This window comes from Bufo bufo, chromosome 10, assembly GCF_905171765.1.
Source record: "Bufo bufo chromosome 10, aBufBuf1.1, whole genome shotgun sequence".
Classification (NCBI taxonomy): Eukaryota; Metazoa; Chordata; class Amphibia; order Anura; family Bufonidae; genus Bufo; species Bufo bufo.
Window position 1 is genome coordinate 99,501,200 of NC_053398.1, and position 72,089 is coordinate 99,573,288.

At 44.9% G+C, this 72,089-nt stretch overlaps 1 protein-coding gene across 1 annotated transcript; it reads left to right on the forward strand.

The window, feature by feature from the left end:
* Positions 1–16,392: 16,392 nt before the first annotated feature.
* Positions 16,393–51,181, forward strand: LOC120981191 (C-factor-like). The gene is made up of 6 exons (XM_040410721.1): positions 16,393–16,621; positions 19,339–19,390; positions 38,179–38,366; positions 43,329–43,466; positions 44,919–45,029; positions 50,873–51,181. Exons 1-6 carry the CDS (start codon positions 16,475–16,477, stop codon positions 50,984–50,986), a joined length of 750 nt encoding a protein of 249 aa, XP_040266655.1. The 5' UTR covers positions 16,393–16,474; the 3' UTR covers positions 50,987–51,181.
* Positions 51,182–72,089: the final 20,908 nt, after the last annotated feature.

The window sequence follows — 72,089 nt, forward strand, 5'->3', positions numbered from 1 at the left end:
TATCAAATTCACATACTGAAGGAAGACCACTGTGTAAAATATGCCAGCCCTTTCTCAGGATCTGTGCAATATCTACACTGTGGTGGCCATAGGTAGATACAAATGGGATTCGTCCCATATTCTTATTCCTAGAGGAAGCCTGAACGGTGGACACCCTGTCAGCCAAGGAGATGCGGGCTCTCGATCTGTGTAACAGCCTGCATGGATATTTTCTCTTGGCAAATTTATTGCACATCTCATCAATACGGTTCGTAAATACATCATCATCTGACACCACTCGTCTCACACGCAGCATCTGGCTCCAAGGTAAGGAGTCAAGCATACGGCGTGGATGATTACTGTCATATCTTAAAAGATTGTTCCTATCTGTAGGTTTCTTATATAAATCGTTTTTTAATTGTCCTCCCTCTAGGTATACCCTGACATCAAGAAACTGTAACTCCTCCATAGAGGAAGTCACAGTAAATTGCTGCCAGGGTATCCCATTGTTGAGATGTTGATGAAATTCATTCAAATCGTCCATTGAACCACTCCAAATCATAAAAATGTCGTCGATGTAGCGCCACCAGCACAGGACCCACCGGTTATATTTAGACGCGTATACCAGTTTGTCCTCGACCTCCGCCATAAACATATTGGCATAAGTAGGTGCCACGTTGGACCCCATGGCCACACCGCATGACTGTTGATAAAAGGTGTTGCCAAAGAGAAAATAATTCCTCTTGAGGACCAACTCTAGGAGATCGAGGAAAAAGCGGCGCGCATCACAGGTGAGTCCCGTGCCGGGCAGGGCCACATCGACGACATTTAATCCATAGTCATGCATAATAGACGTATACAGAGACACCGCGTCAAAGCTTACCAGGTAGAAATGGGTGGGTAAAATAATCCCACTAAGTTTGGTTAAAAAATGTCCCGTATCCCTGACATAGGAGGGAGCTGAGGTCGCATGGACACGGAGTAGTCTATCCAAAAATATGGCACTATTGCTGAAAATAGATCCCCTGCCCGACACTATAGGTCTGCCTGGGGGATCTACCAGCCGTTTATGTATTTTAGGGAGAACATAGATCAGCAGAGTGATGGGAAAAGGTATCTTGAGGAACTGACACAGATCTGAATCAATGATACCCCGTGCAAGTGCCGTGTCAACAATGTTCGTCACCTCTCTGGCGATCTCCCATTTAGGATCAGGTTGTAATTTCACATAAACCTCCCCATCACTCAGCTGTCTTTGTATCTCCCGAACATAACCATCCGTGTCCATGATACCCACAGCTCCCCCCTTGTCGGCTGGTTTGATGGTGATGCCTCTGTTGGAAGTCAATGCCTTAAGGGCCTGTCTCGCTTTATGTGATAAGTTGGGACTGTGATGTCGCTGCTGACTACATTCCTGCAAACTCCTAATATGTTTGGTAACAATTTGGATATAAGATTCCACAATGTGGTTATTATGTGGAGGCATGAAGCTGCTCTTGTTACTCAGCTCAAATTTGGCCAAGAACAATTCAGCAGTTTCCTTGCTAGATATAACCGACCCTATTGTCAAAAAATGCTTTCAATCTAAGACGCCTGAAAAACCGCTGTAAATCAAGTTCCAATTCAAACCAAATCGGTGTCTGCCACATGACAAAATGAGAGTCCATGTGCTAAAACATTGATCTGATCCTCATTCAATTCTATCGATGATATGTTCACCACCAGATTATTTATTTCTTATGCATGCGTCACCCTCTCTCGTGCTCCCTGGTTGTATCCCGGGTATATCGGTGGAGGCTGGTCTTTTCTGGACTCTGTGGTGCTTTCTGCCACCACGTCAGAATTTCCTCCTCCTACATGTCCTGCTCTCCCTAAAAAAGCCGGTTTAGTAGATTCTGACTCGCCTGTTGTGAATCCAAAATGGCCCTGGTCAAACCTCCTCCCTCTGCCCCTTCTCCTAGGGGGTCTAGTACGGGTTTGTTGGTTTTGCCAATTATATATCCGCCCAGACTGATACGTAAACAGGGGAAGATGCTGGTGCATGTATAGGGGCCTATGGCCGCCGAGATGTATAGGTACATGTAGGTACACGTTGGTCATTGCTCTTATATAAGAGCCATTGGAGCCGGCATGTAGTAGCGTGGTGGGCGGGATCTGCCGGTCAATTCGCGCTAAAAATTACGGTGGAACGCACCGCTAGTGTCTCGGTGCGTTCCACCGGACGGAAGTGACGTCAGAAGGGGAGGAGGAGCGCACCGCTGGTATCGCGGTGCGTTCCAACAGCCAGAAAAGACGTTGGTGGGTGGAGCGCATCGCTGGGTGCGTTTCACCCACCAACGTCTTTTCCGGCTGTTGGAACGCACCGCGATACCAGCGGTGCGCTCCTCCTCCCCTTCTGACGTCACTTCCGTCCGGTGGAACGCACCGAGAAACTAGCGGTGCGTTCCACCGTAATTTTTAGCGCGAATTGACCGGCAGATCCCGCCCACCACGCCACTACATGCCGGCTCCAATGGCTCTTATATAAGAGCAATGACCAACGTGTACCTACATGTACCTATACATCTCGGAGGCCATAGGCCCCTATATATGCACCAGCATCTTCCCCTGTTTACCTCCAGCGGCACAGGTAAGTAACTACCAGCTAGATAAATTATCCTGATATGATTATACTGATTCCTGAAAGGATTATGGTGGTAAATGATCGCTATGAAGGTCTCTGTTGTAACATAATTGTTCATACATACCTGTGAAGTACGATAGGATTGAGGTTTTTAGTTCTTGGCGATAAGATTAGTATAGGATCGAATGTCACATGTTTTATTTAAGTGCACTCATACTAGGATATGATAAGAAAGTACATGTTAAGATGTAATATCAGCAACTGTAAATATCCTGACAATTGACCAGGTAGTGATAGAATTTATAAACAGTGGAATATCCTCCATCCTTAACTAAGAACCAGATATTTATACCATTGTGATCAATATGAAATTGACTAAATAACCAAAAGACGGCGCAATTTTCTTTTTTATTTTTTTTTATTTTTTAATAGCGTTTATTTAACATTTTTGCATTTAATACAACACTCCCAAAGGGAGAACAAAGAAGAAACAATTCTTCCTTGACACATGCACTCACATTAGCAAGTCCAACATTAACATATATCTTGACCATAAAAGACATATATGTGACTTTAATACAAGGTATCACTGTCATCACTAAGTTGCTTCTAGAACTCACTCAAATCGCATACGCACTCACATACATACATTGGGTGATACAGTCGCCATCGCCAATGACTTCAAGTCGTACCCTCAGCCTGGACCCAAAGGCCCCAGATATTATCAAATCGATCAGGCAATCCCCTTGCCTCATATGTCAATTTATACATCTGAAGGTCTTTATTTATAAGGAGTACCCATTGGCTCACTGTAGGACACTTGGGCGGTTTCCAGTTCAAAAGTATATTCTTCCTCCCATAGAACATCAACAATCTTAACAGTATTCTATTATATTTGGAAGGAGTAGCTTCAGAGACTAACCCTAGCAAACAAATTACCGGATTGCAAATCCCTGGGAGCCCCAACCTAACATTAATAAAGTTACATAATCCCTTCCAATATGTCTTCATCACCGGGCAGAGCCACACCATATGGAAGAAAGAGCCCCTCGCCTCTCCACATCTATCACATCCTGGATTCGGTATTTGCCTCATCAGATAAAGATGCAGTGGGGTCAAGTACACTCTATGCATCCACTTAGCTTGAATGAGCTGATCTCTAGCACTTATAACCGTTGTCTTCCACCTCAGACACCACTCCTCCAAATGAGAATCTTCCAACTCCGGGATATCCTCAGCCCATTTAACAAAGGAACGCCTAATAGGAGATTCTTGCATATTGACAATTTCAGCATAAAAGGAAGAAATAGGTTTGCATGGGAGTTTCCTTCTGGCTACTGACTCTAGTGGGCCACACTCTAAATTTAGGGACAGGGATGTAAATTGCTTCTCACAGGCATGTCTCAATTGGAGGAAGCGGTAAAAGCTCGTCTGGGGCATTGGCATCCGCCCTAATCCACCAAGATGCATACATTAGGCGCGTTGCTATATAATAAATATACATATCCGGAAGCTGCAAACCACCCTGTGCGTAGGAAGCCTTTAGTGTCTTTCTCGCAAGTCTGGGGGACTGATGGTGCCACAAGAAACGGGACAAGGTTCTATCCAAGATGTCAAAATGGGACTTAGGGATCCTTACCGGAGCAGCTCTATATATATATATATATATATATATATATATATATATATATACAGAAGTTTGGGTAGCAACACCATCTTAACAATGTTGATTCTTCCCACCAGGGTCAAAGGAAGGTTTTCCCAGGCCTCCAGCTTACGCGTGACATATTCCATGGTGGGCCTCAGGTTCAATTGACAGAACTGTCTAGGGTCCCTATGAATATAAATCCCTAGGTAAAGAAAGCTTTCCACTACCCTCAGGGGCAATTTTGTTTTTGTTTTATTTTTCACATGCACATATACCTGTAATCAATGATGTAATTGATTTATAATTGATTTAAAATGAATTGTCACTAAAATTGCCCTATTGTAATTCTCATAGTGCCTGACGAAGGCCAGACACGGCCGAAAACGTTCGCACAAAATTATTTTTGCCGCATATCCATTGAAAATAAAAACCAATGAAAGAAACCCTTTGCTGTGATTTATGATTATATATATGATTATACACCCCTTTGTTCACATACATTTATTTTTTTCAAGTACATCACTTGTATGATCATCTGCTCCCTAATGTACATGGTCACTCATTGTTTTATATATATTTTTTGTGGCATCCGAAGTATGGTAACATTTGTGGATAATGGCAGTGCTATGTTTTCCATATATGGATTTAGTGGCCGAACATATCGGCACTCTGCTTAACAATCTACTTTATGTATAAACCACATAAAGATACATATGGGATATATGATTGCGCTTTTTTTGTGCATTAAACATAATATATAATTGTGGTTTACATAGTAGATCTACCATCATCTTTTTACGGCGCTCCAGGACCTTCTGCGGGTCAGGTGATGGTCACGTGATTGATGACGCGCCTGACATGTGACCGATAATAGCGGTGTCTATTGGATTACATGCGGCGTTTGTGTATAGATGGGTGCGGCTTTCTGGCTGACAGTGGTGACGGCGCCCCCGCCCATGCATCGACGCGATGACATCACGGACATGCGCAATGGGCCCATGGAGACGCCGACATGTATGGCCAATACGGGGAGGCAGTTGGAGTTTGTCTAATGAGTACCAGGTACATTTGACTTTGGAGCAACATTTCTATTGGTAGCAGTGATCATTTTAATTAACACACAAGTGATATTGAAGAGTCTTTTTTGCTTATTGGCTATATCATGTCACATGGGGGGCTTAGTAGGGTATTTATATGTTTGATTAATTTTGTACCAGTATACTTGAGAAAGGCTACTGCGTAGCCGAAACGTCGTATTTGTGTGTGCACTCTTGGTCCCCAATAAAAGTCACACTGGATATGCTGCTGTGAAATCTTCTCTGATCTCCTTATTGGATGGGTGATTTAGCTCTCCCCAACATGTATCTCTACTATAACATAGTAACATAGTACATAAGGCCGAAAAAAGACATCTGTCCATCCAGTTCAGCCTGTCATCCTGCAAGTTGATCCAGAGGAAGGCAAAAAAAAGCTGTGAGGTAGAAGCCAATTTTCCCCACTTTAGGGGAATAAAAAATTCCTTCCTGACTCCAATCAGGCAATCAGAATAACTCCCTGGATCAACGACCCCTCTCTAGCCACACAACTGAATTACGCGTCCTGGTGGATTAGAGTAGATTCAAATAATCCTGCGGTGGTACTGGAGGCGGCTCTGGTAGGATCATACGAGGCAGTGACAAATCTGGTATATAGAGTGGGTAAATACCCAGCGAAACATTTCACTTCCCTTATGGCGGGGGGTGATTAATGCATGGAATTCATTTGTTGTAGTGATCGGGGAGAAGGGACATAACGCGGTTTGGTCACCAGTTATATCTTTATGGAGAAACTCCCGGAATTATATTCTCTGCCACACTTTGAATTTTGGCCGCAGAGGAGCATTAAATACCTCACCCAACTGTATGAAGAGGGCTCAATACCGGAAAAGAACTGATCAGGCATATCCCCATGCATTCTGAATGGAGAGTAATCCGTTCAGGATGCATCAGGACGTCTTCAGTTCAGTCTTTTTGCCATTTGAGGACGGAGAAAATACTGCAACATGCTACGGTTTTCTCTCCGGCCAAAAATACTGAACACTTGCTGGAATTTACATTGAAGTGTATTAGTGCCGGATCTGTCATCAAGTGTTCCAGCAAAGCTGAAAAAAAAAAAAAGCTAAAATTTTTTTTATACCTGATACGCTTTTCCGGATGACACCGGAGAGACGGATCCGGCATTTCAATGCATTTGTCAGGCGGATCCACATCCGGATCAGTCTGACAAATGCCATCAGTTTGCATACGTTTTGCCGGATACGGCAGGCAATTCTGGCGACGGAACTGCCTGCCGGAATCTTCTGCCGCAAATGTGAAAGCACCCTAACGCCTCTTTCACACGGGCGTTGCGGGAAAATGTGCGGGTGCGTTGCAGGAACATGCGCGATTTTTCCACGCGAGTGCAAAACATTGTAATGCGTTTTGCACGCGCGTGAGAAAAATCACGCATGTTTGGTACCCAAACCCGAACTTCTTCACAGAAGTTCGGGCTTGGGATCGGTGTTCTGTAGATTGTATTATTTTCCCTTATAACATGGTTATAAGGGAAAATAATAGCATTCTGAGTACAGAATGCATAGTAAAATAGCGCTGGAGGGGTTAAAAAAATAAATAAATAATTAAACTCACCTTAGTCCACTTGATCGCGCAGCCCGGCTTCTCTTCTGTCTCCTTCTTTGCTGATTGCAGGAACAGGACCTGTGGTGACGTCACTCCGGTCATCACATGGTCCATCACATGATCCATCACCATGGTAAAAGATCATGTGATGACCGGAGTGACATCACCACAGGTCCTGTTCCTGCAATCAGCAAAGAAGGAGACAGAAGAGATGCCGGGCTGCGCGATCAAGTGGACTAAGGTAAGTTTAATTATTTTTTTATTTTTTTTAACCCCTCCAGCGCTATTTTACTATGCATTCTGTATTCAGATTGAAAAAAAGCAGTGCACAAGGTCTAGCTCAATAAAGGCTTAACCAAAATACTCCCAAGAGTCAGAAAGCAAATAAACTGATCCCCTTGAATGGGGACAGAGGGAATAAAACTTAACATTTAATAAGTAATGATTAGAATAAATGGCACAAAAAGAAAATATTCACAAAACACATATAAGACAAGCCCATGTGGGCCTAAACAAAAGCAAGGTAATGCCAGTGTAGAAAAGGAACGCTCTCACCCAAGATGGACGTGATGAATGGATCTCATCAGGAGGGTGCAATGTCAGGATTCCAAGAAAAGCGTCTTCCAATTGTATTCAGAATGCTATTATTTTCCTTTATAACCAAGTTATAACGGAAAATAATAATGATTGGGTCTCCATCCCAATCGTCTCCTAGCAACCGTGCGTGAAAATCGCACCGCATCCGCACTTGCTTGTGGATGCTTGCGATTTTCACGCAACCCTATTCATTTCTATAGGGCCTGCGTTACGTGAAAAACGCACAAAATAGAGCTTGCTGCGATTTTCACGCAACGCACAAGTGATGCGTGGAAATCACTGCTCATGTGAACAGCCCCATAGAAATGAATGGGTCGGGATTCAGTGCGGGTGCAATGCGTTCAACTCACGCATCGCATCCGCGCGGAATACTCGCCCGTGTGAAAGGGGCCATAAGCATAGAAAATGGTTTAAATTTAAACCAGCAAGGAATCTGTCTTATATTTAGACTGGCGCTGGATCCGCCAAAGTTATGTAGAGACCGGCGCCTCTACATAACTTCGGCGGATCCACTGCCAGATAAAGGGACTATTGAGACCGGCATCTACAACAGCAGTCTTAATAAATGACCCCCCCATGTGTCTATAATATTGAACTTTTTCACAATAATCAAATTTTCGGAGATATTGGGGGACATTTTTCAATAATGGCGTAATTTGCGACAAAAAAAAACAACAACTAACATTACAAATCAAAAGTGATCATTTGTTTCACCTCATATATCACAAGGAGCAAGCCACTTATAAAATGGGACTTTTTAAAATATAAACTTGATTATCTGCCTATCTCTCTTGATTTGTGACATTTTAATGCCTATAATGCGACTTTTTTTTAAACAGAAATGCGCCATTTCAGCCAACCCCTTGTCAGACCTCACTTGCGACTTTTGAAATATATTTGCGACTTTTGAAATATATTTGCAACATTTCGGCTGATAAATTGCGACTTTTGTCTCAGCCTCGGGAAGTTTTTGTTATTGTTTTGTTTTTGTTGAAAGATCATTTACTGACAAAACCCTGTGGTTTAGCTCATTTATATTAGATTAAAATAAACGCATCCTGTTTTAATACTTACCTATCACCAGTGATGGTCAGTTCGCAGTGTTCGCCAGCGAACACATGCGGGCTGCCATCTTTAGTAAGGTAGACTCACCCGTCCGGCGATGCACAGGTAAGCCCTTACCTGTGCCGATGCCGGTCTGAAAACAAATGCGGTCACCTGGAGCAGGCAGTTCCGAGAACAGCCGCCGGGGGGCCTTCATCGGGCTGTTCTCGGAACTGCCTGCACCCGGTGACTGCATTTGATTTCAGACCGGCTCCCGGTACAGGCACAGTTAAGGGCTTACCTGTGCATCGCCGGACGGGTGAGTCTACCTTACTAAAGATGGCAGCCCGCATGTGTTCGCTGGCGAACACTGCAAACTGACCATCACTGCCTATCACTTGTTCCCATAATAAGTTGGATTTTCTTTTCATAAATGCGACTTCTTACACAAAACGCCACTACATAAGCTGGCTTAATTGTCCGCAACAATTTGAGCTTTTTCTGCCCATAAGGCCTCATGCACACAAATGTATTTTCTTTCCGTGTCCATTCCGTTTTTTTTGCAGACCGTATACGAAACCATTCATTTCAGATAGTTCGCAAAAAAATATGGAAGTTAGGCTACATGCACACGACCGTATGTGTTTTGCGGTCCGCAAATTGCGGATCCGCAAAAAAAACGGATGACGTTCCGTATGGCATCCGTTTTTTTGGTGGATCCATTGTAAGGCTCCATTCACACATCCGTGGTGTGTTGCGGACCCGCAAATTGCGGATCCGCAACACACCCGCCCGGCACCCCTGTAGAAATGCCTATTCTTGTCCGCAAGCTGCGGACAAGAATAGGACATGTTCTATCTTTTGCGGAGCTGCGAACCCGAAGATCGGGGCCGCGCTCCGCAAGTGCGGATGCGGACAGCACACTGTGTGCTGTCCGCATCCATTCCGTCCCAATAGAAAATGAATGGGTCCGCACCCGCTCCGCAAAATTGCGGAACGGATGCGGACCCATTTGCGGACGTGTGAATGGAGCCTAATAATGCCTATCCTTGTCCGCAAACTAGAAAAAAAGACTTATATTACTCTTACCGGTAATCGTTTTTTCCCTTTAGCCTCCACAACGGCAGTAAACATGGAGATTATCCCGCCTTCTCAGGGACAGGAAACAGCTTTGTGGATCAGCCCATATAAGGCCCCCTCCCTCTTACCTCTCCAGTTAGTAACCTAGTACTCAGAGATAAATGCAAGGAAGGTTTAATAAAGATCAAAAGTAACAAATATCAGAGCCAGTCTGCTCTAACTTAGAAGAACATATATTTCATCAATAGAATATACACATAAGTATTTATATATATTAAATAATGTATATCTATATATAGTAGATTATTATTATTATTTTTTTTTTTTTATTTTTTTTTTTATTTTTTTTTTTTTTTGGGGGGGAATTCCTCCTGCCGTTGTGGAGGCTAAAGGGAAAAAACGATTACCGGTAAGAGTAATGTAAGTCTTTTCCCTACGCCTCCACAACGGCAGTAAACATGGAGGAAGTAACATAGGATAACAGCCTAGGGTGGGACAACTGCAGATAGGACCCTCCGCCCAAAGGCTAAATCCCTATTTGCAGAAACATCTAATCTGTAATGTCTAAAAAATGTACATGGATTGGACCATGTGGCTGCACGGCAAATGTCCTCTAAGGAAGCTGAAGCACCCTCGGCCCAGGATGTGGCTAGGGCCCTGGTAGAGTGAGCTTTGAGAAACGGTGGAGGAGGAACACCTTCTGTCTGGTAGGCTAGATAGATACAGGACTTGATCCATCTTGATATTGAAGTCTTGCTGGCCGCTTTTCCCTTCAACATGCCTAGGTATTGAATTAGAAGTTGATTAGTCTTCCTAATCTCCTTAGTGGCTTCCAGGTATTGGAGGACACATCTCCTGACGTCCAGGTTATGAAGAAGTCTCTCTTTTTCGTTCTTCGCCTGAGAACAAAAGGAGGGAAGGATAATTTCCTGTTGGCAGTGAAATTTTGAGACTACCTTCGGAAGGAATTCTGGAGCATGTTTTAGCGTGATCCTGTCGTCTGAAATGGAAAGGTATGGAGGCAGGATAGAAAAAGCTTGTATTTCGCCTACTCTTCTGGCCGTAGTGATGGCTAGCAGGAATGATGTCTTAAGAGTAAGAATTCTTAAGGGTATATCTGTAATTGGCTCAAATGGAGGGTACATAAGCTTGGACAGTACCAAGCTTAAGTCCCAAGGAGGCACTAGGGATCTTAACCTAGGGCGAATCCTGACGGCCGCCTTAAAAAACCTTTTTATTATTTCCATGTTAGCCAGTTTACAGTCCATAAATACACTCAAGGCTGCTATCTGAACTTTTAGTGTACTTACTGCGAGGCCTTTATCCAACCCTGCTTGGAGAAAGTCCAGTATGAGGGACATCTGAGGTTCTCCTGACGGGTCATATTTATCCTTCACGAAGAGCAGAAAGGATTTCCAGGCCCTTAGATATATTTTCGAGGTGACCGGTTTCCTACTAAGAAGTAAGGTGGAGATCACTTTCCCAGAGAAACCTTTTTTCCTCAGGATGTTTCTTTCAGCCTCCAGGCCGTCAGACGGAGTTGGGTGACTTGAGGATGAGAAACCAGACCCTGAAGTAGAAGGTCTGGGCGAGGAGGGAGGATCCAGAATTCTTCTCCTGCTAGAATCTTCAGGATCGGAAACCATGATCTGCGGGGCCAAAATGGAGTGATCAGAATGATTCGTACTCTTTCTTCCAAAATCTTTGCTATGACCCGCTGTATGAGGGAGAATGGTGGGACTGCATACAACAGGACTGGTGGCCAGGGTACCGAGAGCGCATCCACCTTTAAGGGTTGATCTTCTACTGCCAGAGAGTAGAAATTCGGAACCTGTTTGTTTTTTCTTCTGGCGAACAGGTCGATCTTCGGCGTTCCCCACCTGGAACAGATCTGCTTGAATACCTGAGGGTTTAGCATCCACTCTCCTGCGTTTAGCTGGTCCCGGCTGAGGAAATCCGCCACCTGATTCTCTTTTCCTCTCACATGGGCTGCTGAAAGGGACTGAATATTCTTTTCTGCCCAACTGAAGATTTTTCTCACCACCAGGGCTAGCGATAGGCTTCTTGTGCCGCCCTGTTTGTTCAGGTACTCCACTGTTGTAGAGTTGCCCGACAAGATCTTTACATTCCTCTGCAGGAGGGAGGGTGTAAATGTTTTCAGGGCTTCCCAAACCGCGGACAATTCTCTCTTGTTGGAGGAGGCTTTTTTCAGAACAAGACTCCACTGGCCTTGAGCTAGTTTCCCTTTCATGTGGGCTCCCCATCCTTGTTGGCTTATCTCCCCCGGACGAGGGTTCTCCATATATCTGTCTGGTGGGCAGGTTTTTAACTCTAGACTGTACCCGTCTTTTATGACTGACAGAACCCATGGAGAGGCCTGGATATTTACCCAGGCAGGATAGGATTGGGACAGTCTTCCTCCCACTACGCTTTTGGCGTCATTGAGTAGAGGTGTGGGCCGATTTGTCAGGGTTAAACAGGAACCCTCTGCCTTTACCCCTATTGGACTGCCAGGCTGGTCTAGTGTCCCTTCTTTTTTGGTCCGGCCTACCCCGGTTCTGGGACCGAAAGGACCGCCTTTGTTGAAAAAATTTTGATTCTGTAGGAAAGCCCTTTTTTCTATCTGAAGCTTTCTCTAGAATGTCGTCCAAGGCCGTACCGAACACCCTATCTCCCTCACAGGGCAGAGTGCACAGCTTGTTCTTGGAGGCTGTGTCACCGGACCAGGTGCGTAACCATACTGCTCTTCTAGCAGAGTTAGAGAGGGCAGCAGATCTGGCTGAAAGCTTCACTATGTCTGCTGACGCGTCTGCCATAAAATTAGCGGCCTGTTTTAGCATAGGTATAGAAGCTAGGATTTCATCTCGTGGAGTGCCTGACTCTAGATGTTCCTCCAACTGTCCCAACCAAAGGCCCAGGGTTCTCGCCGTATAAGTTGCAGAGATCCCTGGTCTTAGAGTGGCCGTAGAGGATTCCCACATCTTTTTAAGGAGGTTTTCACATCTTTTGTCCATCGGATCTTTAAGAAGGCCGAGGTCTTCAAATGGAAGGGCAGTTTTTTTGGAGATTCTTGCTACTGGGGCATCTACTTTAGGGGTCTTATCCCAGGCCACAGAATCTTCTTCCGCGAAAGGGTATTTTCTCTTTAACCACTTAGAGGCGGATTGTTTTTTCTCAGGGTCTCTCCATTCTGAGTGTATTAAAGCTCGGATGTTAGGGTGGACGGGAAAGACTCGTTTTTTCTTGTCCCCTAATCCAGCAAACAATTGGTCCTGAACTGAAAGGGGTTCTCTGGGCTCTTCCAGGCTTATTGTAGCCCTAATGGTTTTCAGTAGGGAATTCGTCTCCTCAACTGAACAGAGAGGTTTACCGCCTGCTTGATCTGAAATATCAGAGTCAGACCCAGAGGAAATTTCACCTTCATCCAGGTCAGAGTCCTGCACATTAGGGACTATGGCTCCTGAGGTAGATGGTCTGGGAGACAATGTAGATAACTTAGCTTCTACAGCTGCACCCACTTCTTCTCTGACTATGGTTTTCAGACTCTCAATTAAAGATGGGGTCTCTTCTGACACAACCTTGTCACAACACTTTTGGCACAATGATTTCTTGTATGTACCAGACAGCGATTTCTTGCACATTACGCATTTTTTCTTCAAAGGTAGATCCTTTTTTGAGGATTCTTTACCCTGAGAGACACAAAATTGGAGAGGAAAGTTTTATCCTTAGTCTCTAAAGAGAAGGGTAAAGAACCACCACCAAGGAGACCCCCATACAGGATAAGGCACCCTGTTATTTAGTAATGGGAGGAGGCTTACCGGGCTAGAGGGCCTGGAGGAATCTGTGGGCCGCCTGGGCGAATCGTCAGCTTGCTGGGACATTCTCAGGAGAAGAGCGCAGGAGCTGCATGGAACGCCGGCAGCCGCGCTCTTTTACTTCCTGGTTCCCACCGATGACGACATTATGCTCCGCCCCCCCTCGCGTCACGCGCCGGCCTCCGACATCATATAGAATTCAACTGCCGGCGCGCGCGCATAGGGGAAATGTGTGGGGAGCGCTCCCAGGCCCAGGAACGCTCCCCCGGCTCGCAGAAACAGGGCCGGTCCGCACTGGACGCGGGTCCAAAGCCCGGGGTGGCCAGCAACGCAGGGCTTAAACCACAGGGAAGGAGGAACTTCTTGCAGAGTTCCGCGACCCTATCCCCTGCCTCAGCCCTCCGGCCAGAGCCGGGATAACAAACCGAAAAGGCTGGGCGCGTGACTGATCCATCCGGCAAGTCCTGACCTTCTGAGGGACAGGAAAACAACTGGAGAGGTAAGAGGGAGGGGGCCTTATATGGGCTGATCCACAAAGCTGTTTCCTGTCCCTGAGAAGGCGGGATAATCTCCATGTTTACTGCCGTTGTGGAGGCGTAGGGAAAATAGGACATGAACTATTTTTTTTGCGGAGCAACGGAACGGACATACTGGTGCGGACAGCACACGGTGTGCTGTCCGTGTTTTTTGCGGACCCATTGAAATGAATGGGTCCGCATCCTATCCACCAAAAAAACGGATCGGACACGGAAACAAAATACGGTCGTGTGCATGGGCATTACTCCGTGTACATTCCGTTTCCGTATGTCCATATTTCCGTTCCGCAAAAATATAGAACTGTTCTATTAGGGGCCAGCTGTTCCATTCCGCAACATACGGAATGCACACGAACGTCATCCATATTTTTTGAGGATCCGTTTTTTGCAGACCGCTAAATACATACGGTTGTGTGCATGAGGCCTAAGAGGATGATAAATGAGGCGTAATATGCACCAATTTAATAGCCCCACCCACATTGCCATTTATAACTTAGGCTACTTTCACACTCGCGTTTTGGGGCGAATCCGTCATGCATCTGCAAAAACTGATCCGTTACAATAATACAACCGCATGCATCCGTCATGAACGGATCCGTTTGTATCATCTGTAACATAGCCAAGACGGATCCGTCATGAACTCCATTGAAAGTCAATGGAGGACGGATCCGCTTTCTATTGTGCCAGATTGTGTCACAGAAAACGGATCCGTCCCCATTGACTTACATTGTGTGCCAGGACGGATCCGTTTTGGCTCAGTTTCGTCAAGCAGGCGCTCTGCTTGTTCGCCTCCAGAGCGGAATGGAGACTGATCGGAGGCAAACTGATGCATTCTGAGCGGATCCTTTTCTATTCAGAATGCATTAGGGCAAAACTGATCCGTTTTGGACCGCTTGTGAGAGCCTTATTTCTGGCGTGATACATTCTTTATGGTGAAAATTCTGGAGAAAACAGTTGATATATTTGGCGCAAATCAAAACGCCATTTTACATTAGCTGTAAGCAGGGGTGGGATTCAACAGGTTCCCTATGCAACGGCGGACGCGCGGCGTCACGACACATGTTTACATACACCATATATATGGCACACATACATAAATACACCATATACTGTATATGGTACACATACATAAATACACCATATGCAAACCACACACATACCATCCAACTTTTAAAAAGCCTAAGGCCCCTTTCACACGAGCGAGTATTCCGCGCGGATGCGATGCGGGAGGTGAACGCATTGCACCCGCACTGAATACCGACCCATTCATTTCTATGGGGCTGTGCACACGAGCGGTGATTTTCACGCATGACTTTTGCGTTGCGTGAAAATCGCAGGATGCTCCTCTTTGTGCGTTTTTCACGTAACGCAGGCCCCATAGAAATGAATGGGGTTGCGTGAAAATCGCAAGCATCCGCAAGCAAGTGCGGATGCGGTGCGATTTTCACGCACGGTTGCTAGGAGACGATCGGGATGGAGACCCGAACCTTATTATTTTCCCTTATAACATGGTTATAAGGGAAAATAATAGCATTCTGAATACAGAATGCATAGTAAAACAGCGCTGGAGGGGTTAAAAATAAATAAAAATCATTTAACTCACCTTAATCCACTTGCTCGCGATGCCCGGCATCTCCGTCTGACTCTTTTACTGTATAGGACCTGTGGAGAGCATTAACTATAGTTTAAGGACCTGGGATGACGTCACTCCAGTCATCACATGGTACGTCACATGATCTTTTACCATGGTGATTCACCATGGTAAAAGATCATGTGACGTACCATGTGATGACTGGAGTGACGTCATCGAAGGTCCTTTAGCCAGGTCCTAAAGAAAAGAATACAGAAGCAGATGCCGGCTGCGCTATCAAGTGGATTAAGGTGAGTTAAATTTTTTTTTATTTTTTTTAACCCCTCCAGTGCTATTTTACTTTTCATTCTGTATTCAGAATGCTATTATTTTCCCTTATAACCATGTTATAAGGGAAAATAATACAATCCACAGAACACCGATCCCAAGCCCGAACTTCTGTGAAGAAGTTCGGGTTTGGGTACCAAACACACACGATTTTTCTCACGCGAGTGCAAAACGCATTACAATGTATTGCACTCGCGCGGAAAAATCGCGGGTGTTCCCGCAACGCACCCGCGCATTTTTCAGCAACGCCCGTGTGAAAGAGGCCTAAGGAGCTAAACTATGGAATGGAAGCTCTCATCTCTAACAACTGGATCTGGAGAACCTGAGGGCGCTGGCTGGATCTCATGCCTGGCTGTAAGTCGTAATCATCAACATTAAAGGAAATAAACCCATGAAATCGATCAGTCTGTGCAAGTTTCACTTTTTGAATTGAATTACTGAAACACATTTTCGATGATCCAGGAAAGTGTTAACAGATTGCCCAGCATGGTTACGTCACACTTACTTCCTGAAAAGGAACACAGGCTGAGAAGAGCCAAAGCTTCAGTCGGTGCTCGCTGAGGATCTCGGAGCAGCCATGTCTGAGCTTAAGGTCCAATCTGTCCTGGTAACGGGCTCCAACAGAGGAATAGGCTTCGAATTCGTTCAACAGTTTCTGAGGAGCCAACGTCCTCCTGAGAAGATCTTTGCTACCTGCAGAGATCCCGGATCTCCTCAAAGCCAGGTAACAGCTGAGCTCCTTGGTTCTCACTTGGTCTGCAGAAGATATATTGTTCCCATAATGATGTGAAGGGGATGATAAAATCCTGATGAGAAGCTTATATATCTGGACACATACCGTATATTTTTGAGCGAGCACAGAGGCTCCCTTTTCTCCTGCACTCTGGAGGTTTGCTTAGGGTACTTTCACACTAGCGTTTTTCTTTTCCAGCGATGAGTTCCGTCCTAGGGGCTCAAATCCGGAAAAGAACTGATCAGTTTTATCCCCGTGCATTCTGAATGGAGAGTAATCCGTTCAGGATGTCTTCAGTTCAGTCTTTTTGACTGATCAGGCTTTTCAGAAAACCGTAGCCTGGTGTATTTTTACCTCCGGCCAAAAATCCGGAACACTTTGACTTGAACGCCGGATCCAGCCATTGACTTGCATTAACGCCGGATACGGCGCCGTGTGTTTCGTCAAACCGGATCCGGCTTTTGCATGTTAAACCCGAAAAATGTTAAAATCCATAAATGCGGATCCGTTTTTTCTAATGCATTTTTTAATGCCTCATTCACACGTCAGTGTTTGGTCAGTGATTTCCATCAGTGATTTTTGAGGCAAAACCAGGTGTGGGTCTAAACACAGAACAGGTGCAGATCTTTCTCTTATACCTTATGTCCGTGGAGGCTCCACACCTGGTTTTAGCTCACAATCGCTGACCAAAACACTGACGTGTGAATGAGGCTTGTGATTAAAATTCTGATAAGGATTCAATTGTAACCCGTTTTCACACGTTTTTTCCGGTGACGGACTTGAACGCCGGATTCAAACAACGCTAGTGTGAAAATAGCCTTAAAGGGGTATTCCGTTTATGTCAAATTATTCACAGGATAGGAGATAACTATTAGATTGGAGTGTTTCCCAGCAGTAGGACGCTCGCTGATCTAAGGGCGCCTTCACACACGGCAGATTTTGTGGTAGAAAATTAAGTTCCATTCACCTGAATGGGGCAGCAAGCACATGGATTTCTGCAAGCTCCATTAAGGTGAATGGAACTGATTTTCAGACGCCTAATATTTTGCCACACAATTTGCCGTGTGTGAAGGCGCCTTAAGGCTGGGTTCACACGAGCGGATGCCGTGCGTGGCATCCACTCCGTGAAAGAGTGCCAAGACCCGATGCAGACTGCAGAGGCACGGAGCATTAACATGACTGATAATGCTCTGTGCCTCTCTGTGACCTCTTTACTACGAAATCACAGTTGTCACTGTGATTTCGTAGTAAAAAGATCACAGAGAGGCACAGAGCATTATCAGTCATGTTAATGCTCCGTGCCTCTGCAGTCTGCATCGGGTCTTGGCACTCTTTCACGGAGCGGATGCCACGCACGGCATCCGCTCGTGTGAACCCGGCCTAATAGTTATCCCATATCCACAGGATTACGCCTTTAGTGCTCAATAGAAGACGTGAACGGACACACCTGTGTGTGTGTGTGTGTGTGTGTGTGTGTGTGTGTGTGTGGTATTAGTTCACTCACAGTGGGGGAGATTTATCCAAACTGGTGTAAAGTAGAACTGGCTTAGGTGCCCATAGCAACCAATCAGATTCCACCTTTTTATTTTCCAAAGGAACTGTGAAAAATGAAAGGTGGAATCTGGTTTCTATGGGCAACTAAGCCAGTTCTACTTTGGATTTCATGTGGACTGGGGGATAGGTTTGGTAGTGGGATCTGCCAGTCCACACCCTTCCACTACATGTATTGTCTTTTGCTGCGGTGATCACAGGCGAGGCCTGCTGCGGTGATCACAGGCGAGGCCTGCTGCGGTGATCACGGAGGCATAAAACAACCCTCTGTGAATGAATTAGAAGGAGAAAGGCTGAGGAAGCCTGAGAGGCTCGGTGTGGTCTCAGCCAGGAGGGTTGAGGGGCCACAAGGCTTTGTAAAGCCTGAAGTTTGGGGGGGCCCCAGCGACGCTTACGGAAAGAGGGTCGCACGGTCACAGTCGGGAGGACTTCTGGACCATCTCCCCCCAAGGGTGCTGGTGTGGTCACAGCCTGGTGGCTGCTGCACTGTATATGGCTGAGGAAGTCTATGATTACGAACCCCTGAGAGAGAGAGAGATCCCTTACACTAACCAAACAATAATAAACTATTTAAAAAAGTCAGCAGTAGCATATACAAAGAAAAGAGCCACAATACATGTCATATAGCGGTAAAAAGAAATCCCAATAATGAACCTGATACTACAGTATAGTTCTCTGGGGTCCGTATGAATGTTATTTATTGCACTTGGCCTCTTGCCCCCACTCTGTGTGGTTATATAGATGGGCTTGCACTATGCAGGAATGAATTATTGTTTCCTGATCCTTTTTGGGGCTGGTAATTTGACTATAGTATCTGGTTCATTGTTGGGATTTCTTTTTACCGCTATATGACATGTATTGTGGCTCTTTTCTTTGTATATGCTGCTGCTGCTGACTTTTTTTAAATCGTTTATTATTGTTTGGTTAGAAATTAATGAAGAATAATTTGATTATTTATGTGCTGTGTATTTATAATTTGAGTGTGGCGATTTCACTTGGTCACACACAGTGGTTACCTATAGGAGCCAGTGTCGGTTGGTTTTATTAGATGTGACAGATTTTCACAGTGACCCAGCAGTTTTTCAGTTGCAGTAAGAAAATGTATATTATTCTATATTGTTTTGCATTGCAGATAAATGATGCTATTTCTTTTATAGGAATTGAAAAACTTGTCCACCAAGAACCCAAATATCATAGTGATTCAGCTAGGTGAGTTGTGTCCCTGGGGAGGATGTGTATTTTTGCCTCGATTTTTTTTTTTTGTAGTGTGCACTGCCACGGAATCTGCTCACAGATTAGCCCCATTTGATGAGACTAAGGCCTCATGCACACGGCAGTGTTCCGCGGCCGAGAGCGGTCCGTGGTAACCAGGCCGGGATTCCTGCTGACAGCAGGAGCGCACGGCGTCATTGGTTGCTATGACGCCGTGTGCTTTATGCCGCCGCTGCACTACAGTAATACACTGGTATAGATCATACGAGTGTATCACTGTACAGCAGCGGCTGCATGAAGCGCACGGCGTCATAGCAACCAATGACGCCGTGCGCTCCTGCTGTCAGCAGGAATCCCGGCCAGGTTACCACGGACCGCTCTCGGCCGCGGAAAACTGCCATGTGCATTCGGCCTAAGGCCGAGTTCACACGAACGTGTGTGACCCGTGCCCGTGCTGCGGCCGCTAATTGCGGGCCGCAATGCACGATCGCCGGCCGTAGGTCAGCCGCATCGGATCGCGGACCCATTCACTTTAATGGGTCCGCGATCCGCCCGTTCTGCAAAAAGATAGGACATGTTCTATCTTTTTGCGGAACGGAAGTACGGGACGCAACCCCACGGAATCACTCCGTAATGCTTCCGAGGGGTCCCGTTCCGTGCGGCCGTTCCGCAATACGGCCACGGATCACACACGTTCGTGTGAACTAGGCCTAAACTGCATGTAGCTACATGGCAACCGCAGCAATATTTGACATCTCTGTTGTGTTTTTTTACTATAAGAAGCATAGTGTAAAAGTAAAGTGTGAGGACACACCCTGAACACAGTTCTGTCTGAGACTAGGCAAAAGGTGAGCAATAATCACATTCTGTCTAAAATACCTTGGCAAGAGTCCTACAGTCAAATTCCATGTTTACTCTAGTAGCTTTAACTGGTTTCTGACCAGCAAAGAAAATCCTTACACCCTGCTGATCTTGCGGGTGGTGGGAGTGCACTCCTGAGATCAGCGGCAGTAGTGGGGCTGTATAACTTCTATTACCCGTCTTAGCAGTTCAACCCCCTAAAATGCCATAGAATCTTTTCAGTTCCCCAGAAGTGGGGATAATTTCAAAGAGTAACAAGTACAAAAAACACATGGAAAAAGTTTAATGTTATTAATATAAAAAAGAAAAACACAAAAAAATTAGCTTTTTCCCCATACATATTGCTTTATTATAAAAAAAAAAACTGAAATAAAACCTACACATAATTGGCATCACCATGCCCTGTAAAGTTATCATCATGTTGTTTAATTATCACAGCGAAAGACAAAAAACAACAATGTCAGAATTGCTGTTTTCGACTATTCCTGCTTCCCTGAAGAAACAAAAGTAATAGTCCTATAGACCTCAAAATGGTATCGATAAAACATTAACGCATCCTGCAAAAAGACAAGCCCTCACTCTGTCAATGCAAAGTTAAAAAGTCACGGCTCCAAGAATACAGTGACACAAAAAGTGTAATTTTGACCTACCGTAAATTCTTTCCTTTAGTCCAAAGCGGCACCAGCACCGATGGGGATTTCTGATCCTTCTGAAAGACAGGACAGGAGATGTCAATTAATCTGATTAACCTTTTGGTTTTATAAATACCCCTAGTTCAATATTGCTCATTGTGTATTTATAACGACTAAGGCTACTTACACACTTGCGTTCGGGGTTCTGCTTGTGATTTCCGTTTGAAGGCTCTCACAAGCGGCCCCGAACGGATCCGACCAGCCCCAATGCATTCTGAGTGGATGCGGATCTGCTCAGAATGCCTCAGTTTGGCACCGTTTGGCCTCTGCTCCGCTCAGCAGGCGGACACCCGAAGGCAGCTTGCAGCGTTCGGGTGTCCGCCTGGCCGTGGGGAGCCAAGCGGATCCGTTCAGACTTACAATGCAAGTCAATGGGGACGGATCCGTTTGACGTTGACACAATATGGTGCAATTGCAAACGGATCCGTCCCCCATTGACTTTCAATGTAAAGTCAGGAGTCCCTATTAATATACCATCTGATCAGAGTTTTCTCCAATCGGATGGTATATTTTAACTTGCAGCGTCCCCATCACCATGGGAACGCCTCTGTTAGAATATACCATCGGATTTGAGTTAGATTGTGAAACTCAGATCCGACAGTATATTCTAACACAGAGGCGTTCCCATAGTGATGGGGACGCTTCAAGTTAGAATATACTGAGAACTGTGTAATAACTGCCCCCTGCTGCCTGGCAGCACCTGATCTCTTACAGGGGGCTGTGATCCGCACAATTAACCCCATTGGTGGCAGCGGAGAGTTCCGATCGGAGTCCCAGTTTAATCGCTGGGGCTCCGATCGGTTACCATGGCAGCCAAGACGCTACTGCAGTCCTGGCTGCCATGGTTACTTAGCAATTTTAGAAGCATTATACTTACCTGCGATGTCTGTGACCGGCTGGGCGCTCCTCCTACTGGTAAGTGAAAGGTCTGTGCTATAAGCACTGCAGTAGCGTCTTGGCTGCAATGGTAACCGATATGAGCCCAAGCGATTAAATTGGGACTCCGATCGGAACTCTCCGCTGCCACCAATGATGGGGGGTCGGTCATTTTAATTAGGGGGGGAGGAGGGGAGGCCGCACTGGCCACCAATGAATTTAAAACTGGGGAGGGAGGGGGGGTCTGGCCTCTGCTGCCTGGCAGCACCTGATCTCTTACAGGGGGCTATGATACGCACAATTAACCCCTCAGGTGCAGCCAATACATCCTTGCTTGTTACATGTGCACCTGTATATGTATTAATCCTGTTATTGCTTGTACTCTGTGGCACAGATGTTTAGTGGACATCCCTGCACTTGATGTAGGGCTTACAGTTGATGTGCGTCAGTATGATTATGGTAATACAAAATTTTTTGATAAAAAAAATATGTAACATTTTGGTCACTAAAAATAAGAATCTATTGTAGCATTGATTTTATTTTTGCAGTGTTCACTATTTGAGTAGAAATGTACTAATTTAATATTTTAGGTTGTTTTAGCAGCAATACCTATTATATGCTTCACGGGGAAAAGCAGTTTTGTTAATTTTTTAAATATTTGCAAACATTCTATTCAAGTTTGTTACATTCTTACCCCATCTTCTCAATACTTCACTGCAAGGGGGGTTTGTGCACTAGTATAATACACTGCAATACAGGCCATAGCAACCACTGGCTCCCTGTGATCCCATTGCTAAGTGACAGAGGGTGTCACTTAGGGTCCATTCACACGTCCGTTGTTTCTTTCCTGATCTGTTCCGTTTTTTGCGGAACAGATCTGGACCAGATCTGGACCCATTCATTTTCAATGGGTCCTGAAAAAAAATCAGACATTGAGCTGTCCGTTTTTTTTCAGGACCCATTGAAAATGAATGGGTCCAGATCTGTTCCGCAAAAAACGGAACAGATCAGGAAAGAAACAACGGACGTGTGAATGGACCCTTAAACTGTCAAACCCGTTACATCCTATGGGCGCCAACGGGTTAAACTGCCAGGATCAATCTGTCAGAGCATGAAGTACCTTCAGGCGACATTGTAAATGTAAGGGGCTGAGCAGAAAGGGCTTAAAATCCACCACACGTTCATGATTCCACAGCAGTTACAGGACACATCAAATGGCTGCAGCGGCCTACATCACCCCCGTCCACTCTGGATGTTGACAAATAGAGATCAGAAGACTGAGACCACAACAGTGGACCGAAGGAGCAAGAACCAAGTGGTGGCGAGCAGATATGTATGCTTCCCTTCACAGGCCCGGAGAGGTGGGGAAGGGGGGAGGGGGGTAGCCAAAAAGGCTACCAATGCTAGACAACCCCTTTTAAGCATGGAATCGGCAAACAAATCCTGAAAGCATCTTAAGGCCATGGGCTTATCATACACTGCTCAAAAAAATAAAGGGAACACTTAAACACAATGTAACTCCAAGTCAATCACACTTCTGTGAAATCAAACTGTCCACTTAGGAAGCAACACTGAGTGACAATCAATTTCACATGCTGTTGTGCAAATGGGATAGACAACAGGTGGAAATTATAGGCAATTAGCAAGACACCCCCAATAAAGGAGTGGTTCTGCAGGTGGTGACCTGACCACTTCTCAGCTCCTATGCTTCCTGGCTGATGTTTTGGTCACTTTTGAATGCTGCCGGTGCTTTCACTCTAGTGGTAGCATGAGACGGAGTCTACAACCCACACAAGTGGCTCAGGTAGTGCAGCTTATCCAGGATGGCACATCAATGCGAGCTGTGGCAAGAAGGTTTGCCGTGCCTGTCAGTGTAGTGTCCAGAGCATGGAGGCGCTACCAGGAGACAGGCCAGTACATTAGGAGACGTGGAGGAGGCCGTAGGAGGGCAACAACCCAGCAGCAGGACCGCTACCTCCGCCTTTGTGCAAGGAGGAACAGGAGGAGCACTGCCAGAGCCCTGCAAAATGACCTCCAGCAGGCCACAAATGTGCATGTGTCTGCTCAAACGGTCCGAAGCAGACTCCATGAGGGTGTTATGAGGGACCGACGTCCACAGGTGGGGGTTGTGCTTACAGCCCAACACCGTGCAGGATGTTTGGCATTTGCCAGAAAACACCAAGAGTGGCAAATTCGCCACTGGCGCCCTGTGCTCTTCACAGATGAAAGCAGGTTCACACTGAGCACATGTGACAGACGTGACAGAGTCTGGAGACGCTGTGGGGAACGTTCTGCTGCCTGCAACATCCTCCAGCATGACCGGTTTGGCATTGGGTCAGTAATGGTGTGGGGTGGCATTTCTTTGGAGGGCCGCACAGCCCTCCATGTGCTCGCCAGAGGTGGCCTGACTGCCATTAGGTACCGAGATGAGATCCTCAGACCCCTTGTGAGACCATATGCTGGTGCGGTTGGCCCTGGGTTCCTCCTAATGCAAGTCAGTGCTAGACCTCATGTGGCTGGAGTGTGTCAGCAGTTCCTGCAAGACGAAGGCATTGATGCTATGGACTGTCCAGGAGTTGGCAGATGCTTTAGTCCAGGTCTGGGAGGAGATCCCTCAGGAGACCGTCCGCCACCTCATCAGGAGCATGCACAGGCGTTGTAGGGAGGTCATACCGGCACGTGGAGGCCACACACACTACTGAGCCTCATTTTGACTTGTTTTAAGGACATTACATCAAAGTTGGATCAGCCTGTAGCGTGTTTTTCCACTTTAGTTTTGAGGGTGACTCCAAATCCAGACCTCCATGGGTTAAAAAATTTGATTTCCATATTTTTTTGGTGTGTGATTTTGTTGTCAGCACATTCAACTATGTAAAGAACAAAGTATTTCAGAAGAATATTTAATTAATTCAGATCTAGGATGTGTTCCCTTTATTTTTTTGAGCAGTGTACAATTAAGAAGTGGAGATCCAAAGTTCACACCACCCATCTCTTTACTAAGTGTTAGGAGGGGGATGCATGGCTGTAATATCATAAGATGGAAATATGTGGTTGTGTTAGGCCTCTGTCGCACGGCCTTAGTGCTCCCGTGGCCGTATTGCGGGCCGCATACGCAGCTGTGTGCTTTCTGCATCACGGATGCGGACCCTTTCACTTGAATGGGTCCGCAAATCCGGAGATGCAGTGCGGAACGGAAGCGCGGTAGTGCTACCGTGAGGTTCCGTTCCATGCTTCCGTTCCGCAAAAAAATAGAACATGTACTATGTTTTTGCGGAATGGACGGATCGCGGGCCCCATTCAGCATGGGCCCGGCCAGCACACGGTCTTGTGCAAGAGGCCTTAATCTGAACAGGTATGTTTTCTGCTATCCGGCTTGGTCTAATCTGTGCCAAATGTCCTCCAGTCATTTTGAAAAGGACTAATAAACGTAGGTTCAGCATTGGTGGCATAGGCGCAGCAGTTAGGTTGTTTTACTGAAGATGGTGCCCATTCCATAAGAAGACTTCAGACTGGATTTTACAGAAAGTCCCCTCCTTAAAAAAAAAAAAGCAGTCCAAACAGGCCCGGAGAGGTGAGGGGGGGGGGGGGGTGTATGCAGGACAAAGGGCGGTAATGGTTACATAACTAAATAGTTAGTGCGGCTGAGAAAAGACATGTTCATCAAGTTCAACCAAGGGATGGGAGGGGATGGGAAACCAGAATTCTATCCATTTACATAAGGATTAAAGGGCATCTATGAAACTGTCTGACCTGCTGCATGTACGCTTACATAGTAACATCGTTTATGCTGAAAAAAGACATCTGTCCATCCAGTTCGGCCTGTTATCCTGCAAGTTGATCCAGAGGAAGGCAAAAAAAAACTGTGAGGTGGAAGCCAATTTTCCCCACTTCCTGGATCAACGACCCCTCTCTAGTAGCTATATCCTGTAATATTATTACGCTCCAGAAATACATCCAAGCCCCTCTTGAATTCCTTTATTGTACTCACCATCACCACCTCCTCAGGCAGAGAGTTCCATAGTCTCACTGCTCTTACCGTAAAGAATCCTCTTCTATGTTTGTGTACAAACCTTCTTTCCTCCAAACGCAGAGGATGTCCCCTCGTCACAGTCACAGTCCTGCGGATAAATAGATGGGAGAGATCTCTGTACTGACCCCTGATTACTACTTGGCAGCTGAAAGTATCTGTGCTGGTCAGATGTGCCCGTATTGCTGAGAAAATGATATTTTAATATATGCAAATGAGCCTCTAGGAGCAACGAGAGCGATGCTGTTACACCTAGAGGTTCTACAGGGCCAGGCAGTAAAAACCTCATCACTAGGGATGAGCAAACTTGCTGTTTGCAAGTTCGGGTTCGGCGTACGGGTTCGGATTCTGGGTGAATTACGGTATGGATTCAGTCATCACGGAATATAACGGAATTCTATGACGGAATGCACCTAGGAAGCCTTCAAGAGGCATTCCGTCATAATAGAAGTCTATGGGCAGCATAACTGATCCGGTGGGTTTCCATTATGCAGGAGTCCTTTCCTGCATAATGGAAACCAGCCGGATCCGTTATGCTGCCCATAGACTTCTATTATGACGGAATGCCTCTTGAAGGCTTCCTAGGTGCATTCCGTCATAGAATTCCGTTATATTCCGTGATGACTGAATCCATACCGGATTTCACCCGAAAACCAAACTTGCAAACCGTAAGTTGGCTCATTTCTACTCATCACGCCAGGCCCTATTAATCAAAGTGGACACTGGCATGTTATTCCTGTGGGTACTATCACACTGCTAAAAACTTCTGCACAAAAATATTGGCAGATCAGTAGGCTTGTAAACAATTGGGGTCATTTATCAAACTGGTGTAAAGTAGAACTGGCTTAGTTGCCCATAGCAACCAATCAGATTCCACCTTTCATTTTTGACAGCTCCTTTGGAAAATAAAAGGAGGAATCTAATTGGTTGCTATGGGCAACTAAGCCAGTTCTACTTTCCACCAGTTTGATAAATGACCCCAAATGTGTATTTAGCAATCAAAACGCAAACTATTTCAGCTCTTGCACATTGACTTAAATGGGGGATTCAGCTAAATGCCGTGGATTTGAAATTGGTTTAAATGGGGGATTCGGCTAAATGCAGTGGATTTGAAATTGGTTTAAATGGGGGATTCGGCTAAATGCAGTGGATTTGAAAATGGCAGAAAAAAAAACACATTGTGCACATGGTGTTTTTCCCATTGAAGTCAATAGGAAGCTGTTGGTGGCATTTTGATAGTGGCTTACACTGCATAAAATGTTAGTTCTCAGTGGCAGATTTTATCTGTGTGAACTTAGCGGCATGTTTGATTGTGGGTTTCCATAGAAGTCAATTGGGAAGCAGGAAAACCTAACTCAAGCATTAAGTCAAGCGGTGCCATGCTGTGTTGGTGTAAGGATGTGGGGCAAGGGACCTTAAATGTATTACTCTGATATGTTGCGAATTGTATAATTACTGCAACATCTCACTTTGGTCAGTAGATGGCAGCAAAGGACAAGATGATAAAAGTCTACATTGGAGCTGCCCATCAGAGGAATACTATAACCTATTTAGTTTGCTAAGTTGGTAAATAGCTAATTTATGGGCTGTTTTGGACTTTTACAAGTGTGATAGCAAACTGAATATGCAGGTTTGACACTGCACTTAGTAAATGACTTATTGCATCACACTCTCCCTGTGGAAGCAGAAAGTAGTGATGGATGAAAATCTGCCGGGACGGTTTGCGAACGCGATCAAATGTTCGCGAACCGCAATTTCGCGGCGGGTTCCATTCATTTTAATGGCAAGCGAACCTGAAAAACCTTTAGCTCATATTTGCAGCCAAGAAATACTTACTAGAAGTGGACAAATAGTCCCACAACATGGACAGTGACATACCAGATGTATTATTCGAATTTGCAATCTCCATTCATTATTTTTTTTCAATGCAAAATATCGGTGATATAATTTTCGCGCACGCGCACACCAGTTATAATTTTTTCCAATACCGTTTTTGTCCCTGTGTGTAGCAGAGGGAACGCAGCAAAACCGCAAACAAATGCTGCAGTACCCAAATGCACTATATAGAAAGTATATTATTGGTATATAACACCCCGCTTCTATCAGTTTTTTGGGGGGGCGACTGGTATATCACACCAGTTATAATTATTTTTTCTAATTGCGTTTGTCACTCTGTGTAGCTGCAGAACCGCACACAACTGCTGCACAATACAAATCCACTATAATATGCTTTCTATGTTAGAAAGTATATTATAAGTGTATTACACCCCCTGTACTGCACACCTATCAATAGTACACCTATACCAGTCCTTAAAAGGACTTTTGTGGACCTATCTGATAGCGGTTTTGTCCCTAACCGTCTGTCCCTGTTCCACACAGCAACCTCTCCCTACACTGACAAAAGACTGAATGTAAAATGGCGGCCAGATCAGGTCTATTTATAAGGTAGGGGGTATGTATGTCCATGTGCTGAAACTTTTCAATTGGCTGTCCTGCACCACCTGATGGATGGGTCAAAGTTCTTAACAATGTAAAACAATATGGCGGACGCGAATATCGCCATATGTTCGGCGAATCGCGAACGAGCAAAGTTTGCCGTGAACCGACCGCCGGGCGAACCGCAAGGCCATTACTAGCAGGAAGTGAGCAGACGGAGGCTGTGCTTGGTGCTGGTGGAAACCAGAAGGAAAGATCTCTGATGAATTTGGAAGACAATGGACCTGCTCACGGTGGAGACTGGCGACAGCACAAAGGGGAGGTTTGCAGCGACGATCCCAGGAGTGTCGTGTCTGTAGGATCCAGTTCTGGAGTGGACGAGGAAATAAGAAAAAAGCACCAAGAACTTGCTCAAGGAACTGTAAGTGCGGCTTTGCCGCGTCACATTGCTCCACACTGTTGAAGTAGCATTTGGACATACAATAACGCTCCAAGTACAGTTATATTGCGGTGTACAGGCTGCAAGCTAATGCATAGCCCTAAGGGACTCATATGCTGACACCTTCCTATCCCTCCGGCTGCTCATAGGGTGTTATATGCTGGGAGCTGGAGTACAAGAGACAGACATCATTTCCCTATGGATTACAAATAGTATTGTGCAATACTTGGGGTGCACCCCAACGAGGAACTCGTCCAGGAACATACGAGTGCAGCTAGGCTGCTTAATGGACTTTGGGGAAAACATCACAGTTACTGGTTTATTGTTAGACAGTGTTACATTTACTTTTGGTTCATTCTGTGTGTTCCAATCTGTTTTATATATTCTCAGCTTCTTGTTCACTATATTGTTCAGTAAAATCAACTGCTGGGAAAGATCCGTTGTCTGTGTGGCATTGTGTACCCTCTGTACCTGTGTGCCTAGCCCTCGGCTTTCTTTCATTGGAGATGATCAGCCTGGGAGAGAGTAGCCACACGGGCGAGTAGTTGCTCAAGTACATCAAGCAGAAAACATCTCGATGGCTGTCAACTCGCTGACTCCAACTGGGCAAGGTGGTCAGCGACAATGTGCACAATATCCTGGGCGGCCCTGAACCTCGGACAAATAACACCTGCTCCCTTCGAGACCTTAAAGAAAAACTGCAGTGGCTTGCGCAAGGTGCTGGCAATGTCCAGGAGACTGTCCCTCTTTTCAGCCATTCTCACGGGGTGAGGAACACTCTCCTGGACTTGCAGCGTCAGAATGGTATGCAGCTACACCACTTAATTTGTGACTTTCCACGTGTCTGTACAAGCAGTGGAAAGGGAGGACAAATTACGTTACTACCAGGAAACCCTGTGTATGCAGCTCGCAGCAGCTGACGGCGAGCAGACTGTCTGAAAAGTAGGTCAATCACCTCTTGCCTCCACAAGTAGCTGTTTCAGTCTCAAATTTTTTTCCACGTACAGCGCCAGGCTGAGACCAGTCTGCAAGCCGACTGCTCCCGCCTCACTGCCCAGTTTCAGGCCTACCTAATCTATGGCCAGTCTCTGGCACATGCCCAGTTCCCTGACCCCATAGATTTCTGGGCAGGCAGACTGTAATGGTGGCCTAAACTGAAACAGCACGCTGTTTCTTCTTTCTTGCCCAACCTCCATTGTCATCTCAGAGAGGGTTTTCAGCGCCGCTTTGGGCAGGGTAACGCACAAATGGACCAAGTTGTCCTCCGTCGGTGTCCAAAACATCACTTTTGTCAAAATGAACAATGCCTGGATTCAGGAGGATATTCATCCGCCTCAGCTGGAGGAGTGTGTATAGACTTCGCCCTCCTAGCCTTGCTGGCAGTGCCCCATCTTGCCACTGTTGCTGTCTGTCTGCCTATTATCACGTTCTATATGGCTGCGGCCTGCCGTCATGCTTTTAATGCCTCTCAATCGTCAGTTTACATGTATTCACTTTCCACATGGTTGAAATTGTAAAATTTTTGTGTGTGTGGGGGGGGGGGGATGGAAATTTCTTTAAAGTGCAGCATAGATGTACGTTATCACAGTCGAGGCAAATCTGGAGCCTGCAGTGCATCATGCCACTAATGCCTGAGGGTCAGTTCCGTGTAATCACTTTCCACACAGTTGAAATGTTTAAATTCTTTGGGGTGGGAGGTTAACGCAGTTGAAATGTTAAAAATTATTTGCCCCCTCCATTAAAAAAATTTTTTAAGGCGCACTGGTGCCGCTGAATTTTTGTGGATTACTGCATCAATACTGCCATTTTTCTCACTTTCCACATGGTTGAAATTTTTTTATTTTGTGTGTGTGTGGGGTGGGGGGGGAGGAGTTTAAATTTGTTTAAAGAGCAGCATAAATGTACGTGATTACTGCAACAACACAGACATATTCTCATAGCTGAATGCGATCAATAGATCTCTCCTTGCTGCCGGTGCCCCATCTTGCCACTCTTGCTGTCTGTCTGCCTACCATCATGCCACTTGCTAACCATCAGGTTCGCTCAAGCCACCTTTTTTTTTTTTTAAATCTGGTAACACTGTGTGTGTGTGTGTGTGTGTGTGTGTTTTAAACATCATCGAACCCTGATAAGGCACCATTTTTGGAAGCTTTGAAATATAAAAACCATGAGATATGTGCCGATGTGGTGTGTTTTTAAACACTCTGTATGTTAAAGCCTTAAAATGTGTGTTTACCCATAGCTATGTAAAGTGGATATAAAATATCTACACACCCCGTTAAAATGTCAGGTTTCTGTGATGTAAGAAAAATGAGATGGGACCTATAAACTGTACAACTCAATTGTAAATCAAACTGAAATCTTTTAGGTAGAGGGAACAAAAATAAATAAATAATAATAATATGGTTGCATAAGTGTGCACACCCTTAAACTAATACTTTGTTGAAGCACCTTTTTGATTTTATTACAGCACTCAGTCTTTTTGGGTATGAGTCTATCAGCATGGCACATTTTGACTCGGCAAAAACACTCCAAATCTGTCAGATTGCAGGGGCATCTCCTGTGCACAGCCCTCTTCAGATCACCCCACAGATTTTCAATCAGATTCAGGTCTGGGCTCTGGCTGGGCCATTCCAAAACTTTAATCTTCTTCTGGTGAAGCCATTCATTTGTTGATTTGGATGTATGCTTTGGGTCGTTGTCATGCTGAAAGATGTTCAGCTTTCTAGCAGAAGCCTGAAGGTTTTGTGCCAATATTGACTGGTATTTGGAACTGTTCATAATTCCCTCTAGCTTAACTAAGGCCCCAGTTCCAGCTGAAGAAAAACAGCCCCTTGGCATGATGCTGCCACCACCATGCTTCACTGTAGGTATGGTGCTCTTTTGGTGATGTGCAGTGTTGTTTTTGCGCCAAACATATCTTTTGGAATTATGGCCAAAAAGTTCAACCTTGGTTTCATCAGACCATAACACCTTTTCCCACATGCTTTTGGGAGACTTCAGATGTGTTTTTGCAAAATGTAGCCTGGCTTGGATGTTTTTCTTCGTAAGAAAAGGCTTTCGTCTTGCCCCTCTACCCCATAGCCCAGACATATGAAGAATACGGGAGATTGTTGTCACATGTACCACACAGCCAGTACTTGCCAGATATTCCTGCAGCTCCTTTAATGTTGCTGTAGGCATCTTGGTAGCCTCCCAGACCAGTTTTCTTCTCGTCTTTTCATCAATTTTGGAAGGACGTCCAGTTCTTGGTAATGTCACTGTTGTGCCATATTTTCTCCACTTGATGATGACTGTCTTCACTGTGTTCCATTGTATATCTAATGCCTGGGAAATTCTTTTGTACCCTTCTCCTGACTGATACCTTTTAACAATGAGATTCCTCTGATGCTTTGGAAGCTCTCTGTGGACCATGGCTTTTGCTGTGGGATGAGACTACGAAAAGTTCAGGAAAGTCCAACTAGAGCAGCTGAACTTTATTTGGGGTTAATCAGAGGCACTTTAAGGCTAGTTTTACACGGGCGTTGCGGGAAAATGTGCGGGTGCGTTGCGGGAACACCCGCGATTTTTCTGCGCGAGTGCAAAACATTGTAATGCGTTTTGCATGCGCGTGAGAAAAATCGCATGTTTGGTACCCGAACTTCTTCACAGAAGTTCGGGCTTGGGATCGGTGTTCTGTAGATTGTATTATTTTCCCTTATAACATGGTTATAAGGGAAAATAATACATTCTGAATACAGAATGCAAAGTAAAATAGCGCTGGAGGGGTTAAAAAAAAAAAGAAAAATAATTTAACTCACCTTAATCCACTTGCTGGCGCTGCCGGCATCTCGTCTGTCTCCTTCTGTAGGGAACAGGACCTGTGGTGAGCATTCATTCCAGGACCTTTGATGACATCACTCCGGTCATCACATGATCCATCACCATGGTAAAAGATCATGTGACGTACCATGTGATGACCGGAGTGACGTCATCAAAGGTCCTGTAACTGTACTTAATGCTTACCCCAGGTCCTATTCAACAAAGGAGACAGAAGGAGATGCCGGGCTACGCGATCAAGTGGACTAAGGTGAGTTAAAAAAAAAAATTATTTATTTTTTTAACCCCTTCAGCGCTGTTTTACTATGCATTCTGTATTCAGAATGCTATTATTTTCCCTTATAACCATGTTATAAGGGAAAATAATAATGATCGGGTCTCCATCCCGATCGTCTCCTAGCAACCGTGCGTGAAAATCGCACCGCGCCGCCTGCGTCGGCCTCTGATAGGCTGCCGGTACTGGGCCGGCAGCCTATCAGAGGAACAGGGAAGGGACACACCTCTCCCCTGCTCCTCCGCACAGCCTTCTGTATCGCTGTCCTGAAGACGGCGATACAGATGACTATGGAGATGAGCGCATCCACAATGGAATGCTCATCTCCCTGTGCCCCGCCGCCCCCACCTCTGAGCAGCTCGGGGGGGCAATTGCCCCGTTGCCGCCCCCCCCCCCCCCCCTGGATCTGCCACTGCATCATTCGCTATTGCTGTCATTGTGTTCCAGAGCTTGTAAAGGGGGAAAAAATTATACAAAATAAACTGAGATAAGTTTCCCTAAAAAATGATGAGTCCTTGGAGGCTACAGGCGCTTATATACCAAATTCCAGGGCAATTGGAGCAACTTCGGGTCGACCCGAACCAATTTGGGTCTGAACCAAACTTTTTTTTTTTTAATTCAGCGAACCGGACCCAAAACTCATCTCTAAGGCCTCATGCACGAGACCGTTCTGTGTTCTGCGGTCCGCAAATTGTGGATCCGCAGAACACGAATGGATTCTATGTGTGTTCTGCAATTTGTGGAACGGTGTGGACAGCCATTAATATAACTGCTTATTCTTGTCCGCAAAACTGACAAGAATAGGACGGACAGGTTGTATATTATTTATTTTTTTTAGGACCAAGGAACGGAGCAACGGATGCGGACAGCACATGGAGTACTGTCCGTATCTTTTGCGGCCCCATTTAAGTGAATGGGTCCGCAACCAAGCCGCAAATATTGCGGCTCGGATGCGGACCAAAACAACGGTTGTGTGCATGAGGCCTAACACTGAGTAATTAACCAGCCTCAGAGAGATGTGTGTGAGCGAGCGGTAAGCGCTCGCTATTAGCAATGCAGGGAAGCAGGGAGAAGCTGTTCTACTGTATATAGGGACAGTTATAGTATATAACTATACTACATAACTACTGTATAGTCTATAACTCCGTATATATACACTAGAACGGCTTCCCCGTGCATTGCCAATAGCAAGCACTTACTGCTCACACTTCTCTCCCACCAGTTGGTTAGTTTCTCAGCGCACCGGTAATACCGACAGCGCTGGCTACGCTGATCAGTGAGAATATAAATCTATATATTTATGGTACAGATATTAATCTATTGTCCACTATGTGAGGGCAGAGGCGCAGCAGATCCCAGCCTGTGCTGCACTGTACTGTACTAGGACGACTGATGTGACATTTCTGTTTTTCTAGTATAAATGTACAAAATCTCTAAAACTATATTTGAAAAATGTTTCCTATCTCTCTATACATTAAGAAATAAAAATATGACAGTTAAACTTTTTTAATGCGGGAAATGATGAAATAACTTTTGGTTTCGTAACCTCAAAATAGTTATAGGAAACAAAAACACTCGAATGCCAGATTTAGGCCTCCTGCACACGACCGTAGGTGTCCCGTTGCCGTATTGCGGACCAGATTTGCGGATCCGCAATACACGGGCACCGTTCCGTGTGCATTCCACATCACGGATACGGACCTATTCACTTCAATGGGTCTGCAAATCCGGAGATGCGGAACGGAACCCTACCGAAGCACTACGGAGTGCTTCCGTGGGGTTTCGTCCCGTACTTCCGTTCCGCAAACAGATAGAACATGTCCTATCTTTTTGCGGAACGGCCGGATCGCGGACCCATTAAAGTGAATGGGTCAGTGATCCGCTGCGGCTGCCCCACAATAGAGTTTCTATTTTCAGCTATTGAGATCCGTCATAGGGTCTCAATACGGGAAAAAAAACTACTTCCATTTTGTCCCCATTCATTGTCAAAGGGGACAAAACGTAACTGAACAGAACAGATGCTCCAAAATGCATTCCGTTCCGTTTGGTTGCGTTCTCATACCGGAGAGCAAACGGCAGCATGCTGTGGTTTTCTTTCCATCCTGGGATGCGGAGCAAGACCCACAATGTAAGTCAATGGGGACAGATCCGTCATGACCCACAATGCAGGAGTTCAGAATGGATGCAGAAGGTTGTATTATCAGTAATGGAAGCGTTTTTGCTGAACCCTGTGTGAAAGTACCCTAAAAAAAAAAACAGCCCTAAAGCTTCACATTCAGTTTTCTAGGGCCATTTTTCTGCACTTTGTTTTTAGCACCAACTATAAAAACACCGCTCCAGATGTGACACCACTGCATTTTTGGACCATTTTTTATAGGTATTTCTTTAGGACATGAAAAACATCAGAAAAATGCATGTTATAAATGCAACAAATTAAAAAAATTTACTAAATAAACTCACGCGGGCAGTGCTATTCAGTTATTGACAGCTATGGCTGTATGCACACTCAGACATAGAAGACTGTTAATCACGGAGTAGGACTGCATGAATAAGGCCTCATGCACACAACCATATTTTTTGTCTGTGTCTGATCTGGATATTTTTTTGCAGATGTACTCTGTCATCTGTGTGCTGTCCGCATCTACAGGGTAGTAGCTACAAGGGGTACGGAGGTAGCAGTCACTACTGGGCCCAGGAGCCTGAGGGGGCCCAAAGACCCTTGTGCCACATATGAAGACACCAGTATTGTAAAAAGTGCATGCTGGTCAAGTTATAGCTCTGGCTGGAGGGAAGGGCTTGGGTCAAGAATTTGGCATGGAGGGAAGGGTGCCATTTAAATTTTTACCTCTGGCAGCACAAACGCTATGTGCTTCCTGCCCCTGACCACAAAGTACTGAGGAAAGAGGGGCCCAAGATGAACTCTTGCACCAGGGCCTATGAGCCTTTAGCTACGCCCCTGCACATCCGTATATCCATCCTGCAAAATATAGAACATGTCCTATTCTTGTCTGGTTTTGCGGACAAGAATAGCCATTTTTATATAAATGGCTCTGAGAAAAATGTGGATTGGACATGGAAGGTATTGTTTTTTTACGGATCCGCAGTTTGCCTAAAAGCGGGGATACACATTTAATAGATGGATATAGATTTTTCAGCTGACAGTTATCGCTCCCATCTCCACCATCCACATGGACATTCAGCTTGGTCCAATGTATATGCATGTTCTATGGGAAGAGCAGAGAATGCCGCTGCCAGACACTTCTAGCTGTGTCTTATCACCCAGGAGAACAAAAGCATCTGGTGGAAATAGTGATTTCGCCAATCCTTGTTTATATGGGAGCTCCCTATACACATTCGAGTGTTGGTCGGAACTGCTGTTGCCTTAATGTGGTGAACTTCTCCGGTAATTATGACATTTTACCAAGTGCCAGCAGCCTGCCCCACTAAGCTAAGGATTCATACTTACCTGCTCTGGTTCTCCATGCTGTCTCTGGTGTCTCCATATTCTGGACCCTGAAGTGTTTACATCTGGCATAGCATGGGCATGGCTACCTGCTCATCTGCAGCCAATGACTGGCTTCAGCAGTGATGTGATCGCTGTGACCATGTTACCGCTGAAGCCAGTCACTGGCTGCAGCGGAGGATGTGACCATGCCTATACTGCACCGGAGATAAACAATGCGGGGATCAGAATATGGAGACATCAGAAGCAACACGGAGGACCAGAGCAGCGGGGAGCACAGGATATGCTATAAAAGTTCGACAGATGTGGAAAATTAACCAATATACTCTACAGCAGGGGTCGGCAACCTCCGGCCCTCCAGCTGTTGTGAAACTACAACTCCCAGCATGCATACTTGCTCTGCTGTTCTCAGAATTCCCATAGTAATGAAAGGAGCATGCTGGGAATTGTAGTTTCACAACAGCTGGAGTGCCGAAGGTTGCTGACCCCTGCTCTACAGTATACATCAAAGGGGCTGTTTTTCCCCCCCAAAAAAACAGCACTACATGTGTCCACAAGTTGTGTGTGGTGTTGCAACTCATCTCCATTCACTTCAATGGCCCTCAGCTGTAAAATGGGTAATACTACACACAACCAATGGACAGGTGTGGGACCCTTCCAGTAAGAAAGCGGCCATGTTTTTCTTATCCTGGACAACCCCTTTAAGATTGAGCAACCCATTTTGTTTCTGGTCTCAGATGGACTATGGATTAAACATTCAAGGAGTCAGTCTTCAGTGCTAATTAGTAGCCAAGATTACACGTTATGCCACACAACTTAAAGGGGTTGTCCACTTTTTTTTTTTATATTGATGACCTATCCTAAGAATAGGTCGTCAATATCAGATTGACAAGGGTTTCACTCCCGGCATCCCTACTAATCAGCTGTTTGAAGAGAAAGCATTGCTGGTACGAGCACTGCCTTCTCTTCACTGTTTACCTGCTCGCCGTTGCAACCACATCGGTGGGCAGGTGTAATTACAGCTATGGCGTCACTTCAATGGGACAGCTCTTTCCTGTTCATGCGAATACTACAGAGCTGTCTCTTGGAAGAGAATGGGACGGCTGAGATGTCATTACATCTGCTCATCGCTGCGTTTGCAATGGCAAAGAGAGGGTAGCGCTGTTACCAGGGCTGCTTTCTCTTTAAACAGCTGATCAGTAGGGGTGTCGGGAGTGAGACCCCCCACCAATCTGACATTGATGACCTATCCTGAGGATAGGTCATCAATATAAAAAAGTGGAAAACCCCTTTAAGGCTCCCATGCATATTAAACCATTGTCAGTTGAAATCTAGGACCAGTTGACAATCTCAGCTCCCAGCCTTCAGAAAGGAGTTTCAATGCCCGTTCCTTTGGTTTTGCCATGAGATAAGCTGCCAAAAAAACTGTAAAAAAAAAAACAATTCCTGAACTCGGGTACCACTTGGAACTGAAGCTGAGTTCGGGAAATGGTTTTTTACAGTACAAATAATTTTATGAAGTTATTACCCAAAGTCTCTAGACTTTGCGAAGCAATATCTTCGGCTCATCTGAGCCCCTGCTCCGTACAGTATTGAAACAAAGATTTATGTGAATTGACTTCGGATGTTTCATCCAAAGTCTATTCGCTCACACGTACTATGGGGGAGTCGGGGGGGGGGGGGTAGCTTTCAGAAGAATGAGCTTGTTTGGCTGACGTCTACTGAAGGTGTATGTCCACCTTTCGAATGGCTTTCTGGTTCTCATGGTTGATGTATAGAATAAATATAGGAATATACAATAATGATCTGTTTTTGGGCACAGACAAATACTTTGCAGGAACATATGCCATACATTGATTGCAGCACCATATTTTTCACTGCTTTTCTTCCTCCTGTAGACACCACGGACCCTGCAAGTGTCAGCACCTCGGTGAAAGAAGTAGAGAAACATTTGAATGGACGGCAACTCGATCTTCTGATCAACAATGCTGGGGTCCTAACACACAACAACCTGGAGTCGCAAAACGCTGAGGACATGTTACGCGTCTACAACATAAATGTGGTGGGCCCTATGCTGGTTACACAGGTACCGTCTACATCTACCCTGTACAGTACAGACAGATAAATGATGTACAGTATTTTTTGTATTGGGTTGTATGAAATTTAGTCAAAAAATGTCTGCTCCCTCAGAAACAGCTCCATGAGTTGTGTCCAGTATTGCAGCTTGTGTCCATTAAAGGGGTTTTCTAGGAGTTCAATATTCATTAGCGATCCTTAGGATAGGTCACCAATATCAGTGGGAATCTGACTCCCAGCGGTTTGAAAAGGGCCATGGTTCTCTGGTGAGCTCTGTGGCCTCTTCACTGTATACCAAGCACAGCGCCATACATTGTATAGTGGCCGTGCTTGGTATTGCAGCCCAAGCCCATTCACTTGAATGGGGCTGAGCGGCAAATAGGCCAAGTGACGTCATTGGCCTAGGACGAGGTCACAACACTCACCGTGCACCGTAGTCTCTTCATTTTATGCTGGGGAGCCAGGACCCCCACTTATGACATATGAATGACCTATCCTGGAGATAGGTCATCAATATTCTGCTCCCAGAAACCCCTTTTACCCAAATTTAAAAACTGAAGGCATATCCATAGGATGTTGTACCCCTAGATTCAACCTAATGAGAGAACAGAAGTCCCCTGGCACGTCACTGCTTAGCACGGATAAAAATCTGTAGCCACAAGAACGCCGCAGGTTACCACTGGAAGCGAGGGGATGTGCATTTGACACTGATTTTAGATGTATTTCAGCGTCCACATGAAATGAAGGCTGTGTGAACATACCCTAACACTTCTATTATAAAGCCATACCTCCCAAGTGTCCCTCTTTTTGACCAATGTCCCTTGATCCTTAAATGTCCCTCTTTTTGAACTGGGGAATTAATCTTTAATAAATTTACTAAATTGCTCCTTAGTAAACTATCTTTGTGGTTTCTATCTGTTTATTAGACCATAACTTCATTATTTGGTGCAAATTGGACTATAAAATATCTATAATCCGATGATTTATGTGCTAATATTTAAATGGATATTGCAGTGCAAGAAAAATATTGTCCCGGGGGCTCCACATGCTGTAAAAAAATAAAGGAACTTACACTCCCCTAACCAATCCCCAGCTGCTGCAGTTCTGATGGAGTCCGTAATTATGCTTTGGGCGGAGTTAGGGGCATGGCCCACTATGAAAAAAAATTGTCGCTATGCGTGCCAGCATATATTGTCCCTCTTTGTGATTTTCAAAAGTTGGGAGGTATGCACAGGGCCAACCCTAGACAATAGGTGATGATCACAGCTCAGTTCATCCGCACAGAGCATGCTCACAGCACTCTCCCATAGAAGTCCACAAGTCATCCCTAGATGCCAGTTTCCTATGGTCCACGTGGCTGCTGTAGCAGCTTGATTGCGGGAGTAGCAAGATGGTCCCCCCCCAAAATACAGGGAGTGCAGAATTATTAGGCAAATGAGTATTTTGACCACATCATCCTCTTTATGCATGTTGTCTTACTCCAAGCTGTATAGGCTCAAAAGCCTACTACCAATTAAGCATATTAGGTGATGTGCATCTCTGTAATGAGAAGGGGTGTGGTCTAATGACATCAACACCCTATATCAGGTGTGCACAATTATTAGGCAACTTCGTTTCCTTTGGCAAAATGGGTCAAAAGAAGGACTTGACAGGCTCAGAAAAGTCAAAAATAGTGAGATATCTTGCAGAGGGATGCAGCACTCTTAAAATTGCAAAGCTTCTGAAGCGTGATCATCGAACAATCAAGCGTTTCATTCAAAATAGTCAACAGGGTCGCAAGAAGCGTGTGGAAAAACCAAGGCGCAAAATAACTGCCCATGAACTGAGAAAAGTCAAGCGTGCAGCTGCCAAGATGCCACTTGCCACCAGTTTGGCCATATTTCAGAGCTGCAACATCACTGGAGTGCCCAAAAGCACAAGGTGTGCAATACTCAGAGACATGGCCAAGGTAAGAAAGGCTGAAAGACGACCACCACTGAACAAGACACACAAGCTGAAACGTCAAGACTGGGCCAAGAAATATCTCAAGACTGATTTTTCTAAGGTTTTATGGACTGATGAAATGAGAGTGAGTCTTGATGGGCCAGATGGATGGGCCCGTGGCTGGATTGGTAAAGGGCAGAGAGCTCCAGTCCGACTCAGACGCCAGCAAGGTGGAGGTGCAGTACTGGTTTGGGCTGGTATCATCAAAGATGAGCTTGTGGGGCCTTTTCGGGTTGAGGATGGAGTTAAGCTCAACTCCCAGTCCTACTGCCAGTTTCTGGAAGACACCTTCTTCAAGCAGTGGTACAGGAAGAAGTCTGCATCCTTCAAGAAAAACATGATTTTCATGCAGGACAATGCTCCATCACACTCGTCCAAGTACTCCACAGCGTGGCTGGCAAGAAAGGGTATAAAAGAAGAAAATCTAATGACATGGCCTACTTGTTCACCTGATCTGAACCCCATTGAGAACCTGTGGTCCATCATCAAATGTGAGATTTACAAGGAGGGAAAACAGTACACCTCTCTGAACAGTGTCTGAGAGGCTGTGGTTGCTGCTGCACGCAATGTTGATGGTGAACAGATCAAAACACTGACAGAATCCATGGATGGCAGACTTTTGAGTGTCCTTGCAAAGAAAGGTGGCTATATTGGTCACTGATTTGTTTTTGTTTTGTTTTTGAATGTCAGAAATGTATATTTGTGAATGTTGAGATGTTATATTGGTTTCACTGGTAAAAATAAATAATTGAAATGGGTATATATTTGTTTTTTGTTAAGTTGCCTAATAATTATGCACAGTAATAGTCACCTGCACACACAGATATCCCCCTAAAATAGCTAAAACTAAAAACAAACTAAAAACTACTTCAAAAAATATTCAGCTTTGATATTAATGAGTTTTTTGGGTTCATTGAGAACATGGTTGTTGTTCAATAATAAAATTAATCCTCAAAAATACAACTTGCCTAATAATTCTGCACTCCCTGTAATGTACAAAAAAATCCTGTAATCAGAAAATAAAAATAAAATTATAAAAAAATGTTTCAGCATATGTTTTACCTAGTTAAAAAAGGCGATATATTCCCTTTTAAAACAAGTATCCTTTTGCAGAAAACATCTGACAACAAGCTCAGCTTAAGCCCTTCCAAATGTCCAGCGTACATTAATGGAGGATGCTGAGGCTTTAAAGATGAGCCGGTTCCATAGCCAACAGGTGCCTGACTATTTACACTGCAGAATCCATGATCAGGGACCACTCCAAGCACAGACTTTTAACCCCTTAGATGCTGCGGCTCACTTGTGGCCATGTCATTTATGAGGAGCGGTATACTCCTGGTGACCGAATACCCTTTCCCCAGAGCGAGATGGTGGGAGCTGTGGCAGCCAAAAACCTTCTGACGGCTCCTAGACCTGCCAGCCATGCCTCAGGCAGTACGTAATAGGAATGTAGTGATTTTTACTGTAAACTGCAATGGAAAACTACTGCACTATAAGTAATCTAATGATTGCATGTTCAATCATTAAAAAAAGTTTAAATTAAATAAAAAAATTGAAAACATATAAATTTTAAATTCAAAGTGCTCTTTCCTCATTTTACAAATAATATCACTGCATCCAAAAAAGCTAACTTATACATATACATAAATGTATTTATCCCATATGATTATCGTAAAGAAAAAAAATTCTAAATGGCAAAATCAGTTTTTTGGTCTCTTACCATCCAAAAATAAAATAAAAAAGTGGTAAAAAATTCATACATACCCCAATATGGCATCAACAAAAACTAAGAGCCCCTACATAGATGGAAATAAATTTAAAAAAAGATAGGTATCAGAATTTGATGATGCAAAGAAAAAAAATAAACTTTGAAATTTTTTTTATTTGCAAGTATTAAAACAAAATACAGTATATAAATCTGGCACCGTGACCGTCATAAAAATAAAACCCATAAAGCAATAGCAGAAATTGTTTTTTCTCCCCAATTTCACCCCATTTAGAGTTTTTTCCAGTTTACCATTGCACTAAACAAACTTTAAATGGTGCCGTTATAGAAGTTATAACTTGTCCTGAAAAAAACGAGTCTTTAATACGGCTATGTGAACGATAGAATAAAAAAGTGAAGGCTCTTGGAAAGCAGGGAATAAAAATTTAAAAAATATAAAATAAAATTTATAAAATGGCTGAATCAGGAAGGGGTTAAAGGGGTTGTCCAAGATGATCAAAAAGCTCCCCAAGGCCAAGAATTGTGGTCAAATAATAAAAGAACTCTACTCATCCATCCACTACTTCGGTCCTCCCCCCACAGGTCGTTGTGTACTTGGCTGCAGTGGGGACGTGGCCATATATCCCATATGACCACTGCAGCCAATCACTGGACTCAGTAGTGTACTCTTATGCTGTACAGTGATTGGCTACAACGTTGATGTAGGGCATATGGGCTCATCTGCAACGCAGCCAGGTAAAGCGAGCCCGTCATGGAGAAATGAGGCAGGAGCTCTGGATACAGGGGGGGTACGTGGATGAATATAGCTTTACTTTATCCTAACTCAAGGCTTTGGGGAGCTATTTTATCATTTCGAACAACCCTTTCAAGATTGATATGTTTGATAATCTATGTTACAAGATGTCTGTTAGGGTACATTCACACGACTATATATTATATAAAATGAGAAAAGACCGCAGCACTTCCAATTGGTGAAAAAATGTGAAGTCCTTTATTCATCCACGCAACGTTTCAGTCCGCTGGCTGGGACCGTTGTGCGTATTGCGGCATAGTATAGGACGTGTTCTGTTTTTTTGCGGACAGCATCTGTATAAGATAGAACATGTCAATGGATCCGGAAGAAATGCAGATGCAAAATGGAGTGCATCCGTATTTTGCAGATCCATGCTTTGCAGACCGCAAAACGGATACGGTTGTGTGAATGCTCCCTTATTAGGCTTTGACCTTTTTTATTACTCATGTTTTATTATCATCTTCATTTAGGCTTTCTATCCCTTGCTAAAAAGAGCAGAAGGCACAGGGAAGTCGGCCGTTGTCCACATCTCAGCACTGCTTGGATCTCTTGAAGATCTCCCCCACCTCTTCTCTCATTTCCCAGTCATTTCTTATCGCTGCAGTAAGGTACATATATACATTTACACTTAATGCTAACATACACTGGGGGCTATTTACAATGGGCCAGATGCCAAAAATCTGTTGTAAAAAGTTGCGAACCGCAGTTTTATGACTTTTTAAGCACCACTGTGCCGAAATTTAAACACAAGTGACCCCAGGAACATTTATCACTGACCCCAGTTTTCTGGCATACATAATAACTGAAATCTAGGTGCACAGATTGCAGGAGCATGCACTTTACCATGAGTTAAGCACCTTGTCGTGAATTAAGCGCATCCTCCCAAGGCATGACGATGTTTGATAAATTACCCCATTATAACAGTACAATGGCATTGTGTAGTGTGCACACTGTATATATGAACACTACGGGGCACATTTATCAAGACAGGCGTTTTAGATATATCTGGCGGGGAAAACCCCGAAGTTATGAAGAGGCGCCGTCCTCTCCATAACTTTGGCAGATCCACCGCCACTTCAAATGTAAGCCGGCTTCCTAGCTGTGTTACATTTAGACCATTTTCTACGCCTAAAACAGGCGTATAAAATGGTAAATGAGACGGGTCTGCCCGCCTGTCCCTTTCCCCACCGCGCCCACTTTTTTTTTTTTTGACCTGGCGTGAGTGGGGAAAAGTCACAGCCATCTGTGCCTGAAATACGCCTAATATAGGTATATTTCAGTATAATAAATGACCCCCTACGTTTCTATAGTGTTTCTAGAGTCCCTGTGGTGGAGCACTGCATAGTTGGTGATTGCTAGTAAAGTATTCAAGCTCCTTTTCTGTATTGAGAACATTGACCCAACTACATAACATTAAAGGGGTTGTCCGGGTTCAGAGCTGAACCCGGACATATCTGCACTTTCACCCAGGCGACCCCCTGACTTGAGCATCGGGTATGTCCGGGTTCAGTATTATATGCATTCTTTGTTCAAGATTTTACTATTGATGGCCAGAATAGACCACCAATATCTGATTGGTGGGGATCAGACACCCTGCACCCCCGCTAATCAGCTGTTTTAGAGCACTTTCACACCAGCAAGTTTTCCATCCAGATGTGATGTGTGATGCGAATGTATAGCGTCCGTACCGAATCCCGACTCATTTCAGTGGGTCTGTGCACAGGAGTAGCATTTTTCACAAATCATCTCTGCCTTCAGGAAAAACCGCAGCACGTTCTATATTGTGCGTTTTTACGCAGCTCTGGCTCCATAGAAGTGAATGGGGCTTGTGTGAAAAAACGGAATCTGGATGCATTGTGTTTTTCATTGATGGTTGCTGGGAGATGTAGATTGTTAGTCTTCAGCTTTTCTTTACGTGCATGAAAAACACATGAAAACTAATTGCATCCCTGCAGGAAAAAAATAATTACATAGGCCACCAGTAGTAAAATCCTCGACAACTCCTTTCAGATGGTCAGTTGCTACTTTTTGATGTCATCTATTTGTAATATTTCTTACAGGCTGCTCTTAACATGTTGTCAAGATGTCAGGCAGAGGGATACAAGCAGGACAGCATCATATCAATAGCGATTCATCCGGGATGGGTTAAGACCGACATGGGAGGTGACCAGGTAAGAAAATATTGGGGTATATACCCTATTTCATGTAAGATGCAAAATGGGATGCAACTCCCTGAACTGACAGCATCCTAGCGATCCAGGCAGGGCTTCTGTGTGGGAGACGTTTAGGCCCCACTCACATGACCGTATTTTTGGTCTGCATTTTTTGCGGATAGGATGCGGACCCATTCATTTTAATGGGCTCGCAAAAAATGCAGACAGCACACCGTGTGCTGTCCGTATCTGTATGTCCTTTCCTCAGTCCCGCAAAAAAATATAAACTGATGCAACACAGATGCTGTCCGTATACATAGTGCTGAGAATGGGACCAGATGCCATCAGGGCATAGCAAGGATTCATTCAGGAAAGTTTTTTTTCTCTGATCAGGCATGTTGAAACTATGCTGGACCTGTCTGTCTGACTTCTGCTGGGTTTATCTGTCCTCACATTATTCAAGCACTTTCAATTCTTGTTGCCTTTTACCAATGATTTACATCTAGCGAACTTCCATCCCCGGAGACTCTTTATTATATAACTGGGTAATGCAAAACCAGTACCTTTTAGACTAAGTCTACATGGTGATTTTGGCTACGACAGGTGTGGCACGCAGTGTAGCAAAGCTGCCATAGTAATGAATGAGGTCCCAGCGTGGCTCGCACATTTGCTGTGATGTCACATGAATCACAAAAAAAATAACATATTTAAAAAAAAATCGTGTCATTTTCGCAGCAAACATGCAAGTTGCCCAGTGTCATTCATTCCTATAGCTGCCCTGTAGACATACCCTTATTGTAGGCTTGCTTGATAGATTTTGGTCATTATCTACAGATGCTCTAGGTCTCTAACACCTGCACCATAATATGCACTGCCTGTCCAAAAAAAAAAAAAAAAAGATTCTCAATGGGGTTAATGTGGCCAATCCATGTGTGAAAATGATGTCTCATGCTCCCTGAACTACTCTTTCACAATTTGAGCCCGATGAGTCCTGGCATTGTCATCTTGGAATATGCCTGTGCCATCAGGGAAGAAAAAACCCATTGATGGAATAACCTGGTCATGTAGTCCGCTGACCTCATTCTTGGAGCACATACTGTTGCTGAACCTAGACCTGACCAACTGCAGGAACCCCAGATCATAGCGCTGCCCCCACAGGCTTGTACAGTAGGCACTAGGCATGATGGGTCCATCACTTCTTCTGGCTCTCTTCTTACCCTGATGCGCCCATCACTCTGGAACAGGGTAAATCTGGACTCATCAGACCACATGACCTTCTTCCATTGCTCCAGAGTCCAATCTTTATGCTCCCTAGCAAATTGAAGCCTTTTTTTTTTTTCTGGTTTGCCTCACTGATTAGTGGTTTTCTTATGGCTAAACAGCTGTTCAGTCCCAATCCCTTGAGTTCCCTTCGCATTGTGCGTGTGGAAATGCTCTTACTTTCACTATTAAACATAGCCCTGAGTTCTACTGTTGTTTTTCTTCGATTTGATTTCACCAAACATTTAAGTGATTGCCGATCACGATCATTTAGGATTTTTTCCCTGCCACATTTCTTCCTCGAATGCGATGGGTCCCCACTATCCTTCCAGTTTTTAATAATGCGTTGGACAGTTCTTAACTCAATTTTAGTAGTTTCTGTAATCTCCGATGTTTTCTCTGCCTAATGCATGCCAATGATTTGACCCTTCTCAAACAGACTAACATCTTTTCCACGACCACGAGATGTGTCTTTCGACATGGTTGTTTAAGAAATGAGAAGCAAATCATTGTACCAGTTGGGGTTAAATATCTTGTTACCAGCTGAAAGATACTCGCCCATCCAGTAATTATTCAATAGGAGGCTCAGAACTATTTGCTTAGTTAAATCCAGGTGGCGACTTTTTTTATTTTTTTGGACAGGCAGTGTTTTTACAGCACAGGTTTTAGATATCTGCCTAAATGACTGAGCAGCTGAATGTTGGATCCCCTACTGAGAATGTAGGGGACCCTGGATAGAGGACAGAAGCAGTTTTCACTGTGCGACGTATAGGGGTATTTTCTGACTTTTGAGGGACAGACCATATTAATGAAAGTAGAAAAATAAATGAAATCAATAAAACAGACAAAAAATAACCCAGCCCCACAGAAAATTCCCACTGCCAGTAGGTGAAGTACCGCTAGAAGAGACCAAATTGAACACACAATACATCAAAATTTACACTAGCCAATGACTAATGCGATATCTATTTTTAGGTACAGTATATGAACAGAATAAGATTAGCGATAATGTAAAAAGTACACTTTTTTTTTTTTACTGTTTTTTAATTAAAATAACATTTTAGCTAGAGATAAGCGAAGCGACTTTGGATGCTACATCTGAAGTCGCTTGGCTAAAAAATTCATAATACTTTACGGAAATTCGTCTCCGTACAGTATTAGAATGTATGGGTTCCGATGATCCAAAGTTGCGTGAGACTTCGGTAATTTATTATTACAGTGAAACACCTTGGAACCGAATTCAGCTTCGGCTCCAAGGTACCACTCGGAACCAAATCACTTTAGTAATAATCAATTACCAAATTTATTCAACAAAGTCTTGTGCGACTTCGTTAACTTACTTTGGCTCATTGGAGCCCATACATTCTAATACAGTACAGAGACGGATCTCTGTACAGGATTGGCACTAATTGTAGCATCCGAAGTCGCTTCGCTAATCTCAAATTTCTAATTGTGGATTTTGGTGCGGGTTAGATGTGGTTTTGCCAAAGATCTCACCCTTCATTGGAAAAGGGTGACATTTGCTGCTAAAACAGCAAACATAATTGACAATCTACACAAACCTCATGCACACTTTGCAATCTCCCACACATTGCTGGTACTGTACTACGCTGGGGTTTTTCCACACGTTGTATGCAGGTGGCCTTAAGGGGCATATGTCAGCAGATCAGTCCCTATGACACTGGCTGACCTATTACATGTGCGCTTGGCATCTCAAGGCGTTTGTGTTGGTCCCATGTTCATACACTGCTCAAAAAAATAAAGGGAACACAAAAATAACACATCCTAGATCTGAATTAATTAAATATTCTTCTGAAATACTTTGTTCTTTACATAGTTGAATGTGCTGACAACAAAATAAAAAAATGGAAATCAAATTTTTTAACCCATGGAGGTCTGGATTTGGAGTCACACTCAAAATTAAAGTGGAAAAACACACTACAGGCTGATCCAACTTTGATGTAATGTCCTTAAAACAAGTCAAAATGAGGCTCAGTAGTGTGTGTGGCCTCCACGTGCCTGTATGACCTCCCTACAATGCCTGTGTATGCTCCTGATGAGGTGGCGGATGGTCTCCTGAGGGATCTCCTCCCAGACCTGGACTAAAGCATCTGCCAACTCCTGGACAGTCTGTGGTGCAACGTGACGTTGGTGGATAGAGCGAGACATGATGTCCCAGATGTGCTCAATTGGATTCAGGTCTGGGAAACGGGCGGGCCAGTCCATAGCATCAATGCCTTCGTCTTGCAGGAACTGCTGACACACTCCAGCCACATGAGGTCTAGCATTGTCTTGCATTAGGAGGAACCCAGGGCCAACCGCACCAGCATATGGTCTCACAAGGGGTCTGAGGATCTCATCTCGGTACCTAATGGCAGTCAGGCTACCTCTGGCGAGCACAGGCTGTGCGGCCCTCCAAAGAAATGCCACCCCACACCATTACTGACCCAATGTCAAACCGGTCATGCTGGAGGATGTTGCAGGCAGCAGAACGTTCTCCACGGCGTCTCCAGACTCTGTCACATGTGCTCAGTGTGAACCTGCTTTCATCTGTGAAGAGCACAGGGCGCCAGTGGCGAATTTGCCAATCTTGGTGTTCTCTGGCAAATGCCAAACGTCCTGCACGGTGTTGGGCTGTAAGCACAACCCCCACCTGTGGATGTCGGGCGCTCATATCACCCTCATGGAGTCTGTTTCTGACCGTTTGAGCAGACACATGCACATTTGTGGCCTGCTGGAGGTCATTTTGCAGGGCTCTGGCAGTGCTCCTCCTGTTCCTCCTTGCACAAAGGCGGACGTAGCGGTCCTGCTGCTGGGTTGTTGGCCTCCTCCACGTCTCCTGATGTACTGGCCTGTCTCCTGGTAGCGCCTCCATGCTCTGGACACTACACTGACAGACACGGCAAACCTTCTTGCCACAGCTGGCATTGATGTGCCATCCTGGATAAGCTGCACTACCTGAGCCACTTGTGTGGGTTGTAGACTCCGTCTCATGCTACCACTAGAGTGAAAGCACCGCCAGCATTCAAAAGTGACTAAAACATCAGCCAGGAAGCATAGGAACTGAGAAGTGGTCTGTGGTTACCACATGCAGAACCACTCCTTTTTTGGGGGTGTCTTGCTAATTGCCTATAATTTCCCCCTGTTGTCTATCCCATTTGCACAACAGCATGTGAAATTGATTGTCACTCAGTGTTGCTTCCTAAGTGGACAGTTTGATTTCACAGAAGTGTGATTGACTTGGAATTACATTGTGTTGTTTAAGTGTTCCCTTTATTTTTTTTTGAGCAGTGTATGTGCCCACATTGCTGAGAAAAATGTTGTTTTAATATATGCAAATGAGCCTCTAGGAGCAACGGGGGCGTTGTTGTTACACATAGAGGCTCTGCTCTCTCACGCCCCCTGAACATGGATTGACTAGGACCAGACAGTGTAAACGTGATCACACCTGACCCTATTTATCAAACTGCTGGGGGTGCGGCGGTTTCAGAGATAGCAGAACCTCTAGGTGTAACGGTAACTCCCCTGTTGCTCATTTGCATATATTAAAACAACATTTTTCTCAGCAATGTCCGCACATATGAACATGGGACCAACACAGATGTCTTCAGCTTCTACGTGCACACATGTAGCAGGTCAGCCAGTGTCATAGGTACAAATCTGCTGACAGATACCCTTTAAAGTTCCATATACAATTGTTCGCGCAATTTCCTAAATAAAGGGGTTGTCGAAGACCTAGATCTTTAATATGGGGGCTACTGACCCTAGTATAAAACAGTGGCAATGAAAAGCAGGAAGTGCTCAACTCCATATGCAGTGGTGCATCTATACTGGGGGGGGGGGGGGGGGGCAGATCCTGCACTTGTGGTCCGCTGCTAATGGCAATCCCCAGCAACAATGCATACAATGGAGGATGCCCGCAGCGGACCACAAGTACCACAATGGACATCCTACACAGGATAGCAAATGTGTGGATGTGATAAACAATAAAACAAAATAACAATAACTTTTACAAAGCCAGGTGCCCTCTGCGGTCTTACTAAACCCTCATACTGATGTAAAATTGAGAGATTAGCCAACATATCCTACTGTGGAGGACATGTCTGAGCCCGAGCACTGCGCCAAGGTTTCTCAAGTAGCTCGGGACCTAACGCTAAACCTACCTGTGCCTTATAGGCAATACCAGGAGCCAGTGGGCAAATTACAGGAGCGCAAGGTCCGACTCACAGCAAACTCCCAGTTACCTCCAGCATGCAGCCATTCTTACAATGGGAGGAGGGAGAGAGCTCTGAACCCCACCCAAGACCCTAGCTACTTGAGAAACCTTGGCGCGGTGCTCTGGCTCAGACATGTCCTCCACAGTAGGATATGTTGGCTAATCTCTCAATTTTACATCAGTATGAGGGTTTAATAAGACCGCAGAGTGCACCTGTCTTTGTAAAAGTTATTGTTATTTTACTGACCTTAGTACACAGCTGATTTACCAGGGGAAACAACAGTCAGATACTGACTCATAAGGGTGTCACAGTAAAAAAGGGGCCAAGGCTATAGCTTTTCTTTAAACCCATTGATAAAATAATTTTTGTGCTTGTTGTTTTCAGGCACCTCTAACAAAAGAAGACAGCGTCAGCAGCATGATTAAAATTATCTCAACCCTCAACGAAAAACAGAGTGGCACTTTTGTAGATTGGGAAGGAAAAATTCTCCCTTGGTGAACCCTGAAAACAAGACAATGAAGTGGAAAATCATTTACTTACCGTGATCTATTAACAAAAACTGCCTGTAGATGAAGCGTTAAGTTTCTATCCTAATGTGTCATGTTATCATGCAGAATGCCAACATAAGTGCATCTGCCATATACATGTTGGCCACCAGATGGCAGTATAAGATAATTAATAAAAATGCCTTTAGAGGGAACCTGTTACTATGAAATTCACTGTTTATTTGGCACAATGCCTTAAAGGGCCAACCCAGCAAAATGGAATGATAACTTTCTATTGGTTCGATCCAGAGGAAAAATGCAATATGAGCAGTTAAGTGCACAGAGGGTGGACCAGAGTCATTCTGTGTACTCTTGCTCCTCCGCCATCCCCTCACTCTCCTTCTTGATTAACAAGGCCAGACAAGATGAATGTACAGGAGCCTGGCCCTGTCAATCAAGTAAAGGGGGGGATGGGGTGACAGAGGGAGCAAGGGTGCACATGGTTTGGCCGAACATTTAAGGTGTATGGCGTCCTCCCCGAGGGCTAATCTCTCAGCTTCTGGGTCCTCTACTTTGTGTCCCATGTCAGCTGAAGACCGGGTCAATTATTGGAAAGGTGCCTTCTAGGAACACACATGGAACAACTTAAATCATCACTGGCAGCATGGCACCTGTATAAATAGGGATCTGTGGTCAGCCAACAATGAACCTGTATCGGAAAGAGTGACAGCAGACTGCTTCATGCTCCATCTGTTGATTGAATAGCGAAATAACACAAAGCCAGCAACACAATGTTAAAGGGGTTTTCTGGTTTTGGGTATAGATGAACTATCCTCAGGACAGGTCTTCAATATCAGATTGGGGGGGGGGGTTCCTACTCCCAGCTCCCCCACAATCAACTGTTTTCAGCGAGTGCAGCCTTCCCTTTATTATTTACCTGCTCGTTGTAATTACATGCGCTCATCGCTGCGATGTAGACAACGCATTAGTTCCATTCACTTGAACGGGATGGAGTGTAACTACAGCTGCTCCTTCCCACTGAAACAAATGCAATAAGGGCAGAGTGGAAAAGAAGAGCTCATAGGGTGAGTATGTCAATTGTATAGGTCTCCTCCAGGAGAAAAGCTGCTCACCTGTTCTGGTAGGCACAACCCTGGTGACCGCAGAAGATGTGGTTCTGGTGGGTCAGTGCTGCCAGTGTCTTCAAAAATTCCTTCACACGGATGCCAACCGGCGGTGTAAAATATCAGAGAAGAGTGCTGTGTCGTTAGATAAGTAAGGCCTGACCCAGAAGAGACATCTGTCAGCACTTACAAATGTCTTATGACAAATCTATTTAAGAGTTAATTTAGGTCCATGTTTCATCGGTATATTTCACCTTTCCCATTTTTGGAAATATGTATAAAAAAAAAAAAAAAAAAAAGCCAAAAGCTGCAAGTTGATGCTGAGAGTTGTAGTTTTGAAACAGTTGGAGAGCCTCTGTGTGTGGAACCAGTGCTCCAGACTAAAAGAGAAAAAAATAAAAATAAAAATTTAGGAGCCATTGGCTCCTGAACTGAAAAATTTACTCGCCAAATTTAAATACATATAATAATAAAAAATAAGACTTGGAGGAGATGAGACAGTAGTGAGCCAGCTCTACATACAGCAGACTACAGCAACACATGCCTCTTCCATTCAGTGACATATCCTGTCATGTAGATGTTCTTTCCTCTTCTCATTTGTTTGACCCAGACCCCCATGACAGATTCTTTCAGCCACATCTAGGTTTGTTAAAAACATGTTAGATTTCTTAATTTGTCTATAAGCCTCCCCACATTTTTCAACAAAACCTCCCCACCCTGGTTTCCGAACAATGTCATCCTGCTGTCCCTCCCAGCCCTGTTCCCACCGTGATCACCAATGCCCCTGCTGAAAAAAGTGACCCAAGTAGACAGTGTCCCTATGGTGCCCTCCCCCAGTAATAATTGTGTCCGCTAAAATGCCCCCAGTAATAATAATTGTCATATATCTTCTATATAAAAAGAATCTTCATATAAAAGAGAGGATAAAAAAAAAAAAAAACATAAAAATTATATTATCCTTCAGGCGGACATAATCGCCTCCAAGTTCTTTTTATCGAGTATCTTTATTTGATTTGTGCAAGCAGTGAAACAAAGGGACAATTGTATATGCAAAAATATATAATCGTTTATTATAAAAACAAAGGAAATAAAAATCAATACAATTGCTAAATAAATTATGAAGTTACAAAATAATACCCAAAATGTACCACACTGTGGTGCTAACACACTCCTATCTGATCAGCACAGTGTGACTTAGTGATTTATGACAACCAGTGTCATACTTTTAACAAACAGACTCATATACCAAGAGAAACTTAGGATCTTCTGTTTATCAAACAGGCTATAACGATAAAACACGGCTATACAGGAAAAACACGGATATACAGGAAAATAACTTATCCCTTGACTCTGTTTTCCTATGACCCATCAAAAATATATGATATTAATATGATAAAATATTCAGCTCGGCAATCAGACTATGGAAAATAACTTTACAAGGGTTTTAGTCCTCTTTTTCAAATAATGTCAGATCTTCCATTAACAATATGCATCTTTGCTAAGAGAATAATCAGCATTATGGAGGCGCCTAACACTATATATTCCCACAGTATGGGAACTCTTGGCTATATACCGAGAGAAATATCTTATTAATATCACGAGTAGTAAACACAAATATACATTACCGGGTCAAAGGTAGACAGAGTTCAGATGGGACCAGTTCAAGAACTTTCCTAGTAATCCAAAAAAATAATCCAAGTTTCTTCTGTTAGTTTTCTTTTTGAATGAATGGATGGATCAATGGATATATGGATCTCTCCTAATGCTCTGCACATGAGTAATTATTCCACCCCTTATCTAAGAATCATCCCCTTTTAGATTAGGGATTTCCAATCAGGTAAGGTGGGTGTATTCGCATGCTAATAACATCATGATGTCATATTAACTCCTAATATGGCATAAAACAAATGATAAAATATAATATTGTCCATCTGCCTCCAGATGGCACTGTGGTACTGCAGATGAACATCACAACTTTTAAGCATTTAAAACTAAATATCTAATACGTTCACATGACCTTCTTGACCTTTTAATATACATAATTGAGGAAGGTCTTTTCCTGACACTTTTAATTACCTATATCCTGGACTTGGAGTTCTTTTTGAAATATAAGGTCTTTTTGAAATATTAACTTGATAAAAATTTTATATAACGGCTTTGATGCTTGGCATCGGAACTTGTACATTTCACTTATCTACATCCATGAATAATTATTGTTTTGAAATAACGTTTACTCTTCTCAGAATTACAATTAACAAACTTCAATGTTCAATATATATATATATATATATATATATATAACACTCACCGGTAATCCGGTTTCCTGGAAGTCTCCATGCCAGTACAAACTGAGATTGCCTTCCTCTGATAGGACAGGAAAAAGCACACAGAGAGGTTAAAACCCCACCGCCACCCCTCATCGCCAGTGTATTATAACAGGACTAGGACAAGGGGTAGAACGTAAAACTAGCCAAATAGTCTATTGACAAAGAAAAAACAAGGGCGGGACAAAGTTGTGCTGTCATGGAGACTTCCAGGAAACCGGATTACCGGTGAGTGTAATACTCATTTCCCCAGTCGTCTCCATGACAGCACAAACTGAGAACTAACAAAGTAACTTAGGGGGGAGGACTACAGCACCTAGGACTTTACGTCCAAAGGCCAAGTCCTCGTCAGCAAACACATCCGCCCTATAATGCTTGGTGAAGGTGTGGGCCCTCTTCCAGGTAGCTGCCCTGCAGATCTGTTCCAACGAAGCAGAGGCTCTTTCAGCCCAAGAAGTGGAGACCGATCTAACTGAGTGGGCTCTAAGGGATGGAGGAGCCTCTCTAACGGAGGCTTTATAGGCCTCGGAAATGGAGCATCTAATCCAGCGGGATATAGAGCTCTTAGCTGTCTTCCTACCCTTATTTGGACCTGAAAACTGGATAAATAAATTCTTGTCGATACGCCACTCCTCTGTGGCAGTGTAAATAATGAAGAACTGAACGCCTAACATCTAAATTGTGGAATCTAGATTCCTGCTCGTCTTTAGGGTTAGGAAAAAAAGACGGGATAACTATGTCTTGCGACCTATGAAAGGAGGAGACCGCCTTGGGGAGAAAACAGGGGTCTAATTTGAAAATGAGCTTGTCGTCTAGCACCTTGAGGAAGGGTTCCTGTATGGACAGGGCCTGGAGCTCGCAAACCCTCCTTGCGGAGGATATGGCCACTAGGAAGATGGTTTTCAGAGTGAGCCACTTAATAGATAGGGAGGGCAGAGGCTCAAACGGAACATCTGACAGCCCTAAAAGGACGGTGTTGAGGTTCCATGGTGCGACCATATTCCTGACTCAGGGTTTTAGTCGATCTGCCGCTTTCAGGAATCTTGCTACCCAGGGGACCTCATAAAAGGCTGGTATTATAGAGGGCCCCCAAGGCAGACACCTGAACTCACAATGTGTTAGGAGCAAGACCCAAATCCAGCCCATCCTGGAGGAATTCCAGGATAAGCGGGATATTAGGGGTGGACTGGTTGAACCTGACTCCGCCCCAGGAGGTGAACTTCCTCCAAACCTTGAGGTACGCTTTGGAGGTGTTGGACTTCCTACTGAGGGTCTTGACTACTCTTTCAGAGAGCCCTAGCCCTAGCAAGAGGGATTGCTCAGAATCCAAGCGGACAGCTTGAGGAGGTTGGTATTGGGGTGCGGTATGGGACCCTGGGTTAGAAGACCCTCCTCCGGCCGGAAACGAATAGGATCTTCCGGTCTGAGGGACCTGAGGAGCCCGAACCAGCTTCTCCTGGGCCAGAATGGGACCACCAGAATCAGTCTGCACCTTTCGGACTGAAACTTTTGGAGCACTCTTGGGATTACTGGTATCGGGGGAAAGGCGTAGACTAGGCCAGTCGTCCAGCTCTGGGTAAAAGCGTCTATTGCCACACATGGGTCTCTTCGATTGAGGGAGAAGAAATTCTGAACCTTGTGATTCTTTGCTGATGCGAACAGGTCTAGGATGGGATTCCCCCAACGGTCCCGAATCTGTTGGAAAGCGGTCTGGGACAAAGACCACTCGCCTGGATCCAGACTTTGCAGACTGAGGTAATCCGCCTGGAGATTCAGGGATCCTTTTAGATGTACTGCCGCAAGGGATTGTAGATTCTTTTCTGCCCAAAGGAAGATTCGGTCTGAGAGCCTCTGGAGATGACCGTGTCTTGTTCCTCCTTGGTGCTGGATAAATGCCACCGCAGTGGAATTGTCCGAATGGACCAGGACGTGGCGATTTTTGGCCTGTATTTGGATGGACCTGAGACCTTCCCACACCGCACGGAGTTCTCTGTAGTTGGAGGACATCTTTCTCTGGTCCTCGGACCAAATCCCTTGAAAAGTCTCCGAAGCCGTGAGGGCCCCCCAGCCCCGAGAGCTGGCGTCCGTCGTGAGGGAAAACACACTTTCCTGCCTCCATGGAACTCCCGATTCCAGGTTCTTGGTCTTGAGCCACCAGCCCAGTGAAGCCTTTACTCCCGGGACACTGACAACCCCTGGTCCAGGGATGATCGATACCCATTCCATTGTTTTAGAACCAGCTTCTGTAAAGGTCTCGTATGGAATTGGGCCCAGGCTACCGCGGGGATGCAGGAGGTGAGATGGCCCAGCATTTCCATGCCCTGCCTTATTGAGCAACGGGACTGCTTGGTGAAGTGGAGGATCCTTGACCTCAGCTTCTGTACCTTTAGCGGAGGGAGAAAAGATTTTTGAAGAACTGAATCCAAGAGAATACCCAGGAATACCTTCCGATGGTCCGGGAACATGTCTGACTTCTCCCGGTTGATCAACCAGCCCAAGTTCTGGAGGCGCGAGAGAACCACTTGGATGTGTCTGTGAAGGAGATCTGAGGTTTCTGCTACTATTAGCAGGTCGTCTAGGTAAGGGACGATTATTATCCCCTCCTTGCTTAGGGAGGCTACGACCTCCTCCATTACCTTGGTGAATATGCGGGGTGCCGATGATATGCCGAACGGGAGGCACTTTAACTGATAGTGGCAAACTGTCCCGCCTTGCTCCACCGCGAACCTCAGATATCTTCTGGAACGGACCTGTATTGGGATATGGAAGTATGCGTCGGAGAGGTCTATTGTAGCCATCATAGACCCTCTTTTGATGAGCTTCACCGCTGACTTGACTGTCTCCATCCTGAACTTGTGGTAGATGATGTGTTTGTTCAGGGGTTTTAAATTTATGATGGTCCGAAAATTGCCATTCGATTTCCGGACCAGGAATAAAGGGGAATAGTGACCCCTTCCCAAATCTCTGGTAGGTACCTTTTCTACTGCCCCTAGGCGTAATAAGTTTCTTATGCCCTCGGATAAGGGAGACTCGAGGCCCCTGGTGAGCTTGGTCAGGACGAACCTCTGCGGAGGAAGGGAATCCAGTTCTATAGTGTAGCCATGTTCTACGATGCCTAATATATACGGATCAGTGATGGTTTGTTCCCAAACCCCCAGAAAGGAGCTGAGCCTTCCTCCGACCGGGATGATGTCATTGTTTTGATGAAGAGGGATCTCCCCTGTTGGGATTAAGGAAAAAACCTTTTCCTCTCCCGTATCTCGTAAATCCGCGACTCTTCCTATCGGCCCTAGGATCCTGCTGGGGACTCCGAAAAAACTGTCTCCTGGACTTGGATTTGTCCTCTGGAAAGCCCTTCTTACGGTCCGTGGCATTCTCAAGGATTTTGTCCAGGTCGGAGCCGAACACGTACTGACCGTGAAAGGGTAGAGATATCAGCCTGTTTTTCGATACAGTGTCGCCCGACCAGGCTTTAAGCCATAGTACCCGTCTGGTGGTGTTGGACAGAACCGCCGTGCGGGCAGAAAGCCTAACCGATTCTGCATCGGCAAGGAAGAAAGTAGCCTTCTTCAGAAGAGGAATACTATCCAGGATCTCCTCCCGAGGGGCCCTATTCGCTATATGGTGCTCTAGTTGTTCAAGCCACACTGCGAGTGTACGAGCCACACATGTCGCTGCTACCCCTGGTTTTAGGAGAGCTGCTGTAGCTTCCCAGGTTCTCTTGAGCAGACTCTCGGCTTTCCTATCTAGAGGGTCCTTGAGCTACGCTGCGTCCTCAAACGGAAGGACCGTTCGCTTCGCTACTTTAGCGACGGGATCATCCACCCTGGGAATGGCCTCCCAGTCGGCACAGTCCGCTTCATCGAAGGGGTATCACCTTTTGAGGCCCCGTGGGATAAAGGAACCCTTCTCTGGCTTCTCCCATTCTGCCCGTATCATCTTCTGGATATTGTCCGGGACCGGGAACACAGATTTGTGCCTCTCCCCTAAACCCCCGAAAATCTCCTCCTGGACTGACTTGGATCTCTTAGGGACCTCCATCTTAATAGTAGCCCTGATGGTTCGGATCAATTCTTCTATATCCTCTGGGTTAAAGAGGAATCTCCTGTACTCACTACTTTCCTCCAATTCCTGAGATCTAGCCGAAGTCCCCACATCTGACAAGACAGAGTCGGCCGAGTCCAGATCACTCCCGGAGTAGTCCAGGCCTCTGGAAGAGGGTGGTCTGCGGCCCTGACCGGGCTGGGGTATAGGGGAGGCAGGGGGTCCCTAGCGGCCAACGCTGATTGGACCTCCGTTCTGACCAGAGTCTTGATCTCCTCCATGAAGCTAGAGGACTCTGCCTTCACCATTGTAGAGGTGCAGTCCTTACATAGTAACTTGGACCCTGAGGAAGCGAGGCGCTTAGAACAGACGCCACACTTCCTGGGTCTGGATTTAACAGAGGAGGAAGACTCCTTTTCTCCCTGCAACACCAAGGGAGGAAAGGGTCAACCACTGCAGGGAAAAATAAGCAATAAGAAAAGGGTGCCAGCAGGCTACTCACACCGCCCAGAGTGGTAGGGGGCTCAGGAACCGAGCCAGTGGTGGTATGGGCGCTAATCTTCGCAGCTCCCGTCCACCTGCGTTGCAGTCAGCAGGTAAGGTGACCGTGGAGACCTCAGATCAGCTGAATCGGCTTTCCTTTTTGAATTTGGCGCCGGCCGCGGCCTCCGTGACGTCACGACGCTGGCCACGCCTCCCGGCGTCTGACATCATCACCTGGCGACTGGAGGGAAGCGCATCACAGCGTCGCTCCAGACGCCCTACCTCACTGCTTTAAGCCCGCCTGGGCCGCCGCAGAGGGAACTTCGCCGGGATCACCATGAGTGAGGGTGACCCGGGCATAGACCGCGCCTGGAGGAGGGAGAGCCGGACCCCGGAACCGACCTCCGGTCTAACAGGTGACACCCCGCCGTAGCAGGGTGAGAAGAAAAAAGTAAAAAATGAAAAATAGAAAACTAGGAAACCCAGAAGGGCTCCCAGCACCTCTCTGGCATTCCTTCCTTGACAGGACAGGAAAAACACTGGCGATGAGGGGTGGGGGTGGGGTTTTAACCTCTCTGTGTGCTTTTTCCTGACCTATCAGAGGAAGGCACTCAGTTTGTGCTGTCATGGAGACGACTGGGGAAATAATTTATTATATATATATATATATATATATATTATATATAAATAAATAATGAATATATAAATTGAACCTCACACAGCAGGTGTGCCTCAAGGATATGAATCCTCATCACGTCATGGTTTATCCATGAAACAACCTTGTTCCCTTCAGACAGACACATCTGAGGAAACTAGTTTACTCCCCATAGATAAACCCATATCTTTAGTAATAACTTTAAAAATATACTGTCCGTTCATGTTCACAATTATTTTTATATAAACTGAACTTGCCATGAACTCATCTTGGCTTCCTCAGCCACATAATATAACTTTGGTTCAGGCTGATTTTATTCTTAAAGGCAATGAGATGAGCATTCATTTTGGTCATTAGATAATATTGTATACGTATGAAAATGCACAACATAATACCCTATATTGTGCACCCAGTAATAATGCCTGCATAGTGTCCCCCAAAATATTGTCCCCTATTAGGTCCCTGAAATAGAAACATAGAAAGTGTCGGCAGATAAGAACCATTTGGCCCATCTAGTCTGCCCAATAGACTGAATATCCCTTGGCCCTATCTTATATGAAGGATGGCCTTATGCCTATCCCATGCATGCTTAAACTCCTTTACTGTATTTGCAGCTGCCACTTCTGCAGGAAGGCTATTCCATGCATCCACTACTCTCTGAGTAAAGTAATACTTCCTGATATTACTTTTAAACCTTTGCCCCTCTAATTTAAAACTATGTACTCTTGTAGCAGTTTTTCTTCTTTTAAATATTCTCTCCTCTTTTACCTTGTGGATTCCCTTTATGTATTTAAAAGTTTCTATCATATCCCCTCTGTCTCGTCTTTCTTCCAAGCTATACATGTTAAGGTCCTTTAATCTTTCCTGGTAAGTTTTATCCTGCAATCCATGTACTAGTTTAGTAGCTCTTCTCTGAACTCTCTCCAAAGCATCAATATCCTTCTGGAGATATGGTCTCCAGTACTGAGCACAATACTCCAAATGAGGTCTCACTAGTGCTCTGTAGAGCGGCATGAGCACCTCCCTCTTTCTACTGGTAATGCCTCTCCCTATACACCCAAGCATTCTGCTAGCATTTCCTGCTGCTCTAAACATTGTCTGCCTACCTTTAAGTCTTCTGAAATAATGACCCCTAAATCCGTTTACTCAGATACTGAGGTTAGGACTGTATATTCTGCTCTTGGGTTTTTACGCCCCAGGTGCATTATCTTGCACTTATCAACATTACATTTTAGTTGTTAGATTTTTGACCATTCCTCTAGTTTTCTTAAATCCTTTTCCATTTGGTGTATCCCTCCAGGAACATGAACCCTGCTACAAATCTTTGTGTCATCAGCAAAAAGACACACCTTACCATCGAGGCCTTCTGCAATTTCGCTGATAAAGATATTAAACAATATGGGTCCCAGAACAGATCCGTGAGGTACCCCACTGGTAACAAGACCATGGTCTGAATATACTCCATTGACTACAACCCTCTGTTGTCTGTTCCTGAGCCACTGCCTAATCCATTCAACAATATGGGAGTCCAAGCACAAAGACTGCAATTTATTGATAAGCCTTCTATGTGGGACAGTATCAAAAGCCTTACTAAAGTCTAGATAAGCGATGTCTACTGCACCTCCGCCATCTAATATTTTAGTCACCCAATCAAAAAAAATCAATAAGATTAGTTTGACATGATCTCCCTGAAGTAAACCCATGCTGTTTATTTTTCAATCCATGGGAGTTTAGATGTTCCACAATCCTCTCCTTAAGTATGGTTTCCATTAATTTCCCCACTATTGATGTCAGGCTTACTGGCCTATAGTTGCCCGATTCCTCCCTACTACCTTTCTTGTGAATGGGCACAACATTTGCCAATTTCCAATCTTCTGGGATGACTCCTGTTACCAGTGATTGGTTAAATAAATCTGTTAATGGTTTTGCTAGTTCACCGCTAAGCTCCTTTAATAGCTTTGGGTGTATCCCATCAGGCCCCTGTGACTTATTAATGCTCGAGGCACTGTAATACAAATATCTCCTATTTTACCCTAGGTAAAAATGCCACTATAGTGCCCCCATTCACATGTCCGCACCTGTTCCGCAATTTTGCGGAACGGGTGTGGACCCATTCATTCTCTATGGGCCCGGACGTGAAGCAGAGAGCACACTATGTGCTCTCCGCTTCCGCATTTGCGGAGCGCGGCCCCAAACTTCCGGTCCGCAGCTCCGCAAAAGATAGAACAGGTCCTATTCTTGTCTGCAGCTGCGGACAAGAATAGGCATTTCTATAGGGGGGTGCCGGCCAGGTGTGTTGCGGATCCGCAACACACCAGACGTGTGAATGGACCCTTAATGTCCCCTATAGTGCCCCTAGTAGTACAAAAAAAAAATGTGCATGTACAAAAAAAAAAACAGAATTAGACTTACCGGTACTTCAGTTTCCATTAATCCACCATGACGGCACACATGAGAGATTGACCTCTGTAGGGGCAGGAACAGAGAACGGTTAAGTTGACCCCTCCAACCACCATACACCAGTGAGTTCCAGATTACAGTGCTCCGACCCACTAAGGTGTAAAATGCCAAAAAAAAAGTTATTTTTTTAAATATATTTTTTGGTATTTCCTCATACCAGTATGTGTGTGTGTGTGTGTGTGTGTGTATATATATATATATATATATATATATATATATATATATATATAAATATTTTTTTTTGGGTGGGATATTGTGCAGTCATGTTGGATTCATGGAAACTGAATTACCGGTAAGATCTGAGGATCTGGATAAGTCCAATCTGGAGTGTCTTACGAAAGTATTCGTACTAGACCATGTGGCTGCTCTGCATATTTGTTCCAGAGAAGCCCCTGCTCTTTCTGCATATGAAGAAGAAATTGCCCTGGTAGAATGGGCTTTAACTCCTATGGGTCAACTAATACCCTGAATATTGTAACAATCAGAAATCGTCAGTCTGATCCATCTAGCGATGGTTGCCTTCGATACTGCTTTGCCTTTATTCTTTCCTCGGAATTGGATAAATAAAATTGTCCACTAAGTCCTTGGTGTCTTGTAGGTATTTGAGGACCGTTCTTCTGACATCCAGGCAGGGGAATTGCTCCTCCCCAGGATTTTTGGGGTTTGTGCAGAAGGAAGGTAATATCTCTTGGTTTCTGTGAAAATCTGTTACTACCTTCGGTAAGAACCCTGGATCTAGTTTGAGGGTTATCCTGTCTTCCTGTATAGTGAGGTATGGTTCCTGAATTGAAAGGGCCTGGATTTCGCTTAACCTCCAGGCTGATGATATGGCTATCAGGAAGGCAGTTTTCTGTGAAAGGTTCCTTAAGGAGATGTCTTCCAAAGGTTGAAATGGAGCCCCTGTCAGTCCTTTAAGAACCGTATTCAAGTCCCAAGAAGGCATCCAGGGTCTGATTGAAGGTCTTAGTCTAGATGCGGATCTAATAAATCTCCTGATCCATCTATGATTGGCCAGTTCACTGTCAAAGAAAGCACTTAAGGCTGAGATCTGAACTTTCAGGGTAGAAGGTCTGAGGCCTAGTTCTAGACCCCTTTGAAGAAAATCTAGGATCTTCTGAATATTGGGCTCTGAATAGTTCGGTGTGTCCTCTCCACACCAGGTACAGAACTTCTTCCATATTTTGAGGTAAATGGCACCAGTAACTTTTTTTTCTACTTGAGAGTAGATATTACCTTTTCAGAAAGACCCTTGCGTCTTAGGATGTCGGATTCAGGATCCATGCTGTTAGTTTGAAGAGTTCTGGATGTGGATGCGAGATCAGGCCCTGGACCAAGGTATCTTCCCTGAGTGGAAGAGTTAAAGGTTCCTGTGGAGATAGCTTCATTAGTATGGAGTTATTAGGATTCGTTTTGCCGACTCCTGCATGGCTTACCGTAGAACCCTGGGTATTCGCTGGAATGGGGGAAAGGCATACGCGAGATCCCAGTTCCAGACTTGGGAAAACGCATCTTTTGCCCAAGGCTTGTCCCTTGGATTCAGGGAGCAAAACAATGGGACTTTTGCGTTTAGTTTGGAAGCGAATAGGTCTATTGATGGGAGACCCCACTTCTTTATCACCAGGTTAAATATTTTGTTGTTTAAGGACCATTCTCCCTGATCTATGGTGGTCCTGCTCAGAAAATCTATTAAGTTTTGTTCTCCTTTTAGGTGAATGGCCGAGATAGATTTAACTTTACCCTCTGCCCAGGAGAATATTTTTGCGGATAGATTTTGAAGTTTTACTGATCTTGTACCCCCCTGAGGTTTCAGGTAGGATACTGTTGTCACATTGTCTGAGAAGATCTTGATGTGGTTGTTTTCTATTTTTCTCAAGGCCGCTTTTAAAGTCTCCCAAACTGCTCTGAGCTCCTGATAGTTCGAGGATCGCATTGCTATCTCCATAGACCAGGTTCCCTGATAGAGGTCTGTGTTGACCTTTGCTCCCCATCCCGTGCTGCTTGCGTCGGTCTGGATATTTATTGCTGGGGTTTTCTGCCATTCTACGCACTTCCTTCTTTTTTTTTTTTTTAATCCAACCACAAGAGTGTGGAACTTTTTACGTGCCCTGGGATCCGAATCCCTTGGTCTAGTGAGGACTGGGGCTTGTCCCACTTTTTTAGGAGCCAAGCTTGGAGGGTTCTGTAGTGGGCCCGATACCATGGAACTGCAACAATACCAGGCCGAACTGGATGGACAAATGTCTTTTTTTCGGCCTTATGTACTATGATACAAGCACTCATCTGCCCTAAGAGACTGTCTCCCTGATGGAATAAAACCTCCTTTTTAAAAACCCTCTGACTGTTTTTTGTATATTCACTATCCTTTCTTCTTTAAGGAAGGAAGTCTGTTTTGTGGAGTCCAAAAGAACTCCCAGAAATTGTACCTTGGTAGTACGCGTCTTTCAAGTCGACTGTACACATCAGGGCATTTCTTTTTATTAAAAGGATGGTGGAGTTCAAGGATTCCATCTTGAACCTCCTGTAAGTAACATGCTTGTTTAGGTCTTTTAAGTTTATTATTAAACGATATGTGCTCACGGGTTTTTTCACTAGGAAAAGGTTTGAGTAATAGCCCTGCCCTTGTTGAGATAAAGGGACTGGAGTTACCCCACCCAATTTTTGGAGATCCCGGATTTTTTCCCAAATCAACGGTAACTGAGCCGGATGAGAGATTTTGAATCTTTGCCCGGGGGCGGGTTGGAGAAAACTCTACCCTGTATCCGTCCTTTATGTTTAAAGCCCAGGGATTTGAGGTTACGGATTTCCACTGCGGGTAGGATTTTAGTCTTCCCCCTATCCTGATTAAATTGTGGACGAAAGGGCAATTTTCTTTTTGTCGGCTTATCTTCAGGAAAACCTTTTTTCTTGTCGGTAGCTTTTTCTAGGATCGTGTCCAGGACAGTACCAAATACATACTTCCCAGAAAAAGGTATCGAACATAGCTTCATTTTGGATGCTATATCTCCCCCCCAGGATTTCATCCAAAGAGCTCTTCTTGCGGCATTGGATAGAACCGCGTCCTTAGCTCAAAAAACAGATAGTTTCTGCTGAGGCGTCAGCTAGGAAGCCTGTAGCTGACTTCAATAAATGGTATTGAATCTAGTATCTGGTCTCGCGATGTTTTATTAATTAGATGTCTCTCTAGTTCTTTTAACCAGAGATACATCGACCTAGCCGCAGAAGTTGCGGTGATATGTTTTGAGGGACTACATTGCCGCTTCCCAAGATTTCCTCAGGAGGCTATCCGCTTTTCTTTCCATAGTATCTTTTAATTGGGAAGAATCTTCGAAACGTAGAGTTTTTTTTTATTAACCTTATTGCAACCTTGATGTCGATCCTACGTATTTCGTCAAACACCTTAGATTCATTGGGATCGAATAGTAACCTGTTTTTAAAATCCCTGGAAATACCAAATTTTTTCTCAGGGGATGCCCACTCATCCATAATCATTTCTTTTATATTTTTGTTTATGGGGAATACTCTAAACCGTTTAGATTTTCAACCCCCAAACATCTCCTCCTGGACTGAGAGGTTTTTGGACATCCTCTACACCCATAGTGTCTCTGACCGTTTTTAGAAGGTCATTCATCTCTGCTATGGAAAAAAAGATTTTTTTTTTTATTCATCCGTTATTTCCCCTTCCGATAAGGGATGCTCATCTTCATCTTTTTTAGATCAGGAAGCCTCGTCCTCCAACCCGTCAGTCTAAGGAGGATATATCTATCAAGTTTTGGTGGAGGCACTGTAAGAGCTTCTTCGCGAAAGGATGCCAATAAAGATCTATCTTCCTCCTGTATCATAGACTTGAATAGATATGAAAGACGGCTGTTCAGCTCTCACGATTTTTGTAATACACTCCTTTTTAGTATAATTATCAGGAAGTTTAGTACAGCATTGGATGCATCTCAATCTTCCTGGGTTTCTTCAAGGTTTGTTTAGAGACCAGCTGTATTAATGCAGGATTCAATGTATAGTACATCAAATAGAAGGTGTTGTATACACTGAAAAAGTGGGGAGCCAGCCCCAGGGGGAGGCATGCTATAGGAGCTAAATAAACACCCTCCTATAATTCCACCATAGACCCTTGGTGGGTCTGCTGCCACAACACAGGAGTGAAGACTCACGGTTTGTGTTGGAGCGTCCTGCTCTTTGGGCTGCTTTAGCTCCTGGTCCGACATTATGAGGCTGTGTCGGCAAGGAACGGAGTCTGGTATTCGCAAAAAGTCTCCCAAGCTGTTCCTTTTTGAATCCCCTGCCCGAGATCAAGTCACTTCCAGGTATGAGTCTTAACCCGGAAGTGACATCAGACGCCCGCACACAAGGGACGTTCCGGACAGCTGATCTCACTAGGAGATAGGAGGCCTGTGGCAGCCGCAGGGCAGGCTCCTGATCAACAGGTAGCGTGACCCTGCCATCTCCCTGTCAGCTTCGGCATGCACCTCTGGAGATCAGGGGACGTACCCGGAATGAGGTGCCCGCAAGGGAAGCGACGAGCTCCCGATGTAGCTCCCAGGTATTCTTGTAAAATAAAAAATAAGGGGTATACAGAATGTTTTTCACCTCCCTGACTGGCAGAGAGGACTTTCTCTGTCCTGGCCACTGTAGGGGCAGGAACACACTGGTGTATGGTGGTGGGAGGGGTCAACTTAACCTTTCTCAGTTCCTGCCCCTATAGAGGTCAGGGGTCAATCTCTCGTGTGTGCCATCATGGTGGTGAAATGGAAAATCCTGCTATAGTGCCCCAGTATTAAAAGTCCCCAGTGCCACCAGTAATGGCCCCAATACTGTCCGCAGTATTAAAAATTCCTCTACAGTTCCCCAATAATGCTGCCAGTCCCCCAAAGTGCATCTCTATTAGTAATGTCCCCCACAATGCCCCTCCAGTAGTGTCCCTCATAGTGCTCCCATTGAGTAATGTGCATATTCTGTATTATGTCCCCAATACCCCTGCAGTGCTATCCTTCCGGTTATTAAAAGGCCCCCAAGGTGGAAGTGGGGAAAAAACAAAACAACTAATACTCCCCTGTATCCCACATTCACAATGCAGGCTGCAACCTCTTCACCGCGTCCCATAGGCTTCAGGCCTTCTAAGCTTGAAGCCTATGAGGGTGATTGGCAGCGGGGAAGAGAACTAGCATCTCCTGTGCCCCGCCGCAGTATTAAACTGCAGAGCTGCAGCGGCTGGTCTAGTCGCAAATGGCAACAACACTAAAAAGTTTTGTCTCCATTTGTAAATTCTAAGTCGCATTGGCGACCATCTGGAGCACTGGGAACACTCAATGAATATATTTTTTTCCCCCTACCTTTAAAGCCCTATATAAAACTTGCTCCAGTCATATAATAAATATTCATGTCCGGTGTAGTGGCAAGAAGACGACACACATACAGTATATTACTCAAACATTTTAATTATATAAACACTGTAAACACAATATTAGAAAGATTAGTAGAAAAATAAAACTTTTACCTGTTGAAACAATCCCTCTAATTTACAGGGAAAAATGGTCAAAGCATTACATAAAAGGTGCATGACGTGACAATATAGATGCTGGAGCCACATTGTACAGTCTTACCAGTATTAAAATAAACTATGCTCTTTACATGGTAGACATTGGAACTAGAACAGCCCCGAGCATCTGCCTCAGGGCTCATGCTCACGAATATATGCCGGCCATGCCCGTATTGTGGACCACAGTGGGTCCACAATATATGGGAACCTTTTGCATGTGCACCGTATCATGAATCCCTTGAATGGGTCCGCAATTCGGAAGACACAGAACGGAAGGCCACAGAAGCACTATGGAGCGCTACCGTGGCATTTCAGTCCGTGCCTCCGCACTGCAAAAAAAAAAAAAACACAACATACTCTTTTTTGCGGTGCAGATGGATCGCAGACCCATTCAAGTTGAATGGGTCTGCATCCACCAGTGCAGGCCACACAGCCGGTGCCCGTCCACTGGGAACCGCAGTTTGCAGTCCCTAATGAACGACACAGGCGGCACTCATTTGTGTGCATGAGCCCCTAAAGAGGGTATATCATTGGTAATACAGCTGAATAAAGCAAGTGCCTCCGACTTGGGTAGTCCAGGTACCTTCCTCCAGTACCAAACTGGTTCTGGGCCTTCATATGGGTTAAATGAGAGCGGCAACTTTCTGTTAGGCCAAGTGCACACAACATATTTTCTGCTGTACAGATGGCACTGAATCCACAGCAAAATGTATTTGTTGCATACAGATTTGCCCTTTTGCATAATTAAGGGAGATTCTGAATAAATCGTCAGAAAAAAAAAAACACACACACTGGATTTTAAAATAATGTTCCAAAATCCACAGATTTTGATCTATTGTACGTGGGTGTGACGTTCTAAAGCCCATTCACATACACTATGGTACAACCACACCATAATTTGGCTGCACACTCCAAAGGGTGAGATCCACGGAGCATATCTGCAGCATAAATTGACATGCCATTTCTCCACTGATGTTTTTTTTTATGCATGTGGGAGATATTTAAGGCTAAGGATATACAGCGATCATTTCCACGACACCTGCTGCAGGACTGAAAATCTCACTATGCTACCGTCGCAGCATAGTGAAGCCCATCCAGCAAGGTTTGATTCCTGAAGACTACAGTGTCATAGTCGCAGCAACCCATGAGTTTCTACAAGGACTCCATTCAGTTTCACTATGCCAAGATACAGCCTAGTGAAAGCGTGGTGTCAGTCATGCAACGGGGGTCACAGCCAGGATGGCCATGTAGTCCTTGCCAAAATCTTATCCAATTTGCAGCTACTATAAAACTCTGCAAATGTTCGCATGCAGCTCCTATGGGTAAAGTCTGAAGCATGTGTGGCTGTACCCTTAGTGCGATTTCACACAGCGTCTTTTGCCTGTGTCCATGCGGAAACAGCATGGCCTCCCATGGAAAACAACTGGAGAAGGTTACCACTCCGCCAGCCTCTGGTTTACACCTGTATGTATTTTGAAGTCAGTAAAACGCGGATCCGACAAAACACCATTTTTTTGGGGGGGGACCCAATGTAACAATGCCTATTCTCGTCTGCAAAACGGACAGGACACGTTCTATCTTATTTTTGAAGGCGGCGGAATGGACATATGGATGGACAGCACACAGTGTGCCGTCTGCATTTTTTTCAACCTCCATGGAAATGAATGGGTCCGCGTCCAATCCGCAAAAAGTGCAGATCGGATACAGAGCAAAAATACGGTCATGTGAATGGGCCCTAAGGGCTAGTTTACATGACTGTATGGTTACTGTGCCCGTGCTGCGGACCACAAAACATGGGTTCAGGCCATGTGAACTCCATGTTGCCGGATGCAGACCTGTTGACTTGAACGGGTCCGGGATCCACAAGACACGGCAAAAGATAGGATATGTCCTATCTTTTGCCGTATCTTGCAGATTGTGGACCCATTGACTTGCTGTTTGCGATCCGCAACACAGGCACGGCGACCATATGGTCGTGTAAATGAGCCCTTATGCTGTAATTTGTTGTGTACTTTCAGTGTGCGATTCAAACCAACAAGTCTGCCAGGGCCGATTTCAGCATGTATTCGGCACCAATATTGCAATGTGCTCATTACCCACCTCCCATTATTGGAAATTAGTGGTGAGGAAAGCGATTCTCGCTGCATGCAGATTAGCCCCATGGCCGTGGCATGTACAACTACAAATCTGCTACAGAAATTTGATGGCCAGCCTCCTATTGCTGCCACTAATACTTCAGCCACAAAAACCTGTTGTGTGAACATGGCCTGATAGGCCAACCTGTATCTTAGTTTTGGTGGAGGTTTGCTGGAGACAGGGAGAGACCAGTGTCAAACAAGGCTTGGGCCATTCCTGAAGGTGGGGGCCAGAGATGGAGTCAAGGGAGCCCCTATAAAAGCTGTAAGGGTGTTTTATGGGTTTAACTCAAATGTAATAAGACGTTGAAACATCATGGATTACTACTTGCACACTTTGTCCAATTTGGATTTTAGGCAGTGTAAAAAGTCACTGAGGACCAGGTCTAAGGAATTCTCTTCCATTACAACAATCTGTCTTCGGGTACGACCAGATAATGGGCCTGTCTGTGGCCGAGGACCACGTGCTGTACGAGCCACATCCCATTACCTAATTACAACCACACTGCTTCATCTGTCATTGGTAATTACCAATGAAGAAACAATACAGGTCTCATTGCTGCCGCTCATATGGCCACGTGGCACTCAGCCACAGACCGCACATCCCAAGCGCAGTACTGCTGCTCCATGTGGTTGCACCCTCACCTAATCCAATGCCAAACACTGTGCCTTCTACAGGTCTTCTTAGTGACCAAGAAGAAGAACAAATCTGCTCACACAGCGGGGGACAGCGGAGCAGCGGCCGCACAGGCCTGTACGTGTAATATTCTGACCTCCTCCTATACGTTATAATGAGGCACAGGCAGAATACACATCTGTTACCTCAGCAGGGCTCAAATGTATAAAGTATACAGCTATGATTGGAAATTAGGGATTTCACATTAGGAATTGCATATTTCAATCAATGTTCAAATATTACAATTTATAAAGGATATAAAAATTAATATAGGTACATGCATTTACAGAGAGAACATCCCGAGTCTGAAATCAACAAAATGCATCTTCATGAAGGGTGTCTGTCAGCAGCTGTGACCCTGCAAGACTGCTGACAGCAATAGGTAAGTGCCGGGTGACCAGGACAAACCATACAGAGTGCACTTCACAGTGAAGCTCCGCCTCCTGGGCACTTGCAGGAGCAGCATAGGGCAGAATATAAGTTCATATCCACATTACCACTGATAATATAGTTATGCTTGGCCTTTTCACCCCGGCCCCAACTAGCGCTGTCAGCAGTTTGGCATGGTCAAAACTATTGACGGAGTCCTTTTAAATGGGTCATCCCAGAAAATGACTTAGCACCTATTCAAAGTACATAACAATGGGACCCTCAGCGATCCAAAGAACAGAGGGTCCTAAATGGAGCAGTAGTGTGGATGCTGGTGTCTGGCTCCACTCACTTCACTGGGGTTGTGTAGACAGTGCTCCATCAGTCCCATAGAAGTTAGTACAGCGCTCTTCTGACATGCGCACTCCTGCTCCATTCCTTGGGTCCCATCAGTGAGATCCAACAGTTATCATCTACCCTGTGGATAGGCGATACAAACGTTTTTTGTGGAATAACCTTTTAAAGTGCAAGTAAATACATAAAAATAAAAAATAAAAGGATCTACATGAAAGATTCAGTGATACAAAGTTGTGCTCATAAGTTTCCATACCCTTCTAGAATTTACCATTTCTTAGCCCTTGTTCAGAGAGTATGAATGAGAACACAAAAACGTCTCTCTCCCTCGTGGTTAGTGGTCGGCTGAAGCCATTTATTGTCAAACAACTGAGTTTACTCTTAAATCATAATCGCAACACAAACTGCCCGAATCACCCTGATCATTGCCCTCATCATCCCGCCAGCTGCGCATGGGACGCACTTGGACATTCCAACATGACAATGATCCAAAACACAAGGCCAAGTCGACCGGTCATTGGCTACAGCACAATAAAGTGAAGGTTCTGGAGTGGCCATCTCAGTCTCCAGAGACCTCAAATGTGCAGTTCATGCAGGACAGCCCAGGAATTTAGGGGCACTGGGGGCTTTATGCCAGGAAGAATGGGCAGCTTTATCATCTGAGAAGATAAAGAGCCTATCCACAACTACTACAAAAGACTTCAAGCCGTCATTGATGTTAAAGGGGGCAATACACGGTATTAAGTAGGGATCGACGGATTATCGGAAATACCGATATTATCGGCCGATATTCAGGATTTTGTACATTATTGGTATCGGCATCTAACTTTGCCGTTATAGCGTATAAAGCGAATACTAGTGAGCGCTTCCATTATGGAAGTGCGCACTAGTATGCATTGGGTGCCGAGAGCAGGGAAGAAGCGCAGCAAGCGCTTCCGATACTC

Excerpts from the sequence above, each read along its gene's own strand:
- LOC120981191 (XM_040410721.1), top strand. The coding sequence starts at position 16,475 with ATGTCTGAGCTTAAGGTCCAATCTGTCCTGGTAACGGGCTCCAACAGA. Across the intron at positions 16,622-19,338 it reads CCGGATCTCCTCAAAGCCAG|GAATTGAAAAACTTGTCCAC; the intron begins GTAACAGCTGAG and ends TTTCTTTTATAG. Across the intron at positions 19,391-38,178 it reads TATCATAGTGATTCAGCTAG|ACACCACGGACCCTGCAAGT; the intron begins GTGAGTTGTGTC and ends TTCCTCCTGTAG.